Source organism: Arachis ipaensis, chromosome B1, assembly GCF_059453495.1.
Source record: "Arachis ipaensis isolate K30076 ecotype BB chromosome B1, ASM5945349v1, whole genome shotgun sequence".
NCBI classification, from domain to species: domain Eukaryota; kingdom Viridiplantae; phylum Streptophyta; class Magnoliopsida; order Fabales; family Fabaceae; genus Arachis; species Arachis ipaensis.
In genome coordinates, this window is record NC_142436.1 from 51,386,395 (window position 1) to 51,458,483 (window position 72,089).

General features: G+C 39.2%; 3 protein-coding genes and 2 non-coding genes across 5 annotated transcripts; 1 reads left to right on the forward strand and 4 right to left on the reverse strand.

The window, feature by feature from the left end:
• Positions 1-7,756: 7,756 nt before the first annotated feature.
• Positions 7,757-14,645, reverse strand: LOC107617938 (uncharacterized). The gene is made up of 7 exons (XM_088502746.1): positions 14,548-14,645; positions 14,255-14,471; positions 14,064-14,156; positions 13,879-13,989; positions 13,338-13,762; positions 8,238-8,595; positions 7,757-7,807 (listed from the first exon to the last, which is right to left on the reverse strand). The coding sequence occupies exons 1-7, from the start codon at positions 14,643-14,645 to the stop codon at positions 7,757-7,759; spliced, it is 1,353 nt and encodes a 450-aa protein (XP_088358872.1).
• Positions 14,646-18,437: 3,792 nt separating this feature from the next.
• LOC148576539 (uncharacterized) lies at positions 18,438-35,249 on the reverse strand. Its single transcript, XM_088502747.1, has 7 exons — positions 35,167-35,249; positions 34,787-35,098; positions 34,590-34,705; positions 20,098-20,315; positions 19,856-19,957; positions 18,718-18,811; positions 18,438-18,616 (listed from the first exon to the last, which is right to left on the reverse strand). The coding sequence occupies exons 1-7, from the start codon at positions 35,247-35,249 to the stop codon at positions 18,438-18,440; spliced, it is 1,104 nt and encodes a 367-aa protein (XP_088358873.1).
• On the forward strand, positions 28,479-28,585 carry LOC148576540 (small nucleolar RNA R71). The gene has a single exon (XR_015903074.1). It is a non-coding gene; the product is annotated as a small nucleolar RNA R71 (small nucleolar RNA).
• A 5,429-nt stretch (positions 35,250-40,678) lies between the features above and the next one.
• On the reverse strand, positions 40,679-41,731 carry LOC148576541 (uncharacterized). Its single transcript, XM_088502748.1, has 2 exons — positions 41,716-41,731; positions 40,679-41,541 (listed from the first exon to the last, which is right to left on the reverse strand). Exons 1-2 carry the CDS (start codon positions 41,729-41,731, stop codon positions 40,679-40,681), a joined length of 879 nt encoding a protein of 292 aa, XP_088358874.1.
• A 7,815-nt stretch (positions 41,732-49,546) lies between these two features.
• On the reverse strand, positions 49,547-49,654 carry LOC148576542 (small nucleolar RNA R71). The gene has a single exon (XR_015903585.1). It is a non-coding gene; the product is annotated as a small nucleolar RNA R71 (small nucleolar RNA).
• Between the last annotated feature and the right edge of the window lie 22,435 nt (positions 49,655-72,089).

The following is a 72,089-nucleotide window of genomic DNA, read 5'->3' on the forward strand; positions in this document are numbered from 1 at the left end:
GAGCAGAATGGTCAGTGTACACTATAACTTTTGAACCGATCAAGTATTGTCTAAACTTATCAAATGCATATACAATTGCTAACAGTTCTTTTTCAGTGGTGGTATAATTTTTCTGTGTTTCATTCAACACCTTGCTAGCATAATATATTACATGATGCAATTTGTCTTTCTTTTGCCCCAGTACAGCACCAATAGCAAGGTTACTTGCATCGCACATAAGTTCAAAAGGTAAATTCCAATCAGGAGGTGTGATGATTGGTGCTGTAATGAGCTTTCTCTTGAGAGTTTCAAAGACATGTTTACAAGTGTCATCAAAGATGAAGGGAGTATCATTCATTAGTAAGTTGCTCAATGGTTTTGCTATTTTTGAAAAATCTTTGATGAACCTTCTGTAGAACCCAGCATGCCCAAGAAAACTCCTTACTGCTTTCACATTAACAGGTATAGGGAGTTTTTCAATAACTTCTATTTTAGCTTTATCAACTTCTATACCTTTACATGACACTTTATGCCCAAGAACTATTCCTTCCGGAACCATGAAATGGCATTTTTCCCAATTCAACACTAAATTAGTTTCTTGGCATCTTTTCAAAACAAGAGTTAAGTTATGCAAGCAAGTGTTAAATGAATTTCCGAAAACAGAAAAATCATCCATGAAGACTTCTAAGAATTTTTCCACCATATCAGAAAAGATGGAAAGCATGCACCTTTGAAAAATGGCTGGTGCGTTGCACAGCCCAAAGGGCATCCTCCTATAGGCGAAAACTCCAAATGGGCATGTGAAGGATGTCTTCTCTTGATCCTTGGGGTCCACCACTATTTGATTGTATCCAGAGTACCCATCCAGGAAACAATAGTAAGCATGGCCCGCTAGTCTTTCTAACATTTGATCAATGAAGGGTAGAGGGAAATAATCTTTTCTTGTTGCATCATTCAATCTCCTGTAGTCTATACACATTCTCCACCCAGTCACTGTCCGAGTGGGGATCAATTCATTCTTCTCATTGGTGATGACTGTCATTCCTCCCTTTTTTGGCACAACTTGTACCGGACTCACCCAAGAACTGTCTGAAATTGGGAAAATTATCCCCGCATTCCATAGCTTCATCACTTCTTTTTGAACCACCTCTTTCATGGTTGGGTTGAGTCTTCTTTGAGGTTGAACCATAGGTTTTGATTCTTCCTCCAATAATATTTTGTGCATACAAATAGCAGGGCTGATGCCTTTGATGTCCTCAATTGTCCACCCAAAAGCTGTTTTGTGAGCTTTTAATACCTCAATCAACCTTGCTTCTTCATCCATGTTCAAGGAGGAATTTATGATCACTGGCAGTGCCTCGGCTTCCCCAAGAAACACGTACTTGAGGTGAGGAGGGAGAGGCTTCAACTCCTGTTTTGGTTTATCCTCTTTCTTGTCTTCAATAGATATTTCTACCACTTCCTCTCCTTGTTCTTCCTGATGCTCCAAATAGTCTTCTTCAAACATTTCTTCTACCAGCCCTTCTATCATATCCACATTCACGTAGTTCTCTTGCTCTGAGGGGTGTTGCATTGATTTGAAGACATTGATTACCATTTGTTCATTATGCACCCTGAAGGTCATTTCTCCCTTCTCCACGTCAATCGTGGTTCTTGCTGTGGCTAGAAACGGTCTCCCCAAAATGATTGAGTTGTTTCCTTCCCCTTCTGTGTCTAAGATTACGAAGTCTGCAGGGAAAATAAACTTTCCAACCTTCACTAGTAAATTTTCTACAATTCCATTGGGTATCTTGATTGATCTATCGGCCATTACTAGTGACATCCTGGTGGGTTTGACTTCTTCTATAGCAAGCTTTCTCATCAATGATAGAGGCATCAAGTTGATGCTGGCACCTAAATCACATAGAGCATTTTCCAATGTTATCTTGCCTATGGTGCATGAGACTACGAAACTCCCTGGGTCTTTGAGCTTTGGTGGGATACCCATCTGGATCACAACGCTACATTCTTCAGTGAGCATAATGGTTTCCTTCTTAAGCCAACTTCTTTTCTTGTTAATGAGTTCCTTCAAGAACTTGGCATATAAGGGCATCTGTTCCAATGCTTCAGCCAAGGGAATGTTGATTTCCAGTTTCTTGAAGGTTTCCAGGAATTTGTGGAAGTGTTGATCTTTGGTTTCTTTGTTGAACCTCTGAGGGTATGGTAGTGGAGGTGTAATTCTCTTCTCCACTTGCTGCTGTCCCTGAATCACTTCCTTTGAACTATGTGGCTGGTTGTCTTTCTCTTTTAGCTTCTCTGGGGCACTTCTTCTTGTTGTCATGTCTTCATTGCTAGCTTCCCCTTTCTCTGATGATTCTTTGTTGCTATCCAAAGGCTTCTTGGTTACCTCCTTGTTGTTGTCTATCAATGTTTTTCCACTCCGTAATTGTATAGCTTTGCACTCTTCTTTTGGATTAGGAATGGTGTCACTCGGAAGTGAGCTTGAAGGTTTCTCAACAGAAATCTGTTTGGAGATTTGCCCAATCTGCCTCTCTAAGCTCTTCATGGAAGCTTCATGGTTCTTGGTTGTCATTTCTTGGTGTTTCCACATCTTGTCCATCAAGGTTTCCAAGTTAGTGATTCTTTGAGATTCTGGTGACGCTTGTGGTGGGTTGTGAGGTGTGGATGGTGGATGGTAGGCATTTTGGTTGGTGGGTTGGTTATTGGATTGATAATGGTTGGGGTTGGAGTAGTTGTTTTGAGGTTTTCTGTAAGGGTTTTGGTTAGTTTGCTGCTGGTTGTGGTTTTGGTTGTTTCTTGAAGTGTTTTGGTTTGAGTTTCTCTGGCATGGTTGTTGGTTCTGGTTGTGATTATCTCCCCATCTGAGGTTCGGGTGGTTCTTCCAGGATGGATTGTATGTGTCTCCATACACTTCATTCTGTCCAGAGTTTTGGTTGTGCATGTACTGGACTTGTTCTTGCTGCTGCTCCTCTTGAGTCTCTTCATTTTGCACCCATGTGAGTGATGGTTGGCTTGTGTTAACTGCTGCAACTTGGAGACTATCAATCCTCTTGGCCATTTGCTCAAATTGTTGTTGAATTTGCTGCTGCATCATCTTGTTTTGAGCCAAGATTGAGTCTACTCCTTCTAGCTCCATTACTCCTCTCCTTTGTGATGGTTGGCGGTTTCTTTGATGAGCAAAGAAATATTGATTGTTGGCCACCATGTCCACAAGATTCTGGGCTTCCTCAGCAGTTTTCATCAGTTGTAGTGAACCTCCAGCAGAATGATCTAATGCCTCCTGAGATTTCAATGTCAGGCCTTCATAGAAATTTTGTAGCACGTCCCATTCATTGAACATCTCTGGGGGACACTTTCTGATTAAGGCTTTGTACCTCTCCCATGCTTCATACAAGGATTCGGCATCTAATTGTGTGAATGTCTGCACCTCGGTTTTCAGCCTGATGACTCTTTGGGGTGGATAGAATTTGGCTAGAAATTTAGTCACCAAGTCATCCCAACTAGTGATACTTCCTTGGGGAAAAGTTTCAAGCCATTGTGCGGCCTTGTCCCTTAATGAGAACGGGAACAGCAGAAGCTTGTAGGTTTCAGGATTCACGCCATTGGATTTGACAGTGTCACAAATCCTTAAGAAGGTAGATAGATGTTAATTTGGATCCTCCAATGGTCCTCACCCAAATGAGCAGTTGTTCTGGACCAATGTGATGAGTTGTGGCTTCAGTTCAAAGTTATTTGCATTGACATTGGGGGTGAGAATGCTGCTTCCACAATGTCTAGCATTTGCAAAGGTATAGGAGGCCAATACTCTCCTCTATTGTGGGTGATTGTTAACTCCTCCTCCTGGATTAGATGTATCTCCTTCCATCTCGTGATATTCTTCCTCAGATTCTTCTTCTCCAACAATATTTTTCCCTCTTTCGGCTCTTCTTAACCTTCTAAGAGTTCTCTGGTCAGCTTCAGATAAAATAGGAACGGATCTCCCTGTACCTGACATACAAACAAAACAAAAGAAACACCAACAATAACACTTCAATCTATTGCTAGAATGAAGTTTAGTTTAAGCAAAAATTCGAACAGTTAGTGGGTTAGTCCAAGATTAAAGAATCAGAAAAGAAAAAGTGCTTGATCTAGATCTCCACTTCACGTAATCATTGTCAATCTAATCAATCCCCGGCAACGGCGCCAAAAACTTGATGTGCGGAAAACGATCCGACACAAAACTCACCGGCAAGTGCACCGGGTCGCATCAAGTAATAATAACTCACGTGAGTGAGGTCGATCCCACAGGGATTGAAGGATTGAGCAATTTTAGTTTAGTGGTTGATTTAGTCAAGCGAATCAAGTGTTGGTTGAGTGATTTGTGATTAACAGAAATTAAATTGCATGAAAAGTAAAGGGAGAGGGGTAAATTGCAGAAAATTAAAGAGAACGGAAAATAAAAGTGCTGAATCTTAAAGAACAAGAAATTAAATGGCAGAACCTTAGAATGCAAGAAATGTAAATTGCAAAATCTTAAAGTGCAAGAAATGTAAATGACTTGAATTGTAAAGGGAATGGGGAGTTGGATTTGCAGAAATTAAACAAGGAAATGTAAAATTGCAACAAGCAGAGGAATAGAAGAACACTTGGATTTAATCAGATCTAGAAACAGAATTGTAAATGAGCAAAACAGGGAATGGAAAATGGGGAATTCGGACCTCAGGACCCAAGAGACTAGAAAACCAAGTCTAGATCTCAATGCCTTCCTAGATCCAACAAGAACAATTGCAAAGAAAATTGTAAATTGCAAAGAAAGTAGATGAAAAGCAATGAACCGAAACTGAAATTCAATTAAGCAGAAAATTAAACAAGATCCCAAGGTGAGATTGAAACAGAATTTCTTCAATTCTCCACCTAAAATCCAAGACAAGAAAAGTAAAGAGTGCTGGGCAAGAACAAGGAAGAAGAGAGATCAATTCTCCTCCCAAATTCTCTTGAATTAAACAACAATGCTAAGAAAAATAAAGTGAACTCTGAGCAAAACTGAAAAGAAAGCTATTCTGAAAAATGAAAAGGGAAGCTCTCAAAAACTTCAAATCCTAAGCTATTTATACACTTTCTTCAAATGATCATTAAGCCTTGAATTGGGCCTTTAGCCTTGATGGAATTGGGTTGATAGTGGCCTCTGTTGATTGCTCTTGGTGTTGGGAGGAAATCCATTAGTGAACCAGGCCATGAACCATTCAAGTTTGAGCCAACGTTTGAGGCAAACGTTGACTCAAACGTTACTTGAGTGAGACATTATGCAGCTAGGCCATGTGCTGTCTTCCACGTTTGGCTCAACGTTTGAGGTCAAACGTGAGCTCAAACGTGGACCTCCCTTCTTGTATGCTTCTTGGGGGCTACTTTGTCCTCTTGTCGCGTTGCCAATTTTGTGCCCAATAGAGACTATTATATATGGTTGGAAAGCTCTGAATGTCAGCTTTCTAACCCACTTGAAATCACCTCAATTGGACATCTACAACTCAAGTTATTCTTGTTTGAAGTATGCCCCTTCATGCTGTTTGGTGCCAACGTTTGACCTCACGTTTGAGGCAAACGTTAGCTCAAACGTTGCTGCCTCCAGGGATGCCATTTCTCTTCTTTTTGGAGCCAACGTTTGACCTCACGTTTGAGGCAAACGTTGGCTCAAACGTTGCCGCCTCCAGGGATGCCATTTCTCTTCTCTTTGGCACCAACGTTTGACCTCACGTTTGAGGCAAACGTTGGCGCAAACGTTGCCTTCCCAGGAGCTTCAATTCTCTTCTCTTTTGGAGCCAACGTTTGACCTCACGTTTGAGGCAAACGTTGGCTCAAACGTTGCTTTCCAGGAGCTTCATTCTTCAGCCAACGTTTGACCTCAACGTTTGAGGCAAACGTTGTCGCAAACGTTGGCTTTTCCCAGTGTGTTCTTCAACTGCTACTCACGTTTGAGTTGACGTTTGAGGCAAACATTAGCTCAAACGTGAATTCCATTTTCTCAAACCCATTCTTGCAACCTTCTTCCATAATGTTGGCACACCTTTTGTTTCCTTTCTTCACCTACAAGTAATCAAAACAACCAATCAAAGTATCACAAAATTTACAAGGTTTATAAATCAATCAATTATCAACTAAAGTTGGCTTAAACCTCATGATTTTGTATCAATTAAAAGGTGGTTGATTGATTTAAGGAAACCAAGCAATTCCAATTCAAATGGCTAATTTATAATGCAAGAAAGTGCATAAAACTAAATGAAAACAAAAGAAAAAGGCTAGTGAAACTAGGCTAAGATGACTTGTCATCAATGGTGGTAGTTGTGTTAAAAGAAATTGAATAAATTGAAAAAAATGGAGCAAGAGAATTATCATAATTTTGAATTAGAGGAGAAAAGAAAGAAGATGAAGTCGCTGTCCTCACCTAGCAAAGAAACTCAAAGAACAGTTGGGTGAGTGGAACACAGCTCCCTCTTAAGCTTCAGTCAGCTCCCTCCTGACTTTGAACGAGGTTTACTTGCACTTGCTAGCGGGTTATCACCTATAATTAGCAATTTAGCACATCAGTGAAGCTCATAAAGCCACACAAGCAACATTGTCAAAATACAATTTTGTATAATTGATTTTAGGTATAATTAATTCTAACATAACTGGTTTTTATGTCTGCTACTTCCTCTCAATGTAATTCTAACACAGTAAAAATTTTCACTTCAATCCAAATTGATTCTAGAGACAAGAATTTGATTCTAGTTGAGAAAAATCAAACATAGATTAAAAAGGAGGTTCCAATTTCTAAACATGTAAGTATAGCCAATCAGATAAGAGGAAGTTCTAACTTTTGCAATCCATTATCCATATATGCATCCAAAGATGATATCACCCGAGGAAGTTGCTCTAAAATCTGCAATTTGAAAAGCAAAACAATCAGCATTACACACACTAGAAACTTGTTTTTGCAGTCATCCACTACCCTGCATCAGATAAAAGTGTGCACCTGCTCTGTATTCTTCATAGTAGAAACCTTTGCCATAAGGTTCTTGAGAAGCTTAGTGAGTTTGGCCTACAAGTGATCGAATCACAGTAATAACAAGTTAACTATAATAATTAAAAAAGAAAACTCAAGTAATAACAACATAAATTAGAGATGTAAGATTCTGCTTGAAAGGGTACCAAAAATTTTCAATCAATCCCACTTGAAAGACACAAGATTCTACAAAACTACTATTTTTCAATATGTATATTTATAAACCAATTTGCAGAAACTGGTTTCACATTCTAATGCGAAAGAAACCAAATTTACTCACAGAAATTAATTTTCATGAATTGAAATTTAAAAGACGAAACTGAATCATAGGTAAAATCTGAGAAAACAAACACAAAGTACTAAAAAAATGACTAAAAGGAATACTCCTATTATTACTAATTAAAAAGGCCCCAAAGTTTGATTTAGTGGCTTTATTAGTTCACTGAGGAATTTTCTTCACTCTTGCACACCAAGAGCCTGGCTGTTCTCAATAAACAGGTAGGTAAATGAGCATTGGAATTTGGAATCGGCAGTAGCAAGTCTTATGAATGAATCTGAGATTTGATATTATAATTTTTAATTATAGTTGATAAGAAGAAAGATGGTTAAAAGTGCCAAAAAAAGCATAAAGTAGAAAGCCAGCAAATCAGAAATCTATGGGAATCTGTAGGCTGCGTTTATAGAAATGGATAGCACTCAAGATATAAGCATAAGCCTTCAAACCTTGTCCCAATTGAAGAATAGCTAAGTTTATATTATTCATCTTGAATTGTGATTTTTCACAGAATCATTCAGCGGCGAAAGAACTAGCTGAATTAAATAAATCATAAACTCACCCAGATTTATGAACTTGAAATAAATAAACCAAATTAGACATAATAAATAAATTAATAACAGTGACAAGCATACGCAAACCCAGATTTTCTTTGCTTGTGGAAAATTGTTAGTAGCATTGCATATAATATAGGTCACTAGAATTGATATGATCATTTGAAAAATCACTAAGAAAAATCACTGTAAGGACACTATTCTATTCTTTATCAGAAGGTTAAACAACGCAGCTTCATTAACAAATAATCTAACAATACTCATTAATCTGTTAAACCATACAGCTTCATCAATTCATAAAACCCCCAAATTAAAACCTATATTTCACAGATTAAAACCCCCAAATTAAAACCCCTAAAATCGGAACCCTAAACCTCTGAAATTTCAGAACCAAATAGAAATCAATACATACATAATCAACACGGAGATGACGATGATGAGAAGCACGGAGATGACGATGGTGAGGGCGGCACAGCGATGATTTGTGCATAATGGCAAAGAAGAGCGATGGTCTGTGCAGTGGTGACAATGGCAAAGGTGATGAGCGACGATGGTGAACGGTGAGTGGTGACTGGCGGTGAGTGATTATTGGGTGGCGACGGTCAACAGCGATGGTAAGAATGGCGAAGGTGAGAGTTGTGCGCGACAGGGTTGGCGAAGGTAAGGGCGGCGCAGCGACGAGGAGGAGGGCGAAGAGAAGCGACGGTGAGTGGTGAGTGAGAGGGTTTCTGTAGCGAGAGTGTTTCTTCGATGGTGAGCTTTGGAGGGTTCTAAAAGGGGATCGAGATGAAGGCTAAGTCTGGGTTTTGGATTTGGAGGGACAAAAATTTCATTAAGTGTGTGAGTTTTGCTTTCGAAAACTGAAGAAAAAAATTTACTAAGTGTCAAATTTTTTGCTTTAGATACATTAGGCATCACTTTTGAAGTGCACCCAAAACTTAATAAATAGGCTATTCTTTAAAAGCGTTCCCTTAGATACAAAAAGTGAACCCATAAATATTAACATACGGCTACGCTTTTTAAGTGATTTCTATAATACCTAAGGCTACACTTTTTAAATGATGCCAAAATTGTGTTTCCTTTTCTCTTATAAAAAGGCATCACTGAAAAAAGCGTAGCCTATTCTATGAATAGGCTACGCTTTTTAAATGTAGCTTAAAAAAAGTGTGGCTGAATGGGTATTTTTCTTGTAGTGGCTGTCAGTGGCTTTTTCTGGATTCGATGAAGGAACATTTTTTGAGTTGGAGAGAAGAGTCAAGTAGAAAAAAGGATCGAAACCAGTGATTGATATGCTTCTATGCGATCATTTAGAACATTTGGATGGAAAGAAATCGAATGATATTTCAGAATAACAACAAAGATATAGAAGAAATTATCAACATGACATTGTTTAGCTACAACAAGTGAATAGGTGTAGATTCCTTTTGTTATTAATGGTTTCCTCGAAAATGACATAGAAATATTTTCTTGTGATGCTGTGATATTTTATTTTATTGTCTGTTTACTTGTTTGACTGATTCTATTTGCTCTACTTTAATATGTTGAACTCTTTTTTTAAAAAAAAAAAAAAAAAGCTAAACAATATAAAACAGACAGCAAATATATGATTCCTTTAATTCATGTAATTTATAAGATTATTATAATACATTGATAAGAATCTTCCATTCTTTAATATTTTTGATAACAAATATTCTAAGAGTATTTGTTTAAATTAATTTAATTGCAATTTTTTATTTTTTTTATCAATATGTATAAATACATTAAAACCTTTTAAATTTTTATTTTCTAATACAAATTTGTTATATTGGAAATCTTAACAAATATATCCTTTAACACAATTGTTAACAGAAGCCAAAATATCATTTTATCCGTGTTGAGTCAGATTGCAAATGACGTCCTCTAATTTATTCATTATAGGGACGGGTAGTGTCTTGTTTGTTAATTTATTATTTGTTATGTTTTGGCCAAATCTATGCATATTCGAATAAGCATTTGTTCGTACATTAGGAAGCAGCAGTGAGTGGGAGCGTTATTTCCAAGTTATATGGGATGGTGAAATAATCCTCAGATGATGATGATGATTATTATTATTATTATTATTATTATTATTATTATTATTATTATTATTATTATTATTCAAATGACGCACAGCTTTATGCAATAGATATGTTGGGTGAGGCTGATGATGCTGGTAGTAGGTGAGGCTTCAATCCACCACACGTACATTTTAACAGGATAATAATATATATATATTTTTAAATTTTTTATGTACTCAATGCATTAAAATTATTAAAATTTATTTTTTAATAATTTTTAATAAAGTAGTTTTTTATAATAATTTTAAAGATATCGTTTATTTGTTGTCTATGTTTATTAGAGATATAAACACATTAGTATACATAAAACATTTGTTTTATAAAATATAAATTTATAAAGGACACAGTTACATACACACTTACGTACTAGAAATATGTAATTTATGTCTTTTTAAATTAGTGAGACACAAAATTTTAAAAGTTGACATAAATTTATACTAAGTTTTTAGATAATTTTATCCTTAAATCAATTTATAAAATTCCTAAATCTACCCTTATTCTTACTTCATTCCTTCCCACTCTTACACTCTTATCTTCTTCATCTTTCCTCTATTCAAAAACCATTTCATTTTCCTAAATCCATGTTTCTGGAAGAATCGTTGTTGCTCTTCTACCAAAATCTACTACAAAAAAAAGTTGAATACCATTGAATTTATTGTCGAATTTAGCATCACAAAGTAGCAGCGACTTTATCAGCGCATTCGATAATAAATTCGTTGGATACAAATTTTACCGTCGGAAAAGAGAATCCGATGGTAACACTGACGGCAATAAATAGAGGAAAAAGGTAAAAAATTGGCACTACGGTTACCGTTGGATTTACGAGCGAATAAATCTGACGGTAACCTGGATTAGTGAAACACTGCATTTTGGTCACACGTGATGAGCAAAAACTAGTGCTCACATATACCAGCAAGTGCATCAGATCATTAAAATAATATCACGGTGAGTGGATATCGTTCTTACGAAGATTAAAGGATTGAACAAGCAAATATCGGATTGAATCGCTAATTAAATCGATTGAACCTGGATTAATGAGGGCAGAGACTGTGTCTTGCTTGGAACTTTGAATGCTTAAGGAGGCAGTGATGAACAAGTGTTTGATTAGGAGAAAACAATGATTGAGAGTGTGAAGCGTTTTAGAGATGTGTATTTTTCAAGAAGATTAAACCTTGTGTTTATTTATTTTGATGCACGCAAAGATTTTTTCATGACAAATCATAACTAATTGAATTCCAATTCCTTGGAAATTCATCTTTAATTAATTAATCGCCAATTCCTTGGTCAACCGATTAAGAAAAGAGGTTTAGCACAATTCTGATTTAGTTTCAAATAATATTCAAAAGTAGTTCTAGGTCAAATTGTATGTCACATATTCAAACTAGTCCTAAACAATAGAGAATTATGAGAAAGACAACGTCGCACACTTTTCAAAATACTATTCCTAGTCAAATAAAAAAGTCATAAGAGAGAGAGTTTTTAAGTTGTAATTCCGATATTAAATTTTTCAAAGTAATAAACAGAACTCAAAACAGAATTAGAATATTTTCCAATACTTCTAATCCTTTGAAGAATGAAGAACGAAAACTCAATCTTAAAAATAGATTAATACAATGCTTCAAAATAAAAAAAAACTTAGATTAATAATCCATGAAAACACAAACAGAGCTCCTAACCCCTTAAGAAATGAATTTGTGACTCATGGAGAAAGATGAAAAACAAAGATGAAAGGATGCGGCTAGGGTTCTGAGGATCCGAAGACTAGATCCTCCTCTCTTGTAAACCATGTTAATTTATTTATATCCTAGGTATACCTAAAATTAAAATTCAAAAACTAAATCTTATGAGAATAAGATAACTAATCACAATTATTCAAATCCTAACTAAAATTAAAACCAAATCAGAATCAAATCCTATCTTAATAGAATCTTCCATAACCTTTATTGTAATTGCATCTTCCAAAGGAGTGGGCCTTGGTTGGCGTTGCACTTGGGCTTGTGGCGTGGCACGCCAATCTGTCTTCTTTGAATTTGGTCATGGGCGTGTAGCATGGAGCCTTGGCGTTACACGCCAACTTGGTTGGGCTTAGAGGGTGTTTCATGCCCATGCTTGACGTTGCATGATACAGAATTTACAATATCTGCAAATTATCGGCAAGTGCACCGGATCGTACCAAGTAATACCACGGTGAGTAGGTTATCATTCCCATGAGGATTAATGGATTAAGAAAACAATGATCAATTGATTATTCTAGTTAGACAATTCATATTTGAGCGAAGAATTATTCAGTATCATAAGCTAGAATTTAAATGACTTGGTAATGAAGTAAATGAAAGCAATAAATAACTGGAATGTAAATGACTGAAATGTAAATAACTGGAAAGTAAATGACTGAAATTAGTAAAGTGCAGGAAGTAATCAATGTAAATATGTATTAATTAAAGACAAGTATAAATCAAGATAAGAAGGTAATGATAGTAAGATCATTGAAGTTTAGAGATATTGATTCTTCAGGAACACTAGATCTCAACTCTATCTCAATCATGCAATATTGATCTCTGGCAAATCATAAGTGAATCAATTCCAATTCCTTGGTAATTCAATCTCTAAACTTAATTGATTTCCAATTCCTTGATCAATTGCTCATGAGAAGAGATGAAGCACATTCCCCACACAATTCTTAAGATCTGAATTTAGTTGATTCACTATTACGTATCAAATCTAAATTTAAAACCATAAGCATTGAGAGAGAGGATCTTCAAGCTTGCGGCAATTTTTGGAGGAATTTGCGGCAGTTTTTAGCCGCCGCGAAACGGGATTCCAGCGGTTTGTTAAGCGTCGCCTATTAAGGGGTGGTTATATGATTTTGCGGCGGTTCTCATGAACAGCAGGCACAACCGCCGCAAAACCCAGAAATAGCGGCGCAATGTTTCAAGTCGGTTTATAACCGCCACTATCTGCCCAACCCAACAGTGATCCACACAAATTTACTGACGGTTTGAAACCGCTGCTATTTAACGGCCACTATTTTTTCAAATGTAATTGGCGGCGGTTTAAAACCGCCGCTATCTCCTAGTCTGTTTTTTCAAATTTCTTACGGCTATTTTGCAACCGCCGCTATTCTGGCTAAATGGCCGCAAAAATACTGTATTGTACACTGGCAATCAACCCTATTTTTAATTTGAATGTACTAGTTTTTTTTTGTTATTTTTTGAATCCTTCTTAAGATTAGTAGGTTAAATTGTTTTATATCCAAAAAAAATAAATTGCTCGGTAAACGACATTAGCAAAACCATTAATTTAATTGATATAATTATCCAAATATCAATAAAGTGTACTCCTTACTAAGAGTAAAAGTAATCAACACCAAAAAGGTGTATATCTAAAAAAAAAGGTTCCACAATCCTAAGATTTACTTTCTAATCTGTCCCTCCAACGCACTCATCCATGCGGTGACGTCTGATAGCAGCTTCCCACCTTGCCCTTGAAGTAGACATACACTCTCCATTGCCTTCATCCTTACCTTCCCAGCTGCTACTTCATCCTCCACTGCCTGTCTTTTTGTCTTCTCGACTGCTACTTCATCCTCCACTGCCTTCCTTTTTAATTTTTCGGCTGCCAACTCTGCTTGTAGTTCAAGCAGCACCCTTTGGGTCTCCTCCCTTTCAAAACCATTGCTCGGCTGATGGTAATTTATACCGAAGACTTGACTAGAAGTCGGCCCTAAACCCATGCCACGCACCTTATCCGAGTGCTCCTTTCCGAGAGCTTGAACAAGCAAATCATTCTGAGACAACAGTCTAGAGGATTCATCACTTTGCTCAATAGCCTCATTTCTTTCCTACACACATAGATAAGTAATTATAAGCATTTATTAGCTAGTCGCTAACCGCACAGACTTCCAATAAAATTTTTAAAACTAAAACATATGAGAAACAACTTTCCAATTCTCAACACATTACTTTCTCCAATAGCACGAGCTGCATCATGGATATAGGAGCCATTAGGTCTTTTGTGCGTTAAGAGATACAACTCTCCTCTACTAACTCTCCTCCCTTGTCGTTCCAACTGTACCAATAATGATGACAAAGTGAATATGTAAAAGAGGAGATGGTTCAAAAACATTCTCAAAAATAGATTACCTCTTCTTCTCCGAGCCTTGCCAAGCTTTTCAATCCGCCAGTGTGGGTGTAAAGCTGCTTTGATCGATTCTCAGCATTTTTCTTACACTTCTCCTATCATGCTATCAAATTAAGAGTTACTAGACACTAGTTCTGACTAACTCAATGTAACATAAATAGAATTTTTCTGTTATGAAATAAAAATATATTACCTTTGTCTCTTCACTATTGCGATAATCGAGAAACCATCTCCAATGGTCTGCAGTAATTCCTAGTGGACAGTTTTCAATATTTTCTTCAAGTGAAAGTTCTGAGTCGTAGCAGTGATGGTATAACTTGTTCTTCGTTTCCTTCCAAACCCTTCCTAGCATTTTTAATATTATACGCTTGATAATTCCTCTACTATCTTCATCAAAATGGAACATTTCCAGCAACAGTAAAATTAAATTATCAGTAGGGTTCAAATTATGAGTCCGGAATGGTACAAAAAAAATAAGATTTTACCTTTACACATTCATTATAGACCTTGTCCCTGATGCGAACCTTTCTCCAGTCCTTCTCGCAGATTGGGAATTTGGTGTAGTCAGATCCTAGCAGTCCCATAACGCCACTCAATATACCTGATTCATCCCCAACTGGTTGCAGTGCACTGTTAAACCTAAGTACGATCTTTCTTTCGTTAGGTGACTTTATAGCTTCCTTCATACTCAATTTGACCTGTTTGATTGTGCCATTAGATTCTGTAAATCATAGTTATTCTGTGTGAGTTACCATTGGAGCCAAGCTGTGATGACATCATAGGAAAATAGCTGAATGAAAAATAGAATTAAATAAATTCTTGTATACCAATTGTTTTAACATCCCAAAATTCAGTGGTCTTGCGTCCCTTACGCTTCTAAGCATCCGATGCAGCAAACAGGTTATCAACATGTTGCTCAAAAGAATCTACCTCATCTGCCTCTGGGTCTAAGTCTTCAGTGTCCGGCTCTGAGTTTTGAACATCATTCGTGCAAGCCTATGGAGCAGGCGGTGGTTCACTACGGGGCGGACGAAAGGGGCGTAAAGATGAGAATGCGGGGGAACCACTGCCACTGGATGCAAGAATTACGCAATCCGCTTAATGGGAAGTTGAAGCCGCATCAAATCCTACTTGAGGCTGCTGACATGCTGTGTCTAACCGGGCTTTCTTCGTGTAACGACCTATCCTGGGCATCTTTCCTGACTGGATTTGGATAAAAACAAAATGATAATAATTTAAGAAGACTAAACCAGTTACATTCGGATCAATTTGCTTGTGAACTTCCTAACAAGTAAAGATAATAGATAATTTAGTCATAATTATGAAATATATATACTAACAATTAAAGGTATTAATGAAGTGGCAAAGGTTAAAAACATATATTCTCGTAATAGATCTATATACACTGAATTGAAAGGAGAAAGCAATTAATATTTATTAATCTCTTTCTTTTAAAACCTATTGATAATAATTAATATATAGTATGAGAATAGAGGCTGAAGTTAAGGGTTAATTACATAAAAAATGATAGCACACATGAGTAAGATGCCATGTTCATTCTATACTTATATGAGGCAAAGCTACATATTGGCCAACAACCTAAAACTTGTTTGTAATTTGTATGCTAAAGTTATTATGTTTTAAGATAATTTAGGAAAAATCTATTTTAAAATAGTAGAAATTTAATAAATCATTCACCGTGATAATTAGTGAAGTCACTTATTTCTTATGATTATGATTGCTTTAAAGGATATTTTTATGATAAAATGCTTTAATGGATAATGAAACTTGGCAATTGTAAGTTTCACATAAAACTACACAGATATTACCGGTAGTGCAATGTACACCTAATATTTATAAACATATAATTGCATGCACAATTTGGTAACACTTGTCATATATGTCACACTACTTTAATCAAATTTGACTTATTCAGGTCAAATTGGTGAGAGTAGTTACTAGACTAGAAAACTTCAATCATAATTATATCTAATAACAAGGTCCTGAGTAAAAGTTATAGACTGCAAAGGAAACTATTAAATTCAAGTACAACAATTCACATTGTATGTTCGAGTGATCACTTACCAGAATTATTCTCCACCCCTATCAAGAAAATTAAGAAGCATACCAATGTCCCAAAAAAAAAAAAAATAGAAGCATACTTAATCATAACCTTCAACTCTTGCTGATGTCACAACCCACAGGAGAATCAATGGGATTGTGTTTTCCTTTCAAAGTGCAAAACATCAAGGAGATTAATTTGGTCATCACATAGTCAGTCTATGAAATCTATAAACCTTATTATTGCTAACTCCAAGGACAACAATATACATAAATTTCATCTAGGAAAAGAAGAAACACAAATTACAGATATTAAAAACGCATTCAATTCTTCCATTAAACCCCAACTCAGAATTTGCCATCACTGAATCCTACTCCCCATCAACAAGTCCTACTCCCCAACTTAGCCACTTTTTGGTTTAGAAAACTCAGTAGTTTAACAGTTTTATATGGAAACTGATCTATTTTGTTTCAATTTTGTTTAATTCTTGTGGTTCTAGATTTGATTCTTTTATTTATTCACTTTTGGTATTATCAATGCCTCTAAATCACTGAATCCTAGTATCATTGAAATTTGAGAGATGTTATGTGTACCTTAGAGTATAATTTAAGGGGTTCCATCAAGCTTAATGACTCTTTGGTTGTTAAGTATGAAAAGTTATTCTTCTGTCGAGGAAGGGACACTTACATACTAATTAGGGTAATCCCCAACATGATATTGAATGGAAGAACTAGGATATTAGTTTAATTGAATTAATTTTGACTAGAGAATGTCATCCAAGTGTTGAGTCTTTGCTTGTTTCTGTGAAATTTTCTACTAAGCTTCATACATGGTACTAGTTCTATCCACTACCTACTTCATTGAGTTCAAATGAAATAGACTTATCTAAGAATAGCAGTAACTAAAAACTCCCAACTTCTATTCATAGGCAACCATTAGCGGTAACAAAATTCAAATATACCATTAAGAAGATTAAAAACGCATTCAATAATACCATTAAACCCCAACTCAGAATTCAACCTTAACTGAACCATGCTCGCCATCAACAAATCCCACTCCCCATTAACAAACTAACTCGGCTAATAACATCAGGAGAAACTTGCATGTCAATTTTAAACTCATTATCGGCCTCAATTTTAATCACCAAATTAGCAATTAAGCACAGAGGGGGCCAGTGGTGCTTACCTGCAGCGGGAGGAGTGGATTGATGGTGAGAGAGGAACGACCGGACCTCGGGGAGAGAGAAAAGGGGCTCTAGGACACGGGCTCGCCACAGAGACAAACGTCTTTTTCGTTCCGAAGATGGAGATAGTGAAAACCAGCGAATAAGAACGGCAATATCACAGCTCCCAGCATATATGTGGAGGAGAAGAACCAGGATGATGCAAGCTTTGGAGGTGCTGGACTATATGAATGGTTTAGTAGTGGGGGAAGAATAAGGATTATGGTAGTGGCGGTGGCTTCTTTGATTTGAAAACTGGAGGAGCTGGGAATGTATATTTAAGCGGGGTCCGAAAAAAGTTATAAACAACAATAACAATAATAATAAATTTAAAGTGGTCAGGCTTTTTCAAAGAGAATGCAAATATTCAAACTAAGTAAAATTGGTCCAAAATCAAAGTATTATAATAAAAAGGTAATTAACAATATAAGCAATGTCATCACCGCAACAAACTATTAGAAGGTAAATCATAAGAATAAAAAATAACAAATTTATAAGGAAAAATAATAATAATAATAATAATAATAATAATAATAATAATAATAATAATAATAATAGTAACGATGATACTCATATTTTTAGGAGTTATAATATAATAATATTTACTGATTATAAATTAATATGATTGCATTAATTTGAATTAAAATAAATTACTAAATTATTTGGATAAATTAAACTATGTTGAAATTTAACTAGATGAATGCAGTGTGTAATTATAGATCTTAATTTCTACAATTCATGTCTATTAATTAATCCATGTCATCTTGTCAATATGATAGTCATGATTATAGAATGTAGTTCATTAAGCAATTTCACCACCTGGATTTATATATTTATATTCTTTATATATATATATATATATATGACAAATCGATAATATAAAAGCCTTGAATTCGTAGGAATCATTAATTCAACAAGTGAAAATATTAATTAATAATCCAAGAAATATATACTAATTTGAGATTAATCTACAACAAATTCATTGCTACTTCATCAAATTCAACATCCAAGGAGAAGATCACAATCAGTCACTGAGTTAAATTCAGTCTCAATTTTTCATAAGACAAGTCAGACTAATGATAAAAACTTGAGTCAACAGATATCATTCTCCTCTTGAGTTTTATTGAGGTCAAAGGTGAGCATTGAAGTATTGTTTCCTTTAGAGGCAACCTCATCAAAATTATCTGGCACAACGTCTTCTTCAAGCATTGAGTCTTGAACTATCTCGCCTGTTTCTTCTGGAGTTTCTTGAATCTTTTCCCGAGCTAAACCTGACGGATACACCATAGGCAATGAAGTTCTTAGAATTTACAAATTTTACAAACTAAAAACATGATTAAGCTCCATATTATAAACTTCCTGTTTGACTTATGTTCCCAAAGTTCTATAAGACCTCTTTGCATAAGAGTGAATTCCTCCCGAGACACAATTTCAAGTTCAACAATCAGACTATTCTCATAGCGATCCTGCACAAATTAAAAAAGGTGCAATCTGAAAAGGTGCATTAATTAGTAGCTAGAAGTCTTCAACGCCACTAATCAGAAGTACTTTCTATTCTTCATCAGCAACATTTCATCCTTCATGTCAACTAAAGAAGTCTTCAACGCCACTAATCGGAAGTACTTTTTATTTTTCATCAGCAACATTTCATTCTTCATGTCAACTAAAGAACATTTCAACTGGACACCATGGTAACTAATTAACTAATAAAGTTCCAAGTAAACCTTAATATGAATTTAAAATCCCAAACTAAAACAGAAATTAAAATTACAATTAAAATAAAGTATGTAATACAAATGGGAGCAATAAAAAGTGCCAACTGAGAAATTAAAATCCATTCCTTAAATTTCTAGACCAGTCTCAACAGTATGCAATAAAAGGAAGCAAATAATATGATAGCCTTGTCAAATCATATCTTCCCAAGCATTGTAAGATTCACTGAACAAAGTTAACTGACTAAATTACATCCACATCCTATTTTCCTTTTCAACTTTCTTCTTCCAAGTAATCTCCTTAGGAGGTAACCAAAAATAAAAAATAAAACAACAAACATGGAGACAAAGGAAAAGAGATGAGGTATACTAACTAAAATTGATATGATCTTGTTAGACAGATTAACAATTTACTATAACATGATCTCGCACATATTCAGATTTGAGAGTCAGATATAATAATATTTATTGTAGAAACATACATATAATTATTTACTTACCCATTTAGTACCTCATGCCACAAAAGAAAATAAGACTAGAAAATCGGTTGATAGGTCAATTGTGTTATTTAGGTAAATATCGTTTTCTTCAATTTGGTGAGAGAGTGTGATGAATAACAAATGAGAAAATCAGTGGTGGTTTACTAGAGAGATATGTATTTGTTTATTCCAAAAACATTCATTTAAAGAAACACTACTGAACTATGCAGAATAGTTAGTAACCGGCTCTATCCCCATTGATTTAAACTATTGTACCGAACTAGATGGCTAAACAAATCGCAAAAAATCCATAATTTACCTTCACCTCCTCAAGTATTTGTTGCGAAAGAAATAGGTTCGTGCTATTTATGAACCCGGAGCCGAATTTCTTGCGGTACTTTATTTCGAATATAAGCAATCCCTACAATGTTCAGAGTCTCAAATATGAAAGGCCTTTGGAAAGTGTCTTTTAATTACAGGATAATAAAACAACTGCATTGAATGTAGCAGCTTGAAATATAGTAAAAGATCCTTTTTGTGAGCTGACATAAGACATCATACCGTCCTAATTTCTCCATGCGCTATAGTAATAGCATCACCTATGTGCCTGTGTGCTGAGAATGCATCCAGCCATGACTGAACTGGCAACGTGTTGAACCACAGGTCTCTTGCGAATGATGTTGCGTGCTCCAGCAAAGAGAACAGGGAGGCCTCTTCAATCGCCTTGCAAAATAAGACGCTAGAGGCACAAAGAAAGAGGTCCCTCTCTTCTAATTTTCCTGGTAAGTCCGATTATGTCAGTGATGCATGGAAAACTTGTCTCACAACAAATTCCCTTCGGCAAGTGTACCGAATTTGTCGTCAAGTAAAAAATCACAATAGAGTGAGGTCGAATCCCACAAGGATTGATTGATCAAGCAACTTTAATTAGAGGACTGTTCTAGTTGAGCGAATCCAGAATTTGAGTTGAGAATTGCAGAAAATAAAATGGCGGGAAGGTAATTGACAGGAAAGTAAATGCTAGAATTATAGATCTGAAAGTAAATGACGGAAGGTAAATTGCAGAATTGTAAATGGGAATGGGGGAATTGCTCATTAAAGTAAATAACAGAAATTAAAGAGAATGGGTAAGATCAGAAATGGGGAGTTCATTGGGCTTAGGAGATGTTGCCTTCTCCGGATCAATTTCATTTTCATCTCTTCCTCAATCAATGCACTCATTGATCTCCTTGGCAATCTTAAGTGATTGAATTACAATTTCTTGTAATTCAATCTCTCAAATCTTGATCAATAGCCAATTCCTTGGTCAATTGCTCATGAGAAGAGATGAAGTATGGTCACTGATTATACCACATGCATTTCCCAAACCAAGTGTTGAGAGGATTATAGTCACATATCCATCCAAACCCAATTTGGTCCAGCATGAGAAAGCATTTCTAGCTTGATCTCTTCATTCCTCTTTCAAGGTTCAGAAGAGATCCAAGTATGAATAGCTTCTTTTTCAAGATAACTACTCAATTGGATGAAGATCGAAAGCTTTCAAGTAAAATCAAGAGAAAAGATAGAAGAAGAATAATGAAAACTAGTATTGATCCATCAAATTACAACAGAGCTCCCTAACCCAATGACAGGGGTTTAGTTGTTCATAGCTCTGGAAAATGAAAACAAAGATGGAGAATACATGATGAAAACTTAGAAGTGCAGAGAAAGTAAATACAGAGAGTCGTTCTATGCTAAGAGTCTCCCTATAATTTCCAACTCCCCAAAATATTTCAAAGATACTCCTATATATACTACTCTTCTGTTCTTCTAGTTGATTCTTCAAGTCTTGGGCCTTTGGATCTTGAGTTGGAAGCAGTTCTCTTCTTCATTGGGCTTAGCTTTTACTTGCAGAGAGAAAGTATGAAGTGGGCAGGGGCTTTGGCTCAGGAAGTTAGTGGTGTTAACGTTCAGTGAAAATATGGGTTCGAGAACGTTAGTGACAATCACTTTTTTTACTAACGTTCCTCACCAAAGTTAAAGGCCACGTTAACCTCAACGTTAGTGGCACAAACGTTTCCACTATGTCCTTCACACATGTTATTGGGACTCAACTTTCCCAATAACGTTGAGAAGCCTCCCCCTTCCCTACGTTAGAGCCCACGTTAACTTAGTTAACATGGCTCTTTTAACGTAGGCTTGCCATCCTTCAAGAACGTTAGTGACACTTACCATTGTCACTAACGTTCCAAATTGCCCCTATTTTCCACGTTAGAGTCCACGTTAACTAAGTTAACGTGGCTTCTAACGTGGCCTTGCTAGCCATCTCCAACGTTAGTGACAAAGTTGAGTGTCACTAACGTTGGCTCATCCTTCCCTTATCCACGTTAGCTTCCACGTTAACTAAGTTAACGTGGGAGTTAACGTGGCTCATGGTGGCATGTGTGGCTCCTTCCAACGTTAGTGACAATGTTGGGTGTCACTAATGTTGGCGATCACCTTCTTTCTTCACGTTAGCTTCCACGTTAACTAAGTTAACATGGGAGTTAACGTGGCTCATGGTGGCATGTGTGGCTCCTTCCAACGTTAGTGACAATGTTGGGTGTCACTAACGTTGGCGATCACCTTCTTTCTTCACGTTAGCTTCCACGTTAACTATGTTAACGTGGGAGTCAACGTGGCTCATTAGGGGCTTGTGTTCTTCCAACATTAGTGACAATGTTGGGTGTCACTAACGTTGTCGACCACTCCGTTCCTTCACGTTAGCTTCCACGTTAACTAGGTTAACGTGGGAGTTAACATGGCTTAATGTGTTTTGGCCAACGTTAGTGACAATGTTGAGTGTCACTAACGTTGGCTCCCCCCTCCTTCTTAACGTTAGAGGCCACGTTAACTAGGTTAACGTGGACTCTAACGTGGCCACTCATGATCTTGGTTCAACGTTAGTGATAATGTTAAGTGTCACTAACGTTGGCTCTATTTCTTAACGTGGGCAATGATGGCTTCGAGAGCGTTATTGGCAATCACTTTTCTCATTAACTTTGCAAGTTACTCCCATTCCACGTTAGTGTTAACGTTAGTGCAAATAACGTAGCCACTAATGTGGTTCTTCTTTGCTTCCTTTGTCCTGAAATTAAGCAATAAAGTGTATCAAAGTTCTAGTCCAAGTCATGGGAAATGCAACATCCAATTTGTCCTTAAATTCATGCAAAATTCTCATGAAATCATGTAAAATGCACAATGTATGCTTGAATCAAGATGTAAGTGAATATCTACCCAAAACTAGCTTATTTCCTAAGAAAATGCATGAAACTACCCTAAAAACAGTAAAGAAAAGGTTAGTGAAACTGGCCAAAATGCCCTGGCATCACAACACCAAACTTAAAGCTTGCTTGTCCCAAGCAAGTACTAAAACAAGAGAATGATGAAAGAAATGCCAAGAGACATGAGTCATTCTTGTGGAAGTCATGTCCTGGTTTTATGGTGGTTTCATGCATAGCAACTTAGGCTCATTCCTGGCTTTCAGACCTTTATCATGTCCTAGAATACTCACTTGTTATTGCATCCCATGAGACTTTTATTCATTGATCCTTTTGTTGTTATTTGAGGGCTTATTTTTGTTCTTAAGCTAAGTGCTCTGTAAGGGGGCAACTCTTTAAAATAAGCTTTCAGCCAACACTCTCGAACCAGTTGGTTCAAGGTGCTAGGTGTTGAAGCACCCCTAAGAACTTACTTGCTCAAGTCTCTCCCCCATACATACACACCACAGGCACATAGTTTATTTATTTTCTTTTCTTGAGACCTTGGTGTCCAGCACCTCTTTGGGTTACTAAATGCTCTGTGGTGAGGGTTACTTTTGATAGTGGACTTTCAGCTGATAATCCCGGGTTAGTTAACCCAAGTTACCAAGTGATAAGGCACCCCTAAGAGCTTATTCATCCAAGTAGATCCCTCACACAGGAGCACTACAGACACATGCCTCAAGATTAAAACCATTGGTGCCTAGCCTTATTGCTTACTATTTTTCTTTTATTCCTCAACTTTGATTGTTATTTCCCTTTTTCTTATTAGGATCTTCTTATTTATCTAGTCTCATGGGGTGTGTCTCAAGCATAGTATTCATGACAGATAGTTGTCTTCCCACCTTATGGTTGAACCAACTTAACTAACTTATGACCACACCACAAACTCATGGACTTACTCCCTAGTATGAACTCCACTCTGGTCTTTTGAAAACAATCATTCTCTTTTCATTTGATTCAAAAGGGACAAGCATACAAGTAAGTAAAGAAACGATGCAGTGACATAGAGACTAGCACACAGAGACCTCTTCAATACTTAAAAAAAAAAAAAACAGAATTTAAAAAGGTTTAAACTAATCATGGAAGCAAGTTCTATTTCATACAAGATCTTCCTTATTTAAAACTTAGAACAAGATGGACCAAAGAAAGAACTCCACCACCTTTTACTCTTGTGGATGTCCATGCTTTCCTCCTTGTTTGTCTTCTTTGTGTCCTCTTGCATTCCCTCTCATCCGTGTCAATCTTGCTTGCTTCCAATCCTCAAGTGCCTTTCTTACTGATTCATGACTCTCTTCCACCCTTTGTCTTTCTTCTCGTGCTATCCTGGATGCAATATAGGCAGTTGTCCTACCAAGTAACCGAGCCTGGCTTGAGTATTTATATGATGCCTAGTCTCACTCATGTAAACTCCTTCTGCGAATGCCCTTTGCTCGTCCAATAGTTCTGCCTGTTCTATTTGTCTTTGATGCATCTCATGTATATGTGCACCTTGATGTGCTTGGATGTTGATTAGCCTCTGGATGGATTCTTGTTGCTCATTTTGCCTTTGTTCCATCCTGTGAAATATTTCATTCCATTGTTGTCCTTAACTCAGTTGCTGATCCATCATTTGCTTTTGCCAATCCCCTTGTTGAGTCATCCATCTTGAGAGTGACTCCTCTTGCTGCCCCATCATCTGTAGTTGAAGTTCTCTCTGTGCTCCTTGGCTCTCCAAATATTGTTGAGATAGTCCACTAATGGCCTCCTGCAATTGATGCATATCCAAAGTGGTTGGTGCTTGCCCTTCTACGGCTTGTCCTTCTACTACTTGAGGGGCTGTCCTCTTCCTTTGCTTCCGTTGAGGTAGGGGGGATGCAGTGGCATGCATTCGTTGAACGGTTATTGGAATGCCCTCTTTTATCCACACGGGGTCCTCATCTTCAAACACCACCCCAGCTTTCTTGCACAGTCGGTAAATAGTGCTGGGGTAACATAATGTTCCTCTTGAGTCGCTCTTCTCTGCCATTTTTCTAATGCCTTCTGCTATGAGTTCATGAACCTTGATTTCTCCTCCTTTGAGTATACAGTGTACCAGTGTGGCTCTCTTGAGATTCACCTCCGAGTTGTTTGCTGCTGGGAGGATGGACCTCCTTACAATCTCGAACCATCCCTTTGCTTCCGGAGTAAGATCTGCTCTCTTGATGAACCTTGGTCTCCTATCTGCATATCTTTCCCAGTCAGCTCCTGGTACACAAATGTCTTGCACAATCTGATCATGATTAGGGTTGTTGTCCATCCTTGAATGATAACTCTCTTCTTCAAACGGTATGGACCACAGTTTTAATGCCTTCATGACACTCATGGGGCCAAAATCCACAATCTTCCTCTCACAAAGCTTGTATATGAGTCATCTGCCTTATCATAACGGACCGCATTTGCATAAAACTCTCTTATAAGATTTACATTCACCTTAATGACCAGATTAGTGAGGAGCTCCCATCTTCTCTTTTCTACCTTCATTGTAATTTTGGGACACTCAGTTTTCCTAACTTGAAATCCTAGCTCATAAATGATTTCTTTATCAACCATCCACCCATATTGTAATACATGATGCAAGCTTCTGAATCTCTTTTCATCATACGAGTGTTGCTCCATAGGTTCCTTCCCCTTCCTTCTTTTAGAGCTTGAAGATGCCATGATTGAGCGTTAATGTATGGAGTTGGCAAGGGTGTGGAGACTTTTGGTTGTTTAGGGTTGAGTGCAATGAAGGTGGTGAGGGAGAATGTGTTTAAATGGTTAGGAAATGCTTTGCTCCGAAATGGATAGGTGTGAAGAGTGGATGTGGAGTGTGGAGCTAGGGTACGGATCAAGGATCACTTTTATAGAAAGGTTGTGAGTGAATGGAGGGTGTGGATTGATGGACGGTTGGGGTTGTGCATGTAGAAAGGACAAGGATCATCACTTTATGATGGAGATTGCTCGGTCTTCAAGGGTCCCATTTTTTTTTCAATGTTGCATGGCAACATTTTCCAATGACTTCCCTTTTTAGAACAAGTGTATAGTCCTTCCTTTTGTGGTGTCCGAACCTTCTTCCTTTAATTGTCCAATCTATCTCTTTCAATGCTCCTTTCCTTTCCCTATAAAGATCAAATAAGAAAAGTAAGAAATATCATAAAAAAATCAATTTAGATTTTTATGGCTAAAATAATAAAGAGAAGAAAAGATTAGATTGTTTATTCATGAACTCCAACTAACTAATTAACTGTGTATCCCTTTATGCATTTTGGTGGCACCATGGGGTGACACCAAACTTAGTTTGAAGCATTGTGATGAAAAGTTCTGTTCAAAGCTCCAAGACTAGAATGCTCTCTGTTGCATTCATGCTTTCTTGGTATGCTTTGAACACCAAACTTGTTCTTCACTATATACTGCAATATAAGGACTTCACCAAGTTTGGGTTGGAATTTATGAATATTGACTTATTCACTAGTAAAAGCTAATAAAACATGGGTTGCCTCCCATGAAGCGCTTCTTTAGCGTCACTAGCTTGACGTTTCTCCTTCATCAGGGTGGTTGATAATGCTTCAAGTCCTCCCCTCTTGCCTTGGACTTATATCCATTGGTTGTATCAATGATCTCTACATGTTCCAAGGAAAGAACTCTGTTGATAGTGAAGACCTTAGGTAACTGAGATGGTACAGTGGGGAGATTAGGGGGGATATCTGGGAAGTAAGCTGAAATCACTTTATCTCCTGGAGAAAGGACTTCCGTAGGGATCTTCTTGTTCCTCCACCCCCTTGGTACCTTCTTCTTTGTCCCTTTTGATGCTTCCTTGTTCTTGGCGACTTCTTCTTTTAAGTGAATTTTGTTGTTGTCTTCACATGCCTCTGGTGGTTTAGGTTCCTCCAGCTTCTCCTTGAGCTGTGACGATTGCCGTTTGCCTTGTTCATCATTCAGTGGGGTTCTCAGATGTGTTGGTGGTGCCTCAGTGCTTGTTTTCTCTGTCAGCATCCTGTTATGATCATTGCTTGGTTCTTTGTTTTCTTGGTCAGCTTCTTGGGAGAGTTTGAAGACATTGAAGCTGAGTTGTTCATCATGGATCCTCAATATTAGCTCCCCTCGCTCCACGTCTATGAGTGCTCTGGCTGTAGCTAGGAATGGTCTTCCCATTATGATTGGGTGAGTGTGACTCTCTTCCATGTCCAAGATGACAAAGTCTGTGGGAAGAAAGTTTTCCCCACCTTTAACAACACGTTTTCCACCACCCCTCTTGCTTGTTTTTGAGTTTTGTCAGCCAGCCTGATGACTACATCTGTGGGCAATATCTCATTGATTTGCAGCCTTTTCACCAGGGATAGAGGCATTAAATTGATGCTTGCTCCCAAATCGCAGAGTGCTCTATCAAACATTGTTTCTCCTATGGCACAGGGGACATGAAAACTCCCTGGATCTTTTCTTTTTGTAGGCAACTACGGTTGAATGAGGGCACTGCACTCCTTGTTCATCACTATAGTTTGGCCTCCCTTGAGTGAGCTTTTCCTGGGAAGCAACTCCTTCATATACTTGATGAATGCAGGCATTTGTTGGATAGTCTTGATGAATGGTATGTTCACATGCAGAGATGCAAATAAGTCAAGAAATCTTGAGTACATTCTCCTCTCCACAGCTCCCTTGAGCAGTTGGAGAAAAGGTGCATAGAGTCTCAGCAACTCCTGTTTTGAGATTTCTGGTTCTTGGTAATCTTTTTCCACCTCCTCTACTGAGGTATCTTCAGGTTATTCTGACAGCTTGCTTGGCTTGTCCTCAGTCTCCTTATCACTTATAGTGACCATCTTGCAATCTTCCCATCTTACCTTCTTTGTTTCACCTCTCGAATTCTTCTCTATGTCACTTGGGAATCCATCTGTGGGTTTGGGAATTTACTCAGAGAGATATCCTACTTGAGATTCCAACCTCTTGATTGTGTCTCCCTGGTTCTTGAAACTGGCTCGCACTTCCTCCTTGAAGACCTTGTTGTCTTGAATCTCCTTGCTTAGGCCTTCAAGTAGATTCTCAATCCTTGATATTCTTTCATCAAATGATGACAGGTCAGGCTGAGTAGGGTTATTCTGGCCTTGATATGAATGTGGGGAGGTGTTGTTATGGGGGTGTTGATATGGTCTAGATGTGAAGTGTTGGGTGGCTGCATTGTTTGGATTTGGGCGTCTTTGATCAAGGCTTTGGTCTTGTTGATTTTTCCACCCAAAGTTTGGGTGATTCCTCCATCCAGAGTTGTAGGTCTTGGAGTATGGATCATGGTTTTGCCTAGGTGAATTCCCAATGTAGTTGGCTTGCTCCTGACTACCCTCTGCTTCTTCATTCACTCCTTCTTGGGTTGTTGATGAAGTGGAGACTGCTGCTACTTGGTTCTTCTCCATCTTCTTGGTGAGGTCAGCCAGCTGCTGGGTAATGAGCTTGTTTTGGGCCAGCAGAGCATCTACATTGTTTAGCTCTATTACTCCTCTTGTGTTCCCTCTTTCGGAAGCATAGAAGTAGTCGTTCTCTGCTACTATTTCAATGACATCTATGGCTTCCTCAATAGTCTTCTTCTTGTTCAAAGATCCTCCGGATGAATGGTCTACGGCCTTCTTTGACTCATAAGAGAGCCCTTCATAGAAAATGTGCAGCTGCACCCATTCGTTGAACATATCTGGTGGGCACCTCCTTGTTAAGTCTTTAAACCTCTCCCATGCTTCATATAGAGTCTCACCATCTTGTTGCCTGAAAGTTTGGACCTCAGCTCTCAGCCTATTGATTCGTTGAGGAGGGTAAAATCTTGCTAAGAATTTGTTCACCACGTCTTCCCAAGTTGTCAAGCTCTCCCTTGGGAAAAACTCCAGCCACTTAGCTACTTTATCCCTGAGTGAGAATGGAAATAAGAGCAGTCTATAGGCGTCAGGATGAACACCATTAGACTTCACTGTGTCACATATTCTCAGGAAGGTGGTTAGATGTTGATTGGGGTCCTCTTGGACACTCCCTCCGAACGAACAGTTGTTCTAAAAAGGGTGATGAGCTGTGGCTTCAGTTCAAAATTATTGGCATGGATGGTTGGCTTTTGAATGCTACTTCCACAGTTCCCTGGGTTTGGATTGATGTAAGAGCCTAAAACTCTTCTATCCTCCCCAGCATGATTTGCTCCACCTCCTCTGCCATGGTTGTGAGCCTCTTCTTCATGATGGTTTTCCATGTTTTCTTCCATGTTTGGTTCAAAGTATTCCTCAAAGTGTTCCTCCTCTTCTTCACCACCAACTACACGTTTTTCTCTTGCCTCCCTCCTTAGTCTAAGGAAGGTTCTCTCAGGGTCAGAATCAAAGGAAGTTGAAGCGCCGCTTCTTCTCCCTGTCATACAACCAACAAGTACAAGCAAAGAGAATAGGTGCAAAAAGTATATATGTCAGAGTTACTGTTAGTGTGAGTGATGCAATATATCAAACAGTTAGTGGGTTAGTGAGATGAATAGTAAATAACAAAGAAAAAGTAAGGGGGAAGGGAAGAAGTTATCTAAAACAGAAAGTAAATGACTCAAACAGAAATTTAAATCAAACAAAAATAAATTGCTCAATCTAGTTATCCTCCAATCTAATCATTGTTGATGCACAATCAATCCCCAGCAACAGCGCCATAAACTTGATGCACGGAAAACTTGTCTCACAACAAATTCCCTTCGGCAAGTGTACCGAATTTGTCGTCAAGTAAAAACTCACAATAGAGTGAGGTCGAATCCCACAAGGATTGATTGATCAAGCAACTTTAATTAGAGGACTGTTCTAGTTGAGCGAATCCAGAATTTGAGTTGAGAATTGCAGAAAATAAAATGACGGGAAGGTAATTGATAGGAAAGTAAATGCTAGAATTATAGATCTGAAAGTAAATGACGGAAGGTAAATTGCAGAATTGTAAATGGGAATGGGGGAATTGCTCATTAAAGTAAATAACAGAAATTAAAGAGAATGGGTAAGATCAGAAATGGGGAGTTCATTGGGCATAGGAGATGTTGCATTCTCCGGATCAATTTCATTTTCATCTCTTCCTCAATCAATGCACTCATTGATCTCCTTGGCAATCTTAAGTGATTGAATTACAATTTCTTGTAATTCAATCTCTCAAATCTTGATCAATAGCCAATTCCTTGGTCAATTACTCATGAGAAGAGATGAAGTATGGTCACTGATTATACCACATGCATTTCCCAAACCAAGTGTTGAGAGGATTATAGTCACATATCCATCCAAACCCAACTTGGTCCAGCATGAGAAAGCATTTCTAGCTTGATCTCTTCATTCCTCTTTCAAGGTTCAAAAGAGATCCAAGTATGAATAGCTTCTTTTTCAAGATAACTACTCAATTGGATGAAGATTGAAAGCTTTCAAGTAAAATCAAGAGAAAAGATAGAAGAAGAATAATGAAAACTAGTATTGATCCATCAAATTACAACAGAGCTCCCTAACCCAATGACAGGGGTTTAGTTGTTCATAGCTCTGGAAAATGAAAACAAAGATGGAGAATACATGATGAAAACTTAGAAGTGCAGAGAAAGTAAATACAGAGAGTCGTTCTATGCTAAGAGTCTCCCTATAATTTCCAACTCCCCAAAATATTTCAAAGATACTCCTATATATACTACTCTTCTGTTCTTCTAGTTGATTCTTCAAGTCTTGGGCCTTTGGATCTTGAGTTGGAAGCAGTTCTCTTCTTCATTGGGCTTAGCTTTTACTTGCAGAGAGAAAGTATGAAGTGGGCAGGGGCTTTGGCTCAGGAAGTTAGTGGTGTTAACGTTCAGTGAAAATATGGGTTCGAGAACGTTAGTGACAATCACTTTTTTACTAACGTTCTTCACCAAAGTTAAAGGCCACGTTAACCTCAACGTTAGTGGCACAAACGTTGCCACTAACGTTTCCACTATGTCCTTCGCACACGTTATTGGGACTCAACTTTCCCAATAACGTTGAGAAGCCTCCCCTTTCCCTACGTTAGAGCCCATGTTAACTTAGTTAATGTGGCTCTTTTAACGTAGGCTTGCCATCCTTCGAGAACGTTAGTGACACTTACCATTGTCACTAACGTTCCAAATTGCCCCTATTTTCCACGTTAGAGTCCACGTTAACTAAGTTAACGTGGCTTCTAACGTGGCCTTGCTAGCCATCTCTAACGTTAGTGACAAAGTTGAGTGTCACTAACGTTGTATCATCCTTCCCTTATCCACGTTAGCTTCCACGTTAACTAAGTTAACGTGGGAGTTAACGTGGCTCATGGTGGCATGTGTGGCTCCTTCCAACGTTAGTGACAATGTTGGGTGTCACTAACGTTGGCGATCACCTTCTTTCTTCACGTTAGCTTCCACGTTAACTAGGTTAACGTAGGAGTCAACGTGGCTCATTGGGGGCTTGTGTTCTTCCAACGTCAGTGACAATGTTGGGTGTCACTAACGTTGTCGACCACTTCGTTCCTTCACGTTAGCTTCCACGTTAACTAGGTTAACGTGGGAGTTAACATGGCTTAATGTGTTTTGGCCAACGTTAGTGACAATTTTGAGTGTCACTAACGTTGGCTCCCCCCCTCCTTCTTAACGTTAGAGGCCACGTTAACCAGGTTAACGTGGACTCTAACGTGGCCACTCATGATCTTGGTTCAACGTTAGTGATAATGTTAAGTGTCACTAACGTTGGCTCTATTTCTTAACGTGGGCAATGATGGCTTCGAGAGCGTTATTGGCAATCACTTTTCTCATTAACTTTGCAAGTTACTCCCATTCCACGTTAGTGTTAACGTTAGTGCAACTAACGTAGCCACTAATGTGGTTCTTCTTTGCTTCCTTTGTCCTGAAATTAAGCAATAAAGTGTATCAAAGTTCTAGTCCAAGTCATGGGAAATGCAACATCCAATTTTTCCTTAAATTCATGTAAAATCCTCATGAAATCATGTAAAATGCACAATGTATGCTTGAATCAAGATGTAAGTGAATATCTACACAAAACTAGCTTATTTCCTAAGGAAATGCATGAAACTACCCTAAAAACAGTAAAGAAAAGGTCAGTGAAACTGGCCAAAATGCCCTGGCATCTGTCAGTCAATATATAACTTCAATTACAATATACTAACAAATTACAAATTAAATAACTTTAAGACAAAATATGTTATTAAAATCACATTTTCCAGGTGGTTTAAAACATCAAGTGTTTCCAATGTCTAATTTCGATTATATGCTATTTGCTAATTAATAATTATGCAAGTGTATAACCTTCAATAGGACAAACCATAGAATTTTAGTACTCATGTCCTAAATTGGTATCTAAATACATCTATAAATAGGCAGCCTCTTTGCAATTATCGATGGCATCAGTGGTGGGTTCTTCTAAATCGTCGTCCCTTCTCAACGACAAACCTTCGACGTCAAATTCAGACAACCCAGTCAAAATCGGTTAGGGGAAAAGTTCGAACTGACATTGTCCTATGTCTTCACCCATGTCAAACATATCCCTTAGGTTCACATGGACTACTACACTCCATTCTTTATCAGCTTCGTCATCCACATAGTATACAAGGTGAGCCTCGGATGCAAGAATGTATGGTTCGTCATCTTCTCGATGACCGTTATGAATTGGATGAGAGAAGTTGACCACTGTGTGCCCCAGAGAGTCTTGTTTTATGCCTCTGTCAGAGGTGGTGTTTGCCCTAATACATCTAAACAAGACGATTGTGAATTGACCGCTGTAATTTAACTCAATGATGTCCACTAGTTTTTCGTAATACGAGACACTACTGGTGCGCAGAAATCGTGACGGTTCCATTCCTTGGTAACGGCGCTGAAAACTTTATACGCACGTTCATAATCTTAATTCTTTGTCATAACTTCGCACAACTGACCAGCAAGTGCACTGGGTCGTCCAAGTAATAAACCTTACGTGAGTAAGGGTCGATCCCACAGAGATTGTCGGCTTGAAGCAAACTATGGTCACCTTATAAATCTCAGTCAGGCGGATTCAAATGGTTATAGAGTTTTAATAATTAAATAGATAATTAAAATATGAACTAGGATAGAGATACTTATGTAATTTATTGGTGAGAATTTCAGATAAGAGTATAGAGATGGTTTCGTTCCTCTGAACCTCTGCTTTCCTGCTGTCTTCATCCAACCATTCCTACACCTTTCTATGGCAAGCTTTATGTAGGGCATCACCGTTGTCAATGGCTACATCCCATCCTCTCTGTGAAAATGGTCCAATGCGTTGTCACTGCATGGCTAATCATCTGTCGGTTCTCGGTCATACTGGAATAGGATTTACTATCCTTTTGCGTCTGTCACTACGCCCAGCACTCGCGAGTTTGAAGCTCGTCACAGCCATCCCTTCCCAGATCCTACTCGGAATACCACAGACAAGGTTTAGACTTTTCGGATCTCAAGAATGGCCATCCATGGGTTCTAACTTATACCACGAAGATTCTAATATCTCGGACTCAGTCCTCTGTATTAGATATCTAAGAGATATTCATTCTAGCTTGTTTGCATGTAGAACGGAAGTGTTTGTCAGGCACGCGTTCATAAGTGAGAATGATGATGAGCGTCACATAATCATCACATTCATCATGTTCTTGGGTGCGAATGGATATCTTAGAATAGGAATAAGCTTGAATTGAATAGAAAAACAGTAGTACTTTGTATTAATTCATGAGGAACATCAGAGCTCCACACCTTAATCTATGGTGTGTAGAAACTCTACCGTTTGAAAATACATAAGTGATAATGGTCCAGGCATGGCCGAATGGCCAGCCCCCATGAAAGTCTAAGATAGCATAAAAACTAATCCCAGGTCTCCTTTACAAAGATAGTAAAAAGTCCTATTTATACTAAACTAGTTACTAGGGTTTACAGAAATGAGTAAATGATGCAGAAATCCACTTCTGGGGCCCACTTGGTGTGTGCTTGGGCTGAGCATTGAGCTTTACACGTGTAGATGTCTTTCTTGGAGTTGAATGCCAGTTTGTAACCTGTTTCTAGCGTTTAACTCCACTTTGCAACCTGTTTCTGGCGTTTGACTCCAGAATGCAGCATGGAACTGTCGTTCAATGCCAGTTTACGTCTTCTATCCTTAATCAAAGTATAGACTATTATATATTTCTGAAAATCCCTGGATGTCTACTTTCCAACGCAATTAAGAGCGCACCATTTGGAGTTCTGTAGCTCCAGAAAATCCACTTTGAGTGCAGGGAGGTCAGAATCCAACAGCATCTGCAATCCTTCTTCAACCTCTGAATCTGATTTTTGCTCAAGTCCCTCAATTTCAGCCAGAAAATACCTGAAATCACAAAAAAAATACACAAACTCATAGTAAAGTCCAGAAAATGTGAATTTTAATTAAAAACTAATAAAAATATACTAAAAACTAACTAAATCATACTGAAAACTATGTAAAAACAATGCCAAAAAGCGTATAAATTATCCGCTCATCAGCTACCAATAGCAACATTACTGTCACGCTTGCTTGCATAACTCCTGGTGTCAGAAGTGACATAAATCCTGCTATTTTAGGTTTTCAATCCTTCCTCTCTCAACAGGGTTCTGAACTTAAATCCATTTACGTTGTAAGATGTAAAGTGGCTAACTTGAACATTGGGCCTACATGCAAGCCACTGCAACTCGTTCGGGTGCATGATGCTTCCCAAAGGAACCTGGATGTGAACAGGTATGTGTTTCACCAGCTTGGGATTAAAACGACAGGACACCATTTAAATGTGTAAATGGATTAATGATACCATGATTCACCTTACGCTTGAACCACTCTGGAAATTCTCTGTGCACAACACTGTCTATGTGAGACTGGGACCTTGTCCTACTTCGTAATTTTCTCTTTGTGATCGCCCTGAATTCACTGGATACATCACAACAAATTTATGTCAGGATATCCAACTGTAGTAGATCATACGAAATCCATACTTTCAAATGTACTTACTCTATAAATTTTTCCACGACCGGGCAATTGACCAATATGTGACGGTGAGCTTGGAATTTTTCAGTTGGTGTAAGAGTGTAAAAAGAAGAAGCCCCGACAGCCTTTCCAACCTCTGGGAACATGGGTGGACTTTCATCAAGCATAAGTTCACGTGGTCGATCGTCAACATGCTTTGGTCGATTAATCCTAGTCTCGACATTATCCAGGTACCTTGAACAGAATACGAGTATCTCCTCAGATAAGTAACCCTCTACAATTGAGCCTTCTGGTTGGGATCTGTTACGCACATACTGCTTGAGACGACATAGGTACCTTTGAGAATAAAACACGTGTCATATGCCGAAATTAAATACATAAACACAAATTTGTTTGATAATTACCTTTCAATTGGGTACATCCACCGATAATGCACTGGGCCACCGAGACGCACCTCCTCGACCAGATGCACTGTCAAGTGAACCATGACTATAAAGAAAGAAGGAGGGAAAATCATCTCCATGCGACACAGAGTATGAACTATGTGATCCTGAAGGAGAGGAAGTTGTTGAGGGTCTATGGATTTGCTACATATTCGGCGAAAAAAGGATGATAAATCTGCCAGGACAGAAGACACTAGGGTAGGCAATGCATTCCTTAACGCAATTGCTAGATTATCCATCTGGAAAGATCACGTTTAGTCCTTAGAAAGAGCTCTTTTTGTGGATTAGTCATAGTAAAGATGGCGGAGGGGTACTTTCCATCTTCTCGTGGCCACAAATCATGCTTGATGCCCATTGACCGGAGGTCTTTTCGAGCTTTCATGTGGTCTTTAGACTTACCTTTCTCGTTCAGTATGGTGAAAACTATGTTGTCGCACACATTCTTCTCTATGTGCATGACATCAAGATTGTGACGCAATCCATTGTTCTCCCAATATGTCAGCTTAAATAATATATTCCTCTTCTTCCAAGGAGACTCGTCTTGGATGGCTGTTTACTGTCTGTGTGTCCTTTCCCCGCAACCGATTGAGCCTTGCCAAGTTGGACATGCACACCCTCACCAGAGAATTTGACAGGTGGACCTCTATCCTCTATCTTTCCATCAAATGAGTACCGGTCTTTTCTATATTTATGTTCATGATTCAGAAAGCAACGATGTCCCATGAAACACCCACCAATGATACTAAAACAGTGCTGAAGTTCCTCCAGAAACATATCTTTAGCAGATTTGGTGTCCCTAGAATACTAATCAGCGATGGGGGCACTCACTTCTGCAATAAACAGCTTTACTCTGCCATGGTTCGGTATGGAATTCGCCACAAAGTGGCCACTCCATATCATCCACAAACCAATGGGCAAGCTGAAGTCTCTAACAGAGAATTAAAGAGAATCCTGGAACGGACAGTAAATACCCGTAGAAAGAATTGGGCACGGAGCTTGGATGATGCTCTGTGGGCTTACAGAACAGCATTCAAGACCCCTATAGGGACCTCTCCATACCAACTCGTGTATGGTAAGGCATGCCACCTGCCCATGGAACTAGAACATAAGGCCTACTGGGCAACCAGATTCCTAAACTTTGATGCCAAATTAGCAGGAGAAAAACGATTGCTCCAGCTAAATGAGCTAGAGGAATTCAGATTCACAGCTTTCGAAAATGCCAAGCTTTATAAAGAAAAATCAAAAAAATGGCATGACAGAAAGCTGTCATCTAGAATCTTTGAACCAGGACAGAAGGTTCTGTTGTTTAACTCTAGACTCAGGCTATTCCCCGGGAAACTGAAATCCCGGTGGAGGGGACCATACGTGATTACAATGTATCACCATATGGTTATGTGGAGCTTCAAGATATTGATTCTGATAAGAAGTTCATTGTCAATGGACAGAGAATCAAGCATTATCTAGAAGGCAACATTGAGCAAGAATGCTCAAGGCTGAAGCTAGATTAAAAGCTCAGTAAGGTCCAGCTAAGGACATTAAAGAAGCGCTTGTTGGGAGGCAACCCAATTTTTATTTACTTTCATGGTTTTTCATGTTTTATTAGGTTCATGATCATGTGGAGTCACAAAACAAATATTAAAAATTGAAAACGGAATCAAAAAAACAGCAGAAGAAAAATCACACCCTGGAGGAAGCACCTGTCTGGCGTTCAACGCCAGAACAGAGCATGGTTCTGGCGCTGAACGCCCAAAATGGGCAACATCCTGGCGCTAAACGCCCAGAACAAGCATGGTTCTGGCGTTCAACGCCAGAAATGGCTAGTAAATGGGCGTTGAACGCCCAAGATGGGCACCAACCTGGCGCTGAACGCCCAGAGTTGTGTGCAAGGGCATTTTGCATGCCCAAATTGGTGCAGGGATGTAAATGCCTTGACACCTCAAGATCTGTGGACCTCATAGGATCATTTCAAGATCTGTGGACCCCACAGGATCCCCACCTTCCCTCCTCATAATCCTAGTTTTTTTCTTTCCACATCTTCTTTTTCATCTATTCCCTCTTCTTTTGCTCGAGGGCGAGCAACATTCTAAGTTTGGTGTGGTAAAACAATTATGTGAAGGATCTATAGCTCAGTGGTAGAACATGTGGCTGCAAATCAAGAGATACCTCCGGGGATACACTTCCCTCCACATAACTATTGGAAGCAACTGAGGATAGAAATACCAAAAATCACATAATTATGTGAAGGATCTATAGCTCAGTGGTAGAACATGTGGCTGCAAATCACGAGATACCTCAGGGGATGCACTTCCCTCCACATAACTATTGGAAGTAACTGAGGATAGAAATACCAAAAATCACTAGGAATCAAGCCACAAAGGCAAGGAAGAGACATAAAAGAGCTCAAGAACATCATTGGTGCCTCAAGAAGGAAATGCCATCATCACTAAAGTGGACTCGTTCCTTGTTCTTACTTTCTCTGTTTTTCGTTTTCTCTATGCTAAGTGCTTATCTATGTTTGTGTCTTCATTACATGATCATTAGTAGTAATTAGTGTCTAGTTTGATTTTATCCCCAATTAAGTTATAGTCTATTTTTCTCATCATCAGCAAACATGAATAAAATAGTAGATCTTTTGAATAAGAGGCAATAAAATTTCGAGTTTTTAATAAGAAAAATTCTAATTAGTAACATGTGGTGGCAACGCTTTCTGTCTTCTGAATGAATGCTTGAACAGTGCATATGTCTTTTGAATTTGTTGTTTAAGACTGTTAAATATGTGGCTCTTGAAAGAATGATGAACATGAGACATGTTATTGATAATCTGAAAAATCATAAAAATGATTCTTGAAGTAAGAAAAAGCAGCAAAGAACAAAGCTTGTAGAAAAAAAATTAGAAAGAAAAAGAAAAAGCAAGCAGAAAAAGCCAAAAGCTCTTAAAACCAAAAGGCAAGAGCAAACAGCCAATAATCCTTAAAACCACAAGGCAAGGGCAAATAAAAAGGATCCCAAGGCTTTGAGCATCAGTGGATAGGAGGGCCTAAAGGAATAAAATCCTGGTCTAAGCGGCTAAACCAAGCTGTCCCTAACCATGTGCTTGTGGCGTGAAGGTGTCAAGTGAAAACTTGAGACTGAGCGGTTAAAGTCAAGGTCCAAAGCAAAAAGAAGAGTGTGCTTAAAAACTCTGGACACCTCTAATTGGGGACTTTAGCAAAGCTGAGTCACAATCTGAAAAGGTTCACCCAGTTATGTGTCTGTGGCATTTATGTATCCGGTGGTAATACTGGAAAACAAAGTGCTTAGGGCCACAGCCAAGACTCATAAAGAAGCTGTGTTCAAGAATCATCACAATGAACTAGGAGAATCAATAGCACTATCTGAATTCTGAGTTCCTATAGATGCCAATCACTCTGAGCTTCAATGGATAAAGTGAGATGCCAAAACTGTTCGGAAGCAAAAAGCTACTAGCCCCGCTCATCTAATTAGAATCTGAGCTTCATGCAAAAAACTCTGAGATATTATTGCTTCTCAACCTATTAGTCTTCTATTTTATTTGTCTAGTTGCTTGAGGACAAGCAACAGTTTAAGTTTGGTGTTGTGATGAGCGGATATTTTATACGCTTTTTGGGGATAATTTCATATAGTTTTGAGTATGTTTTAGTTAGTTTTTAGTCTATTTTTATTAGTTTTTAGGAAAAATTCATATTTCTAGACTTTACTATGAGTTGTGTGTTTTTCTATAATTTCAGGTATTTTTCTGGCTGAAATTGAAGGAGCTGAGCAAAAATCTGATTTAGGCTGAAAAAGGACTGCTAATGCTGTTGGATTCTGACCTCCCTGCACTCAAAGTGGATTTTCTGGAGCTACAGAACTCGAAATGGCATTCTTCCAATTGCGTTGGAAAGTAGACATCCAGGGCTTTCCAGCAATATATAATAGTGCATACTTTGCATAAGGATAGACGACGTAAACTGGCGTTCAACGCCAGTTCTCTGCCCAATTCTGGCGTCCAGCGCCAGAAAAGGATCAAAAGCTGGAGTTGAACGCCCAAACTGGCATAAAAACTGGCGTTCAACTCCACAAATGGCCTCTGCACGTGAATTGATTAAATCTCAGCCCAGCACACACCAAGTGGGCCCCAGAAGTGGATCTCTGCATCATCCATCATAGTCTACTCATATTTTGTAACCCTAGGCTACTAGTTTAGTATTTAAACAACTTTTAGAGACTTATTTTGTACCTCATGACATTTTCAGATCTAAACTTTGTATTCTCTGACGGCATGAGTCTCTAAACCCCATTGTTGGGGGTGAGGAGCTCTGCTGTGTCTTGATGAATTAATGCAAGTATTTCTGTTTTCCATTCAAACACGCTTGTTCCTATCTAAGATGTTCATTCGCGCTTAACTGTGATGAAGGTGATGATCAGTGACATTCATCACCTTCCTCAAACCATGAACGTGTGCCTGACAACCACCTCCGTTCTATACCCGATTGAATGAGTATCTCTGAGATCTCTTAATCAGAATCTCCGTGGTATAAGCTAGAACTCATGGCAGCATTCATGAGAATCCGGAAAGTCTAAACCTTGTCTGTGGTATTCCGAGTAGGATTCAAGGATTGAATGACTGTGACGAGCTTCAAACTCCTGAAGGCTGGGCGTTAGTGACAGATGCAAAAGGATAGTAAATCCTATTCCAACCGGATCGAGAACCAACCAGTGATTAGCCGTGCTGTGACAGAGTGCGTGAGCGTAGTTTTCACTGGAAGGATGGAAGGTAGCCATTGACAACGGTGATCCACCAACACACAGCTTGCCATAGGAGGACGTGCGTGCGTGAATCAAAAGACAGAGGAAAGCAGAGATTCAGAAGACAAAGCATCTCCAAAACTCCAACATATTCTCCATTACTGCACAACAAGTAATCTTTAATTTATGCTCTCTTGGTTATTCACAATTCAACTGATAAACATAATTGACTTCCTGACTAAGATTTACAAGATAACCATAGATTGCTTCAAACCAACAATCTCCGTGGGATTCGACCCTTACTCACGTAAGGTATTACTTGGACGACCCAGTGCACTTGCTGGTTAGTGGTACGCGTTGTGAAAAGTGTGATTCACAATTCGTGCACCAGTAAACATCTATATCATTTCCAGGCATCTTAGGACCAGGAATAACCATAGAGAGGATAAACGAGGTGGGTTTCACACAAATCCAGGGGGCATGTTATACGGGATAAGAACCACGTGCGAAATTGAGTAGTTCAAGCTCATGTTTCCAAAAGGGTTAACGGCATCACTAGCTAAGGCTAGGCAAACACTAGACGGGTCACCGGAGAAGTTGGTATATCTTCTGTCAAATGACTTCTATACCTCGGCGTCCCTTGGATGCCTGTATATACCATCAGAGTTAGGACCTCTCTTATGCCACAGCATGTCAACGGCGGTCTTACTAGACATGTATAACCACTCTAATCGTGAATCAAGGGGAAGTAATGAAGAATCTTCACCGCTTGTAGTTTTTCGTTCTTCTTAACAACCATGTTGATCCTCACTCTGGAGTTCTTCTTAGTCTTATGCTTCCATTTCGATGTCCCACACCGTTTACATTTGGTCAGCTCTTTGTCGCTGCCCTGATATAGCATGCAGTCATTTGGACATGCATCTATTTTCTTGTACGCGAGGCCGAGCTTTCTTATGACTTTCTTGGCATCGTGAACAGTGCTTGGTATCCGTGCATGCTCAAAGCCTTCTGCCAGCAACTCCAATATCATTCTGAAGGCCTTGTCGCTCACTCCGCACATGGACTTTATATGATAGAGCCTTACCAAGAAAGATAGCTTCGAGAACTTCGAACATCCCAGATATAACTCCTGCTCTCCATCATCGAGTAGGTCATGAAAATTGCGGGCCTCGCGACTGGGTTTATTGTATAGGTATGGCAACTCATCCGCATCCCCTCCAGGATTTTCATTCACTAAGTCTTCTTCCTTGCCATGAAATCCTTGGAAGTTGAATGCCTCATGGACCATTTCAAGCATTGGGGCATTGAAGTTTCTATCGGGTTGAACTTCTTGTCCATCACTAGGGCTCTCTACTACGCGTCTCTCACCGTGATGTATCCAAAATGTATAACTAGAGGGGAAAGGGTTTATCAGCAAATGATCGTACGCATCCTCTCTATTTTGTAGAAGGCTGAACCCACACTTCGGACATGGGCAGCGTATCATCCCATCGGATGACTTATTGGCAAATGCAAAATCTAAGAATCTTGTCAAACCATCCCTATATCCTGCACCAACTCGTGGCTTTGAAAACCAACTCTTATCAATATCTAATTTAATGAAATTATAGAACGATGAGAATTTATATAATAGAGTCAGACCACCGGCTCAAATAATAATAATATATCTTAAATAAATTCAGGGAGTGTAGACTATGATATAGTCATACTGCTTGAAATAAACTGTGAGAATAACTCTTAAAGAAAAAAAAAAACAAAAAACACAGTCACTAACATCCATGATAATATGGAGCCCACAAAATTATTCAAGCAAGTAGCTTACTCATTTGAAAATTCTGCTCTTTGAAAAAAAAATTATTGGAATGAATAAACTCTGGTTCCAATGCCAAAAAATTGAAAGGAAAAGAAACCTTCCTTACAAAAAAAAAAAAAAACAAAAACAAAAACAGAATAGAGGAGTATAGGTTAGATGTAAGAAAATATTTAGGACAAAAGCATAAAAGAGGTAAAAAATCAAGTCTAAAAGCAAAATAAAGAGATTAAAATTGTTATAGTTAGATAAATAAAAAAGGGCTAATATATAAAGGGATTAAGTTAATTAACTAGCTTTCACGTGCACTTGAAGCAGATAAATATATCCATACATGGTTACAAACAAAATGTGTACTTTTCTATAGGTTTATTGTCTTATTCAGATTGTAGATCGCTTACTTTAAAACCATATAAATTAAGGTGCAAAGCTGCTACGCAGACAACATTTATTTAATTAATTAGTGTGAAGATTTGAAAATATTTTATCTATGCTTATGTAGCAGAGGAATGGAAGATATTTGGAGAGGTTCTAATCAGAACCATTTGGTTGTTCGAATGATTTAACAAAAAAAATGGATGATCAAGCTAACTGATTCGCTTAAGTATGAAACATCTTAACTTAACACACAGCTCAAAATGGCAAAACTACCGCTAATCCTATAGCAATGAAGGTGGTGTGTCTTAGTATTTTATCATTTTATCGATAGTAACATTACTTAACATCAAATAATGAAGAGAATAGCTATTTTGAAATCTCAATTAATGAAGGGAACCGCTATTTTGATAGTCCACCATACTGTTCACATAATAGCAAGAGTGTGTAATGAGAGTCACTAATAGTGGAGAGAAAATGGTGAACAATTTGAAAGAATGACATGGAGGAAAAAATAGACCAGAAATCTCACTTCTGAATTCTAATCCAGTTAAATATAAAAAATGAGAGCATAACCAAAGACAGTGATTGCAAACCAAAATGCAAAAATAGAACTGAATTAGCAATCTAAGAAATAAAAATAAGTTCAAAAAAATCAAAACATGAGTATTACTTGGATAGCAAATGTAAGTGACGAAGCCTTACGGTAGCTCTCAAGCTGGTTCCCACTTTTTTGTGCAGTGAGCCACAAATAAGAAGTCTCCAACTGTAGTGAGATCAACAAAACGCTTTACTTCACGCTTCGGACGGATTTTATAACATGTGAATACTGTTAAGTCAAACAAATTCAATACTAAACTAGACTTTCTAGCCGGCTGGAACTAACCTATAGAACTTTACATTATATAAAACTTCCTTTCAAGAAAAATGCCTAATCAATGCAATGCTTTAGCAAGTAACTTTGAACCAAAGGTATATGTCATGTCTAAGTGTACTTCTAACGTATTATTTATTTTGGAGATTAAGGAGAGACTTTACAACCATCACAAAGAGGTTAGTGATTATAACTTATTGTGCTGAGATTAATAAAAATTGTTATGCTCAAAATGGGTTGTGTCTGATTTCATTTTTTGTATATTCTACTAAAAATTTTAACAATAGAAAGGTTTTTTTTCCTTCTCATTATTTATGTCTTTTTGCGAAATTCGTGTAATGAATGACACAAAAAATAAAAACAGAAAATGAAAATAAGATTTTAATAAACCCAAATTTATACAATTTTTGTAAGTAGTAAACTCCTTTCCTCTATTTTCAGTTATCCCTTTTTAGTTGTGTGCTACTATTCAAAAACCACAACAAACATAACTGTTCATGCCCTGGGTCGAGCTGTATGACCCGGGCTGATTGACAACAAGTTGACCGACCTCTTCAGGTCAGGATTATCTGACCTCTTCTTAAAGAGTTCAGCCAAATCACCAGGAGAGGCCCAAAAAGGGCCCAAATAAAGGAACATAGCCCAATCTAAAGGCAACCAAAGCCTAGAAAGATAAGGGCGGTTCCCCTTAAAGATAAGATGACTTCACTCAGAAGATAAGATAAGATAACTAACTTATCTTATCTCCAGAAAAGATCACTCTACAACATTATAAATACACTGGAGCACCCAAGTATAACTCATACTCTGATTTTACAAAAAACCTGCTTAATACTCTTGCTAACTTAAGCATCGGAGTCCTTTGCAGGTACCACCACCCTCCAGTAACGAAGGATCAGCACCACCACCAGGTCCAACAAGTCGGACACGGCGGCTCCGGCCACCATCATTAAGTCGGACACAACAGTGCCGACTAGTACCGAAGATCTCATCCAAGATCGACCTACAGTTTTAGGTAACCCTCGGAACATTGGCACCATTGCCGGGGAACCTGGAAGTCATCCCACTATCATGGCAGACAACCTTGACAACGACCACGACTCTGATCTAGAAAATAGGACGCTGCATAAGAACGCGGACACCACACCAAAGGACACTTCTCAACCAAACAAAGACAAGAATTCGCCAAGTACAGAAATCATGGAGGCACTTCAAGCTCAACAAGATCGCCTCAAACAGCTCAAAAAAGAGGCCGAGAATCAACGGGAAGCCGAGAGGGACCTTCGGAGAGAAACTAGGCGACGCCGAGAGTTGGAGGACAAGATCCTAAAGCTCGAAGATGACCTTAAAACAAAAATCATCCAGCCTAATCCCGAAGATAGCTCCCACAAAGATCAGGACCCGTTCACTAAAGAGATTATGAAAGCCAACGTCCCAAAGGACTTCAAGGCTCCCGACATGACCTCGTATGACGGCACATCAGATCCAAGCCATCACCCCAGTAATTTCAGAAGTAGAATGTATCTCATCGACGCCTCGGATGCTATTCGATGTAAAGCCTTCCCAACAACACTAACAAAAACAACAATCAAGTGGTTCGACACTTTGCCCCCCAGATCCATCACAAGTTTTGACGACCTGGCCAAGAAATTTCTTGCCCAATTTTTCATCCAGAAGGACAAAGCCAAACACGTCCCAAGCCTCTTAGGAATCAAGTAGGGAGATCGGGAGAGTCTTCGTAGCTACATGGAGAGGTTCAACAAAGCATGCCTGGACATACAAAGCCCACCAACAGAAGCAGCCATTATGGGTCTCATCAATGGCCTGCGAGAAGGACCTTTTAGTCACTCCATATCAAAGAAACATCCAATATCTCTGAATGAAGTGCAGGAACGAGCTGAGAAGTACATCAACATGGAGGAAAACTCTCGATTAGGAGAGACCTCAAAATCTGGATTCTCCTACTCCTCCCGAGATAAGGATAAATAGTTCAAGAAAAAAGAAGATCAATATAGAGAAAAGCCTAAGAAATACAATAATTACACCCCCCTTCGGGTGTCTCTCGTGGATGTTTTTCGAGAAGTATGTCATACCGAGAAGATCCCACCACCTCGTCCACTCAAGAGCAAGAAAGGAGGAGGAAATCAGACAGAATACTACGAGTACCATCGAATCTATGGACACCCCACCAACGAATGCTTTGACTTGAAAAATGTTATAGAGAAACTGGTAAGAGAGGGACGACTGGATCGGTATCTAGCCAGCAAATCGGACGAGCCTAGAAAAAGAAGAAGGGATGAAGAGGTCGGATGAGTTGAACGACCACCTCGCACGCCGGAGAGGCACGCTCATATGATAAATGGAGGATTCGTAGGAGGGGGATCTCAAAATCATCTCGCAAACGGCACCTTAAAGAAGTATGTTATGTCGAGGGAGGAGAAGGATCACCCGACCTCTCCACTATTAATTTCACACAAGAAGACGCGGCAGGCATCATCCCAAGACATGATAATCCCATGGTTATCACTATCATATTGGCCAATGCTAACTTTCACCGCACACTAGTGGACTGATGAGCGGATAATTTATACGCTTTTTGGCATTGTTTTTAGTATATTTTTAGTATGTTCTAGTTAGTTTTTATTATATTTTTATTAGTTTTTAAATAAAAATCACATTTCTGGACTTTACTATGAGTTTGCGTGTTTTTCTGTGATTTCAGGTATTTTCTGGCTGAAATTGAGGGACCTGAGCAAAAATCTGATTCAGAGGCTGAAAAAGCACTGCAGATGCTGTTAGATTCTGACCTCCTTTCACTCGAAGTAGATTTTCTGGAGCTACAGAAGCCCAATTGGTACGCTCTTAATTTCGTTGGAAACTAGACATCCTGCGCTTTCCAGCAATATATTATAGTCTATACTTTGCCCGATATTTGATGGCCCAAACTGGCATTCTAAGTCAGCATAAAAATTCTGGCATCAAAACGCCAGAACTGGCATAAAAGCTAGAGTTAAACGCCCAAACTGGCACAAAAGCTGGCGTTTAACTCCAAGAAAAGTCTCTACACGTGAAAGCTTCAATGCTCAGCCTAAGCACACACCAAGTGCACCCGGAAGAAGATCTCTGCATTAATTACCTATTTCTGTAACCCTAGGCTACTAGTTTTCTATAAATAGGACCTTTTGCTATTGTATTTTCATACTTTTTAGATACTGACATATACTTTTGATCTTGGAATACTTTTCATCTTTGGGAGGCTGGACATTTGGCCATGCCTAGACCCTTTTGTTCTTATGTATTTTCAACGGTGGAGTTTCTACACCCCATAGATTAAGGTGTGGAGCTCTGGTGTTCATCATGAATCAATGCAAAGTACTATTATTTTTCTATTCAATTCACGCCTATTTCTTCTCCAAGATATACTCTCGTACTTAATTCAGTTAAGTCAGAATGAAGGGGTGACCCGTGACAATCACCCAATCTTCGTTACTCGCTTAGCCAAGGTCGTGTGCCTGACAACTACAAAGCGATATACATGATGTTCAACATAGTCATTAGACGACAGCTGGAGTATATTCTCTTGGGTTTTTAATCTAAGACTAGAACCTTCATGGTATAGGCTAGAATCATTGGCAGCCATTCCTGAGACCCGGAAAGTCTAAACCTTGTCTGTGGTATTCCGAGTAGGATCTGGGAAGGGATGACTGTGACGAGCTTCAAACTCGTGAGTGTTGGGCGTAATGACAGACGCAAAAGGATCAATGGATCCTATTCCAACATGATCGAGAACCGACAGATGATTAGCCATGCGGTGACAGCGCATTTGGACCATTTTCACTGAGAGGACGGGAAGTAGCCATTGACAACGGTGATGCCCAACATAAAGCTTGCCATGGAAAGGAGTATGACTGATTGGATGAAGGCAATAGGAAAGCAGAAGTTCAGGAGGAACAAAGCATCTTCATACGCTTATATGAAATTCTCACCAATGAATTACATAAGTATCTCTATCTTATTTTATATTTTATTCATCTTTTAATTATCAATTCTCCAAAACCATTTGAATCCACCTGACTGAGATTTACAAGATGACCATAGCTTGCTTCAAGCCGACAATCTCCGTGGGATCGACCCTTACTCACGTAAGGTTTGTTACTTGGACGACCCAGTGCACTTGCTGGTTAGTTGTGCGTACCAAGTTTTTGGCGCCATTGATGATCACAATTTCGTGCACCAAGTTTTTGGTGCCGTTACTGGGGATTGTTCGAGTTTGGACAACTGTCGGTTCATCTTGTTGCTCAGATTAGGTAATTTTATTTTATGTTTAAGCTTTTTACTTTTTATTTTCGAAAAAGAAAAAAAATAATATTTCTATTCTGTTCTTCAGAGTTTTTAAGAATGAATTCTAGAGTTTCATGATGATTTGTTGAAGTCTAGCTGGTTGTGAAACCATGTCTAAACTTTTGGACCGAGGTTTCAACTTATCATCACAAGAGCTTGTTGATTTCTATCAATTTTGCTATTGAAAGTAATGATCTGCTAAAGCTTGGCTGGCCATTGGCCATGTCTAGTGTTTTGGACCGAAGCTTTCATTGAAGGCTTGGCTGGCTAGTAAGCCATGTCTAATTCTTGGACCGGAGTTTTAGACTAACATTGCATGATTCCTGGAATTCTTATTAAAAATTTTGAATATCTCTATTTTCTTTTCCAAAATAATTTTCGAAAATATACAAAAAAAAAAATTATAAAATCTTAAAACCAAAAAATATTTTGTGTTTCTTGTTTGAGTCTAGTGTCAATTTTTAAGTTTGGTGTCAATTGCATGTCTTTATTCTTCTTGCATTTTTTGAAGGTATGAATTTTGTTCTTCATTGATCTTCAAGTTGTTCTTGATGATTTCCTTGATCTGATCTTTAAACTCTCTTGTTTTGTGTGTTTTGTTGTTTCTCATATGTATTCTCAATTTGTCAGTGATCTCTAATATGAAAATTTCTAAGTTTGGTGTCTTGCATGCATTGTTTGTTTAATCTTAGTTTTCCATGATTAGTTGCATTTTGATTGTTTCTAATCATTAAAAATTCAAAAAAAATTTCAAAATTATGTCTTTTCAAGTCAACAACACAGAGAATTGAAGATTCAGAACATGCAGCAGAGGATTTACACAGAAAAAGCTGGGCGTTCAAAATGCCCAGTAAGGAAGGAAAACTGGCCTTTAAACGCCAGCCAAGGTACCTGGCTGGGCGTTAAACGCCCAAAAGGTAGTATTTTTGGCGTTAAACGCCAGAATGGATACCAATGGCACAGGAGGGAAGATTTTGTTTTCAATTCAAATCTTTTTCAAATTTTCATAATTTTTCAAAATCAAATATTTTTCAAATCATATCTTTTCAATCATATCTTTTCAAAATCAATTTCTTTCCATTTTTTTATTTTTTTTTTACTATTTTCGAAAATCCTTGCTACAATTAATGATTTAATTCAAAATTTTCAAGTTGTTACTTGCCTATTAAGAAAGGATCATTTTTAAATTCTAGAATCATGTCTTTTAATTTCTTGTTAGTCAAGTAATCAACTTTAAATTTAAAAAAAAATTATTTTTTTTTAAACTGATTTTCAATCATATCTTCTCAATCACATCTTTTTCAAAATAATTTTCAATCATATCTTTTTGATTTCTAATTTCAAAAGCTTTTTCAAAATCACTTAACTACTTTCTCAATTTTAATTTTCAAAAATCATCAATCAACTTTTTTTTTAAATTTCTTTTAATTATTCAAAATCTTTTTAAATTTAATTTTGAAAATTCTTCCCCTCTTCTCACATCCTTGTATTTAAGGACTAACACTCCTCCACTATCAGCAATTCGGACTCTCTCTCTATAAGTTAGAATTCTCATCTCTACCTTCTCCTTCTATTCTTCTTTTCCTCTGACATCTCAAGGATTCTCTATACTGTGACATAGAGGATTCCATACTTTCTTCTCCTCTCTTTCATATGAGCAGGAGCAAAGACAAAGGCATTCTTGTTGAAGCTGATCCTGAACCTGAAAGGACCTTGAAGAGAAAGCTAAGAGAAGCTAAAGCACAACTCTCTGGAGAGGACCTAACAGAAATTTTCAAACAAGAAGAAGCCATGGCAGCCAAAAACAACAACAATGCCAACAATACAAGGAAGGTGCTTGGTGACTTTACTGCACCTACTCCTGACATCTATGGGAGAAGCATCTCTATCCATGCCATTGGAGCAAACAATTTTGAGCCTAAACCTCAATTAGTTTCTCTGATGAACAGAATTGCAAGTTTCATGGACTTCCATTGGAAGATCCTCATCAGTTCTTAGCTGAATTCTTGCAAATCTGTGACACTGTCAAGATCAATGGGGTTGACCCTGAGGTCTACAGACTTATGCTCTTCCCTTTTGCTGTAAGAGACAGAGCTAGGATATGGTTGGATTCACAACCTAAGGAAAGCTTGAACTCTTGGGAAAAGCTGGTCAGTGCTTTTCTGGCCAAATTCTTTCCACCTCAAAAATTGAGTAAGCTTAGAGTGGAAGTCCAGATCTTCAGACAGAAGGAAGGTGAATCCCTCTATGAAGCTTGGGAAAGATACAAGCAATTGATCAGAAGGTGTCCTTCTGACATGCTTTCAGAATGGAGCATCATAGGTATCTTCTATGATGGTCTGTCTAAACTGTCCAAGATGTCATTGGACAGCTCCGCTGGAGGATCTCTTCATCTGAAGAAGATGTCTGTAGAAGCTCAGGAACTCATTAAAATGGTTGCAAATAACCAATTTATGTACACTTCTGAAAGGAATCTTGTGAATAATGGGACAAATCAGAAGAAAGGAGTTCTTGAGATTGATACTCTGAATGCCATATTGGCTCAGAACAAAATATTAACTCAACAAGTCAATATGATTTTTCAGAGTCTGTCTGGATTGCAAGCAGCAACAGGCAGTACCAAAGAAGCTTCATCTGAAGAAGAAGCTTATGATCCTGAGAACCCAGCAATGGAAGAGGTGAATTACATGGGAGAACCCTATGGAAACACCTATAATCCTTCATGGAGAAATCATCCAAATCTCTCATGGAAGGACCAATAGAGGCCTCAACAAGGCTTCAATAACAGCAATGGTGAAAGAAATAAGTTTAGCAATAGCAAGCCTTTTCCATCATTTTCTCAGCAACAGACAGAGAATTCTAAGCAGAGCCACTCTGACTTAGCAACCATAGTCTCTGATCTAATTAAAACCACTCAAAGTTTTATGACTGAAACAAGGTCTTCCATTAGAAATTTGGAGGCACAAGTGGGTCAGCTGAGTAAGAAAATTACTGAACTCCCTCCTAGTACTCTCCCAAGCAATACAGAAGAGAACCCAAAGAGAGAATGCAAGGCCATAAACACATCCCACATGGCCGAATGCATAAAGGAGGGAAAGGCAGTGATTTCCACTGAGAAAGACCTCAATGAACGTCCAATGGCCTCTAAGGAGTTCCCTAATGAGGAACCATGGGAATCCGAGGCTCACACAGAGACCATAGAGATTCCATTAAACTTACTTCTGCCATTCATGAGCTCTGATGAGTATTCTTCCTCCGAAGAGGATGAAGATGTTACTGAAGAGCAAGTTGTTAAGTACCTTGGAGCAATCATGAAGCTAAATGCCAAGTTATTTGGTAATGTGACTTGGGAGGATGAACCCCCCCTTCCTCACCAAAGAACTGGATGACTTGACTAGGCAGAGATTACATCAGAAGAGACAGGATCCTGGAAAATTCTTAATACCTTGTATCATAGGCACCATGACCTTTGAGAAGGCTCTGTGTGTGACCTGGGGTCAAGTATAAACCTCATACCTCTCTCTATAATGGAGAAGCTATGGATCCTTAAGGTACAAGCTGCAAGAATCTCATTGGAGATGTCAGACAATTCAAGGAAACAGGCTTATCGACTTGTAGAGGATGTCTTGGTAAAAGTTGAAGGCCAATACATCCCTGCTGATTTCATAATCCTAGACACTGGGAAGTGTATGGATGAATCCATCATCCTTGGCAGACCCTTCCTAGCCACAGCAAAAGCTGTGATTGATGTTGAAAAAGGAGAATTGGTCCTTCAAGTGAATGAGGACTCCCTTGTGTTTCAAGCTCAAGGATATCCTTCTGTAACCATGGAGAGGAAGCATGAAAAGCTTCTCTCAATACAGAGTCAAACAAAACCCCCACATTTAAACTCTAAGTTTGGTGTTGGGAGGCTACAACCAAACTCTAAGTTTGGTGTTGAGAGGCCACAACCAAACTCTAAGTTTGGTGTTGAGAGGCTCCAACCCTGCTCTCATTATCTGTGAGGCTCCATGAGAGCTCACTGTCAAGCTATTGACATTAAAGAAGTGCTTGTTGGGAGGCAACCCAATATTATTTAATTATATCTATTTATTTTCTATTATTATTTTATATTTTCTATAGGTTGATGATCATGTGAAGTCACAAAAACAACTGAAAAAGCAAAAATAGAATGAAAAACAGTATTAAAAATAGCACACCCTGGGGGAGAAGCTTACTGGCGTTTAAACGCCAGTAAGGGTAGCAGAATGGGCGTTAAACGCCCAATCTGGCACCATTCTGGGTGTTTAACGCCAGAAAGGGGAACAGAACTGGCGTTTAACGCCAGGATTGGCACAGGAAGGGGCGTTTACACGCCAACATGGTGCAGGGATGAGAAATCATTGACACCTCAGGATCTGTGGACCCCACAGGATCCCCACCTACCTCATCTCTCTCCTTCACACATTCCCATAACACCCTTCCCCAAATACCCTTCACCAATCACCTCAATACCTCTTCCCCAAAAACCCCTCACCTATCAAATCCTACCCTCTTCTCCATAATCTCTTCACCAATCCACATCCATCCACCATAAAACCCCACCTACCTCACCTTTCAAATTCAAACCACTTTCTCTCCCAAAATCCCCATACATGGCCGAACCCTACCCCTCTCTCCACTCCTATATAAACCCATCTTCATTCCCTTATTTTCACACATCATACACACTACTTACCCCCTTGGCCGAATCACTAAACCCCCCCTCCATCTCCTCTATTTCTTCTTCTTCTACTCTTTTCTTTCTTCTTTTGCTCAAGGACGAGCAAACCTTCTAAGTTTGGTGTGGTAAAAGCTAAAGCTTTTTGTCTTTCCATAACCAGTTATGGCACCTAAGGCCGGAGAAACTTCTAGAAAGAGAAAAGAGAAGGCAAAAGCTTCCGCCTCCAAGTCATGGGAGATGGAGAGATTCATCTCAAGGATGCATCAAGACCACTTCTATGAAGTTGTGGCCAAGAAGAAGGTGATCCCCGAGGTCCCTTTCAAGCTCAAAAACGGCAAATATCCGGATATCCGATATGAGATTCAAAGAAGAGGTTGGGAAATTCTCACCAACCCCATTCAACAAGTCGGAATTTTAATGGTTCAAGAGTTTTATGCCAATGCATGGATCACCAAGAACCATGATCAAAGTGTGAACCCGGATCCAAAGAATTGGCTTACAATGGTCCGGGGGAATGCTTAGATTTTAGTCCGAAAAATATATGGTTGTCATTCAACTTGCCCCTGATGCAAGGAGATGCATGCCCCTACACTAGAAGGGTCAACTTTGATCAAAGGTTAGACCAAGTCCTCATAGACATTTGTGAAGAGGGCGCTCAATGGAAGAGAGATTCAAGAGGGAAGCCGGTTCAACTAAGAAGGCATGACCTCAAGCCCGTGGCTAGGGGATGGTTGGAGTTCATCCAACGCTCAATCATTTCTACTAGCAACCGGTCTAAAGTTACTATAGACCGGGCTATCATGATCCATAGCATCATGATTGGAGAGGAAGTAGAAGTTCATGAGGTTATATCCCTAGAACTCTACATGGTGGCAGACAAGTCCTCTACTTTGGCAAGGTTAGCTTTCCCTCATCTCATTTGTCACCTCTGCAATTCAGCTGGAATTGACATAGAGGAAGACATCCTCATTGATGAGGACAAGCCCATCACTAAGAAAAGGATGGAGCAAACAAGAGATTCCACTCATGGACAAGAGCATGAGGAAATTCCTCATCATGAAATCCCTGAGATGCCTCAAGGGATGCATTTTCCTCCACAAAGCTATTGAGAGCAAATCAACACCTCCCTAGGAGAATTAAGTTCCAATATGGGACAACTAAGGGTGGAACACCAAGAGCATTCTATCCTCCTCCATGAAATTAGAGAAGACCAAAGAGTCATGAGGGAGGAGCAACAAAGGCAAGGAAGAGACATTGAGGAGCTCAAGCACTCCATAAGATCTTCAAGAGGAAGAACAAGCCGCCATCATTAAGGTGGACCCATTCTTTAATTTCCTTGTTCTTTATTTTCTGTTTTTCAAAAATTATGCTTTATGTTTTATTTATGTTTGTGTCTTATTACATGATCAATAGTGTCTAAGTGTCTATGCCTTAAAGCTATGAATGTACTATGAATCCATCACCTTTCTTAAAAGAAAAATGTTTTTAATTGCAAAGAACAAGAAGTACATGAATTTCGAATTTTAAAACAGTTTAATTATTTTGATGTGGTGGCAATACTTTTATTTTCTAAATGAATGCTTGAACAGTGCATATTTTTGAATTTGTTGTTCATGAATGTTAAAAGTGTTGGCTCTTGAAAGAATGATGAAAAAGGAGAAATGTTAGTTGATGATCTGAAAAATCATAAAATTGATTCTTGAAGCAAGAAAAAGCAGTGAAAAGCTTACGAAAAAGAATGGCAAAAAAAAGAAAAAAAAGAAAGAAAAAGAAAAAAGCAAGCAGAAAAAGCCAATAACCCTTTAAACCAAAAGGCAAGGGTAAAATAAAATGGATCCAAGGCTTTGAGCATTAATGGATAGGAGGGCCCACAGGAATAAAATCCTGGCCTAAGCGGCTAAACCAAGCTGTCCCTAACCATGTGCTTGTGGCGTGAAGGTGTCAAGTGAAAAGCTTGAGACTGAGCGGTTAAAGTCGTGATCCAAAACAATAAGAGTGTGCTAAAGAGCTTTGGACACCTCTAATTGGGGACTCTAGCAAAGCTGAGTCACAATCTGAAACGGTTCACCCAATTATGTGTCTGTGGCATTCATGTATCCGGTGGTAATACTGGAAAACAAAATTCTTAGGGTCATGGCCAAGACTCATAAAGTAACTGTGTTCAAGAATCAACATACTGAACTAGGAGAATCAATAACACTATCTGAATTCTGAGTTCCTATAGATGCCAATCATTCTGAACTTCAAAGGATAGAGTGAGATGCCAAAACTGTTCAGAAGCAAAAAGCTAATAACCCCGCTCATCTAATTAAGACTGATCTTCATAGATGTTTTTGGAATTCATTGTATATTCTCTTCTTTTTATCCTATTTGATTTTCAATTGCTTGGGGACAAGCAACAATTTAAGTTTGGTGTTGTGATGAGCGGATAATTTATACGCTTTTTGGCATTATTTTTAGTATGTTTTTAGTATGTTCTAGTTAGTTTTTATTATATTTTTATTAGTTTTTAAATAAAAATCACATTTCTGGACTTTACTATGAGTTTGTGTATTTTTCTATGATTTCAGGTATTTTCTGGCTGAAATTGAGGGACCTGAGCAAAAATCTGATTCAGAGGCTGAAAAAGGACTGCAGATGCTATTGGATTCTGACCTCCCTGCACTCGAAGTCGATTTTCTGGAGCTACAGAAGCTCAATTGGCACGCTGTCAATTGCATTAGAAAGTAGACATCCTGGGCTTTCCAGCAATATATAATAGTCCATACTTTGCTCGAGATTTAATGGCCCAAACCGGCATTCTAAGTCAGGATAAAAATTCTGGCGTCAAAACGCCAGAACTGGCATAAAAGCTGGAGTTAAACGCCCAAACTGGCACAAAAGCTGGCGTTTAACTCCAAGAAAAATCTCTACACGTAAAAGCTTCAATGCTCAGCCCAAGCACACACCAAGTGGGCTCGGAAGAAGATCTCTGCATTAATTACCTATTTCTGTAACCTTAGGCTACTAGTTTTCTATAAATAGGACCTTTTGCTATTGTATTTTCATACTTTTCTGATACTTTTCAGATACTAACATATACTTTTGATCTTGGAATACTTTTCATCTTTGGGAGGCTGGCCATTCGGCATGCCTAGACCCTTTTGTTCTTATGTATTTTCAACGGTGGAGTTTCTACACCCCCAAAGATTAAGGTGTAGAGCTCTGTTGTTTATCATGAATCAATGCAAAGTACTATTGTTTTTCTATTCAATTCATGCCTATTTCTTCTCTAAGATATAATCTCGTACTTAATTCAGTTAAGTCAGAATGAAGGGGTGACCCGTGACAATCACCTAACTTCGTTACTCGCTTAGCCAAGGTCGCGTGCCTGACAACCACAAAGCGATCTACATGATGTTCAACGTAGTCATTGGACGACAGCTAGAGTATATTCTCTTGGGTTTCTAATCTAAGATTAGAACCTTCGTGGTATAGGCTAGAATCATTGGCGGCCATTCCTGAGATCCGGAAAGTCTAAACCTTGTCTGTGGTATTCCGAGTAGGATCTGGGAAGAGATGACTGTGACGAGCTTCAAACTCGCGAGTGTTGGGCGTAGTGACAGACGCAAAAGGATCAATGGATCCTATTCCAACATGATCGAGAATCGACAGATGATTAGCCGTGCGATGATAGCGCATTTGGACCATTTTCACTGAGAGGACGGGAAATAGCCATTGACAACGGTGATGCCCAACATAAAGCTTGCCATGGAAAGGAGTATGACTGATTGGATGAAGGCAATAAGAAAGCAGAAGTTCAGGAGGAACAAAGCATCTTCATACGCTTATATGAAATTCTCACCAATGAATTACATAAGTATCTCTATCTTATTTTATATTTTATTCATCTTTTAATTATCAATTCTCCATAACCATTTGAATCCGCCTGACTGAGATTTACAAGATGACCATAGCTTGCTTCAAGCCGACAATCTCCGTGGGATCGACCCTTACTCACGTAAGGTTTATTACTTGGACGACCCAGTGCACTTGCTGGTTAGTTGTGCGGAGTTGTGACAAAGAGATGATATTACAATTGTGCGTACCAAGTTTTTGGTGCCATTGATGATCACAATTTTGTGCACCATGGACCAAGAAAGCTCAGCGGATATCTTGTTCAAACCCGCCTTTGATAAACTCGGCCTGCAGGAGAAAGAACTTAGTGCATATCCGAACAGCTTGTTTGGACTAGGAGACACTCCAATCCAACCGCTTGGATACATCTCACTACACACAACCTTCGGAAAAGGAACCTGATCAAGGACACTTAACATAGACTACATTGTAGTCGACGTAAGCTCAGCCTACATCGCCCTGATAGGTCGGGCAACACTGAATCAGCTCGCAGCAGTAGTTTCAACTCCGCATCTATGCATGAAATTCCCAACTCCAAAAGGGATTGCTACGATAAAAGGAGATCAGAAAATAGTGCGATGCTATTACAATGAAAGTCTGAACCTCAGAGGCAAAGGGGAAGAAATCCATACCATCGAACTCGGGGGAGTTCGAGGTCGGGAAGACCTTCGCCCACAACCTGAGGGCGAAATCGAAGAAGTCCAGATCGGAGAAACCCCGGACAAAACAATAAATATTGGGGGAACCCTAAACAAAGAGGTAAAGAAGCCCTTGATACAATTCCTAAGGGATAATGTCGACCTATTCGCATGGAGGGCTGCAGACATGTCAGGCATTGATGAGCGGATAATTTATACCCATTTTGGCATTATTTTTACATAGTTTTTAGTATGTTTTAGTTACTTTTTTATTATATTTTTATTAGTTTTTATTCAAAAATCACATTTTTGGACTTTACTATGAGTTTGTGTGTTTTTCTATGATTTCAGGTATTTTCTGGCTGAAATTGAGGGACCTAACCAAAGATCTGATTCAGAGGCTGAAAAAGGACTACAGATGTTGTTGGATTCTAACCCTGCTGCACTGGAAGTGGATTTTCTGGAGCTTCAAAAACCCAATTGGTGCGCTTTTAATTGCGTTGGAAAGTAGACATCCTGGGCTTTTCAGTAATATATAATAATCCATACTTTTTCTGAGGTTTGATGGCCCAAACTGGTGCTCAAATCCAGCCTAAAACTTTCTGGTGTAAAATGCCCAAATTGGCACCAGAATTGGAGTTAAATGCCCAAACTGGCACCAAAGCTGGCGTTTAACTCCAAGAACAGCCTATGCATGAAAAAGCTTCAATGTTCAACCCAAGCACACACCAAGTGGGCCCCGGAAGTGGAAATCTGTACTATCTGCACTTAGTTACTCATTTTCTGTAACCCTAGGTTACTAGTTTAGTATAAAACTACTTTTAGAGATTTATTTTACAGCTTTTTATCTTTTGATCACTTTTGATCTTTTGATCGAGTTTTATGTTACATTGAGAGGCTGGCCATTCGGCCATGCCTAGACCTCTTTCACTTATTTATTTTCTACGGTGGAGTTTCCATACCCCATAGATTAAGGTGTGGAGCTCTGCTGTTCTTCATGAATTAATGTAAGTACTATTGTTTTTCTATTCAATTCACGCCTACTTTTTCTCCAAGATATACTCTCGTACTTAATTCAGTTAAGTCAGAATGAAGGGGTGACCCGTGACAATCACCCAATCTTCGTTACTCGCTTAGCCAAGATCCGCGTGCCTGACAACCACAAAGCAGTCTATATGATGTTCAACGTAGTCATTGGATGACAGCTGGAGTATATTCTCTTGGATATCTAATACAGGGACTGAGTCCGTGAGGTTAGTATCTTCGTGGTATAGGCTAAAAGAATTGGCAGTATTCCTGGGATCCGGAAAGTCTAAACCTTGTCTGTGGTATTCCGAGTAGGATCTGGGAAGGGATGACTGTGACGAGCTTCAAACCTGTGAATGTTGGGCACAGTGACAATGTGTAAAAGGATCAATGGATCCTATTCCGACGCTAGTGGGAACTGACAGATGATTAGCCATGCAGTAGCTGTACCTGGTATTTTTCATCCGAGACGAGAAATCCGACAGTTGATTAGTCGTGCAGAAACTGTAGAGGACCATTTTCACTGAGAGGATCCTACCGCTTGCCATGGAAGGAAGTAACGCACGATTGGAAGAAGGTAGTAGGAAAGCAGAGGTTCAGAAGCAACAAAGCATCTCCAAATACTTATCTGAAATTCCCACCAATGAATTACATAAGTAACTTTATTTTATTTTATGTTTTATTTATCTTTTAATTATCAAAACCTCATAACCATTTGAATCCGTTTGACTGAGAATTACAAGGATGACCATAGCTTGCTTCAAGCCGACAATCTCTGTGGGATCGACCCTTACTCATGTAAGGTTTATTACTTGGACGACTCAGTGCACTTGCTGGTTAGTTGTGCGGAGATGTGAAAAGTGTGAATCACGATTTCCCACACCAGGCATAGACCCCAAACTAATGTGCCACAAACTGTCAGTATATCCAGGATCTCGACCAGTACAACAGAAGCGTCGAAAACTCGGACCCGAAATATCTCAGGCTGTGGAAAAGCAGGTATAAGCTCTACTGGAGGCAGGATTTATAAGAGAAGTCAAATATCCGCTATGGCTAGCTAATGTTGTCTTAGTGAAAAAATCAAATGGAAAGTGGTAGATGTGCACCGACTACACTGATCTCAACAAAGCTTGTCCAAAAGATCCATATCCACTCCCAAGTATCGACACTCTAGTGGATGCTTCCTCCGGATACAAATACCTCTCGTTCATGGACGCTTATTCAGGATACAATCAAATCCCAATGTATCCATCTGATCAGGAAAAAACATCATTCCTAATTCCTAAAGCAAACTACTGCTATCTCGTCATGCCATTCGGACTCAAAAATGCAGGAGCTACCTACCAGAGATTGATGAACAAAGTCTTCGCAGACCATATCAGAAAACTCATGGAGGTATATGTGGATGACATGTTGGTGAAAACACAAAGCGAGGAGACATTACTGTCCGACCTTGCCCAATTGTTCGATACCATCAGAAAGCATGACATGCGATTTAACCCTGCAAAGTGCACCTTTGCAATAGAAGCTGGCAAATTCCTGGGTTTCGTGCTAACACAACGAGGAATTGAGGCAAATCCGGATAAATGCCAGGCTATACTCGACATGAAAAGTCCAACCTGCGTCAAAGAGGTACAACAACTCAACAGAAGACTGGCAGCCTTGTCCATATTTTTAGCTTGATTAGCCATAAGATTCCTCCCCTTCTATGCCAGTCTAAGGAAGGGAAAGAAGTTTGAATGGACAACGGAGTACGAACAGGCTTTTCAGGATTTCAAAAGATTGCTGGGACGACCACCTATTCTAACTCGACCACGGGAAGGAGAACCATTCGTATTGTACCTTACAGTAGGAAATCAAGCAATAGCCTCAGCACTAGTCAGAGAAGATAAGAGTGGACAACAGCTCATCTACTTCATCAGCAAAGCCCTGCAAGGGGCCGAGCTAAACTATCAAAAGATAGAAAAGTTTGCCTACGCTCTTATACTAACTTCTCGACGACTTCGACCATATTTTCAAGCTCACACGATCAAAGTCCAGACTAACCAGACCATAAAAGGCATTCTACAGAAAACAGATTTAGCCGGAAGAATTCTACAGTGGGCAGTCGAGCTATCTGAGTTTGATCTTCAATATGAAGCTCAGACGGCCATCAAGTCCCAATATTTGGCCGATTTCATTGCTGAGTACACCGACACTCCGAAAACTCCCATAGAATGGAGTCTCTATGTAGACGGCTCTTCAAACAAAATCAGAAATGGTGCAGGTGTGATAATTGAAAGCGATCACAGAACCCAAATCGAACTCTCCCTCAAATTCGGATTCCCTGCTTCAAACAACCAGGCTGAATACGAAGCTTTACTAGCTGGTTTAAGGCTGGCTAAAGAGGTTAGAGTTCAAAAGCTTATCATCTTCAGCGATTCACAAGTAGTAACCTCACAAATAGCAGGAAGCTACCAAGCTAAGGACCCTACCATGAAAAAGTACTTGGACAAAACCAAGGAACAACTCGGACAACTCAGGGAATATGAGGTCCGCCACAAACCTCGGGAACAGAATGCTCGAGCTGATGTACTCTCAAAACTAGCCAGCACCAAACCAGGGGGCAACAATAGAAGCCTCATTCAGGAAACACTGCAAAACCCGTCAATCTTGGAAGAAGAAAAAGTCCTAGCCATAACAGGTCAAAATCAAGGATGGATGACTCCTATAATTAATTATCTCAAATCAGAGATACTCCCTACAGATAAGAAGGAGGCAAAGAGGTTAAACCGAGAGGCACAACACTACACCACCATAAACAACATCCTATATAGAAGAGGGATCTTAACCCCTCTATTGAAATGTGTACCAACCTCCAACACAAAAGAAGTTTTAGAAGAAGTACACAGTGGCATCTGTGGCAACCATCTCGGAGCACGAGCTCTCACCAAAAAAGTACTCCGAGCCAGATTTTTTTGGCCGACTTTGTAAAAAGAAGCAACAGAGTTCGTAAAGACATGTCTACCATGTCAGAAACATGCTAATTTCCACATCGCCCCACCAGAGGAACTCATCAGCGTAACCTCACCCTGGCTATTTGCAAACTGGGGACTCGACCTCCTCGGGCCCTTCCCTCAAGGATCGAGACAGGTCAAGTTTCTCATTGTAGGGGTAGACTATTTCACAAAATGGATTGAAGCAGAACCCCTAGCTAACGCCACTACTCAAAGAAGTCGAAAATTCCTATATATAAACATTGTCACAAGGTTTGGGGTTCCTTACTCCATTACCACAGACAATGGCACTCAATTCACAAACGCAAGCTTTAGAAAATTGGTGGCCGATTTGAAAATAAAACACCAATTCACTTCCATAGAACACCACCAGGCTAATGGACATGCAGAAGCTGCCAATAAAGTCATTTTAGCTGGGCTAAAATGGAGATTACAGGATGCAAAGGGAGCCTGGGCTGAAGAGCTCCCACAAGTCCTATGGGCATATCGGACAACTCCACACTCCACGACGAGGGAATCACCCTTCCGACTAGCTTATGAAATGGAGGCAATGATCCCACTAGAAGTCAAAGAAGGGTCCCCCAGAATGATCTTCTACAGTGAAAAGGCCAACTTTCAACTTCAAAAAGAAGAGCTTGACTTACTTCCAGAAATCCGAGAAGGAGCTCGGATCAGGGAGGAGGCGTTAAAGCATCGAATGGCCTCAAGATACAATCAAAAGGTAGTACAGAGAAGTTTTGCCAACAACGACCTCATCCTAATCCGAAATGATATCGGAACAAGTCGACCTGGAGAGGGAAAACTGGCGGCTAACTGGAAAGGACCCTACTGAGTCACAGAGGTATTGGGAAAAGGCTACTACAGGGTGTCTGAACTCGAGGGGCGAGAGCTACCACGGTCATGGCACGCCTGCAACCTAAGAAGGTATTATAGTTAGGAAGTAATAAAGGATCTTAGGCCATAGATGCACTCTTTTTTCTAAAAAGGTTTTTTAACGAGGCACCAAGCCAAGATCTGCAAAACTACCTGACTTAGAAGGGTAAGCACCCATATGTACATATTATTCCTATTTGTCTACTTTCTATTTGAATAAAACTTTTCAGATTTCTTATACAAAGCCTCTCTACAGGTCGGCAAGGTGAAAAACAAATTCACCGCCCGACCACGATGAAAACCAAATTCATCGTTTGATTTCGACAAAGGTCGACAAAGTGAAAACCAAATTCACTGCTCGATCAAGAGAAAGCTACAGGTCGGCAAGGTGACAATCAAACTCACCGTCCGATCACGATAAAATCAACAAAGTTATAAAAAGTAATCCATAAGCTGAGGCCTGGCCAGCCCTGACTAAAAAATGGATTACTAGAAATAACTTAAGAACGGACCGACATGAAGAAGTCAGAATAATCGACCAAAGCAACAAAAAAGTTATAAAAAGCAATCCATAGAAAGAGGCCTGATGAGGTCTGAGAAAAAATGGATTGCTATAACTTGGGATGGACCGACATGAAGAAGTCAGACCAGCTGATCAAAGTGACAAAGAGTTATAAAAAGTAAATCCATGGCAAGAGGCCTGGCCAGCCCTGCCCAAAAATAGATTACTAGAAATAACTTAGAAGCAACTGATATGAAGAAGTCGGCCCAAACTGATTAAAACTACAAAGTTATAAAAAGTAATCCATAAAAAAGAGATCCGGTGAGGTCTAATTAAAAATGGATTACTAGAAATAACTTAGAAGCAACCGATATGAAGAAGTTGACCCAAGACGATTAAAGCTACAGAGTTGTAAAAAAGTAAATCCATAAAAAAGAGATCCGGCAAGTTCTAATTAAAAATGGATTGCTAGAAATAACTCGAGAAGGTTCGACGAGAAAAATCGACTAACAGAAGGTGTGCGCTGTAAGGGACACAAGCTCGACCCAAAAAGCCATGACCTCAACAAAATCAATCCACAAGTGTTCTATCGAGTATACTAAGAAGAATAGTCGAACAAAGCTAGCCTCGAAGGTCGCTTCGACTAAAGCCAGAAATAAAGCGCGAAGGCAATCAAAAGAGGCCGGACAACAAGACTCCAACACTCTAAAGATTCCTGGAAGTGCCAAAAAGCTACAAACAACCATATCATGAAGAAACAAAGCTACTATAATCAAAACTCAGAAGGCCACCCGAAAGTCGACCTCAAGAGTTCAAAGGCATTTATTTTTCTAAATAAAGTTGCTAAGGAAAAAGCAACTACAATTTCACAGTCAAACAACTACAAGCTACAAAAAATAGGGTTCAAAGACCCACAAACTAGGCCATTAAGATACAGAAGCAAAAACTACAAAGGATTCAAAGATTCTCTAGTGGCGGCATCTCGAGGCAAAGGAGGACGAGTCGCGAGGGCGACAGCGTCAACGGTCCCATCCGGCCGGTTCAGGATCTGAACATTAGGATCCGACTCGGGGTGGCCGACCTCAGCTGCAGGAGTTGGAGAAGTCGGGGCAACAGAAGCTTTAGTGGATGGCACAGGTGGTGGATTTTCATCTTCATCATCGTCATCCGGGGTAGGGACAATCTTACCATCCTCTACAATATTGTCCAAGCTAAAGAGAGACAAGTCGAGCTCGGGTGCAAGAACTCGAACCTGAGCTTTCAAATTCTCATAAGCAGAAGTCAGACTACCCACGAGATGGCCCTGGAGCTCGACATAATCAGCCCGAGTAGATTCCAACCTCTACCTAAGCTCTATCATCTCACCATAAGCCCGGACATAGCTAGCCTTATGCTTCTGCGCCATCTCCTCAGCCAGAGTGGCAGAAGCCACAGTTGTAGTAGCCCGAGCCTTCCCATTCTCCAAGTCAAGCTCCAACTTTGGCACTTTGGCATCCAGCTCATCTTTCAACCCCTTGATCCTGTCAAATTCCAACTTGGCCTCTTCCATAAAGGCCTTTGTTGCATGAATTGGGGTATCTTGAGCAGTTCGGAACAAGGCTGCACCGATGTGTGCCATCTTAACACTACTCTGGGTGATGAAATCCAGGTTGCGAAGAATGGACACGTCGTCCATTGGAAGTCGGCCAAAAGGGGGGATTTGGTTGTCAACAAACCCCACATCATCAAAGTCATGGGCGTCAAGGTCAAAAGGTTCAACAGTCCTCTATCTTTTTGGAGGAGGGCTGGCAATAGGAGAAGAGGTAGCAGCAGAAGTTTGGAGGGGATCAACCAAATGGACCTGAAGAGTAGGGATCACCCTCCTCGGCCCAGAAGTGCTCAAGATCGGATTCTTAGGAGGGACTTGAGAAGATCCTTCCCCAGCAGCCTTAGCCGAGATGTTCTAGGCAGCTGTCGCTTTCCTCGCCTTCTTAAAGGCCTTCATAGGGTCTGCATTCTTCAACATCTCTGAAAGGGAAGTCAGCAAAATCATGTCACAAAAAAGAAAGGTACAAATCAACAAAATAAACAAGCAAAAATAGAAACAAAAGAAGTTGACCACTACCCTGCTCAGCTCGGAGAAGTGAGGGATCCCCTAAGAACTTATTGGTATCAAGATGGGGAGGTTGCCACCAATTCTTCTCCAACACATTTACAAAGGCCTGCTCGACCTCATCTAACATCTCCCACGAATACCTAGATACCACAACATTCTTTTGCCAACATAGGGGGAAGGCAGGTTCATTATTCGCCTCCAAGAAAAAAGGCCGAGCTCCTTCAACAGCTCGGACCTTGAAGTAATAATTCTTAAAGTCCCTGAAGGACTCGTCATACATGGAAAACACTTTCTTTCCTTGGGCAGATCGGAAAGAAATCCAAGAAGCTTTCTTTTTGGAAGAAATCCCTGGTTTAGTCAAAATAAAGAGGTAAAGAAAAAAGGGTTTGAGAAGGCTTAACATCCAATTCTTGACACAACAACTGAAAGATCTTGATGAAGCTCCATGAATTCGGGTGAAGTTGGAACGGAGCTACGTTACAAGACCACAACAAGTCGGTCTCAAAAGAGGTAAAGGGAATGCTAATATTCATCTGGCTGAAAAAATAGTTATAAGCAAAAAAGAAAGGATGTTCCCCCTGAGTAAGAGAAGGAAAACAAACCCTCTCGTCAGGGTCAGGCGCTACCAACTCATAGTTCTTCTCTTGATCCCTACTACTACAGATCTGGTGATGTTTTCTAAGCTGCACGCAATATTCAAAGTTAACCACCGAAATGCACATCAGGACGAGGGAGTCCATCTAGTCAGACATACCCTCGGGGACTTTGGAGGATGTCTCGACAATATTTTTGCGAGAAGACATGGGTCAACTATTCCTAAAATTAAGAAAAAGGAAAATGGGTTACTAATCAAACAGCTCAGGCAAGTCAAAAAGAGCAGCTCGGGTGATAAACCACTATTTTATGGTTTATAATGTGTTTAATTGTGTGGTTTTATCATGATCTTTACCCACTTATTCATATAATTAGCATGCATTTATGTTTCCTTCCTAAAATTATTACATGATTGAAAACTTGCTTCCTAGAGACTTTTAATTATGTATTTTAATTCTCCTTTATTCCATTCGATGCCGTGATATGTGTGTTAAGTGTTTCAGGCTTTATAGGGCACGAATGAGTTGGAGATTGGAAAGGAAGCTTGCAAAAATGGAAGGAACACAAGAAATTAAGGAGATGACCAGCGAGAAGTGACGCGGCCGCATGGTTCACGCGACCGCGCGAAAGAGAGGAAATCGCAGTGACGCGGCCGCATGGCTCACGCGACCGCGCGGATTGGAATAGCATAAGTGACGCGGAGGCGTGGACGACGCGCCCGCGTGGCAAAGCAAAACGCCGAATGACGCGTCTGCATGAATGACGCGATCGCGTGACGTGCGCGATCTGCATAATCTGCAGAATTCGCTGGGGGCGATTTTGGGCCCTGTTTTGACCCTGTTTTCGACCCAGAAAAGCAGACTAGAGCCAGAGAACATGCAGAAACCAAAACAATTTTTAGTTTTCAAATCTAGTTTTACTTCTCTTCTAGGTTTTCTCTCTACATATTTATAGTTCTTAGGATTTTAATTTCTATTGTTCTTTGCATTGGGATATTGAGAAGAGTTATTACCTCATCAAGACTTTGTCATTCTAGTTCATTTTCTTTACTTGGCTTTACTCTTCCATGTCCTTTAATTTACTCAATTTTACTATTGGATTATCTTTAGAATTTATTAATACAAGAGTTACTTTTATTTTTAATTGATTCCTTTGAGTTTTATTTATCATGTCTTTCTTTAATTCCCTTTTCTATGTTATGAGTTCTACATTCACAATGAGCGAGTAGTTCCCTAACTTGATGGGGAGTTGATTGAAAGGAACCCTTGAGTTGGAATGCTCAAAGGAGAAATTGTAATTGGGTTTATTGTTGGATTGCTCTCTAGTCACTAACGCCAATCCTTCCAAGTAAGCAGATTGGGACTTATGAATGGAAACAACATTCCAACTTGTTTGACTTTCCCTTACCTAGTAAGGGATAACTAAACAGAACAACCTTCAATTATCAATTAATCTTGAGAGTACTGCAACAAGAATAGGGCTTCCAACTAATCTACTCCCAGTCAAGGCTTTTATTTAAATTACTTAATTTCTCTAATTAAAGTTCCTGCTTATTCAACTCAAACTCTTTTTGAAAACCTCTGATTAATAAATTAGCACACCTCTCTGCAACTCGTTGGGAGACGACCTGGGATTCATACTCCCAGTATTTTAATTTTAATTTTTGTGACAACCCTTTTTAAATTGATAAGCGGATTTCTGGTTGGTTAAGAACTATACTTGCAACGCATATCTTATAACAATTCTTTACTCGCCAATTTCTGCCACGTCATCGGGCAAACATGGATATAACTCAGACTAAAGCATACAAATGTTAGAAGTCAGATACAATAGCGAAAGGAGACCCCAGGACTCACACCAAGATCCAGGGGCATCCTTTAGAGGTAGTAACAGAGTAAGGACTCAGGAAAAATCGTAATAGAGTAAGGACTCATAAAAATCTACAAGTCTACATCCCGACATCTCTCAATAACTTTCTTTCAACAAGCGACACTCCGAAAAGAAAGTCACGAATCAAAAAGTCATCAAAAATTGCCATCCTTTTACAAATCTATCAGCAAAGGGAACTATCAAACATCAAACATACCAAAGTGGAAATCATCAAAGACACAATCTTTTTCAGAAACAAACAGTTCACAAGTCTCAAAATCAAAGGATACAATAAGAAACGGTAACAACATACAAAACCCTAAAAGCATCAACTATCAGGAAATGCGAAAAGGTTCATACAAAGTCGAAGAAACTCCCAGAGCACACATTACAACAACAATCAGACACAGTAAAAGAAGAAAGATTCAAACTTTTCCCAAGTAAGATCAAAACTTTCTCAAAACCAGACATGAAAAGAACGACGTGGAAAAGAAAAGAGAGAGGAAGAAAGACCAATCTGTAGCAGGGAAGAGACGATAAACGCTGAGAGATTGAAGCAACGACGAAGCTGCGCCAGATGATCACCTTTCGAATAAAAGAGCGAAGTACTAGCAGTCAAAGAAGAAAAGTGAAAAGAGAAAAATTGAAACAAAAACTTTGAAATTTCAAATGAAGACACGAAGAGGGAAGAAAAAGGAAACGGAAAAGAGTTAATGAGTATTTAACCTTCACACGTTCCCAAGGAAAACGCAAAACGCGCGTTCTAATTAAAAGGAGTGAGAAAAAATGCTCCGCATTCAAGCAGCTCTACAACGAAGATCAAAGTGCTCGAGCTCGGCTTCTCCAAAGAAGGATCGAAGTTCTAAAAAAGGACTCGACCTCAAAAGGAAGACCACGCTCGAGTAGGGGCACTGTTCATGCCCTGGGTCGAGCTGTATGACCCGGACTGGTTGACAACAAGTCGACCGACCTCTTCAGGTCAGGATTATCCGACCTCTTCTTAAAGAGTTCGGCCAAATCACCAGGAGAGGCCCAAAAAGGGCCCAAATAAAAGAACATAGCCCAATCTGAAGGCAACCAAAGCCTAGAAAGATAAGGGTGGTTCCCCTTAAAGATAAGATGACTTCACTCAGATGACTTCACTAAGTTATCTTATCTCCAGAAAAGATCACTCTACAACATTATAAATACACTGGAGTACCCAGGTATAACTCATACTCTGATTCTACAAAAAAACTACTTAATACCCTTGCTAACTTAAGCATCGGAGTCCCTTGCAGGTACCACCACCCTCTGGTAACGAAGGATTAGCACCACCACCAGGTCCAACAAGTCAGACACGGCGGCTCCGACCACCATCATCAAGTCAGACACAACAGCGCCGACCAGTACCGAAGATCTCGTCCGAGATCAACCTACAGTTTCAGGTAACCCTCGGACAATAACTGAGGTAGTACTAGAATTTTTTGAGATGAAACTTTGCAATCGGATAGCTAATATATGCAATGATCACAATTTGAAGTGTTCTTCTAAAAATCTTGTCTACTTTCAATCATAACTTTGTCCTAAATTTTGAATGGATTTTGTTTTGACAGACAGAGACAAAGATAGTAAATTTGTTAAGGGTGCTGTCATTGATTGTTCAATCAGTTGGAGAGATACATGTAAGTATGCATAGAATAGCTTTTATAATTGCACAAATTTCTACAAGTAATTCCAATTCAATACTACTAAATAGTTTTCTTAACAGATTATGAAGCACTTAATACTAAATTTTCATATCCAACAATGATGGCAATAGATAATGACTTCATTTATCTCTCACTTCCTTCCCTTCTCCAAAAAAACATTATATTTCTCAAAATTTGTGTTCTTCAGGCTACAAATATTAGACCTACAGTGAATGTTCTTCAATATCACTGGTCAAGGAAGGTTACTGAAGCAGCAAGGAAGACTACTAAGTATGAGTCATGTCACCTTTGTCCTTGCAACCTTATTATCTGAGTTTTAATAACTATGACTTATATGAAGACTTATCTAAGATTTTCTTAGTATAGTTGAAATGTAGTTTCTTTCAAATGAAACTATATCTGATATCATTGCAGCATATTTAAGAGGATTATAAAGGACTATGATGCTGATTATGCTGCACTTTCTATTCCTACAAAACACATACTATTTTCTTTTCCTATGTGTATAGTTAGAAACATAGACTGCTCATGAAAATAAAGCTCCATTTAGTATTCAAAATAGATAGGATTATGAATAAAAACTTGTCTAACTTGAACGGATGGAAAACAAGCCAGGAATAAGAGAACATACAGTTCATAGATAGTTTGATAAAACACCCAATTTTCTTGCTTAATAAAAGTGGATTCTACTTAATTTAGTCAACCACACAGTCATGCAGAAAGTACATTAGTTTAAGCCAAATCGAAAGTGTAAAACTGGATTCCAATATGAAATTGCACTAAACACAAATATATCAAGACTCGGGGGTTCAGAAATTGGGAAAAAGAATAAAATCTGCATGTTAAATTAGGGAAGAAAATTGGAACATACGAGGAAGAGGATCGTTCCTCACATGCTTTTGACACCAAAAGTTCACATGGAAAGTATAGATCCCTGTTGAATGGTAGTCAAACCTTTAAGTTTTTATAGTTTTGATAGGTTTCCTTGGGCAACCACAAGCTTCTTGAAATAGTTTATTCGGCTTTAATTTTTCTTAAAGTCACCGGTGATTCAACATCTGGTGATGTTCGTTCATTAAATATTATGATTGCTTCGGATTTCTATATGATTCTAAAAGCAATAAACACAACAGGGCAAGGGCAAGGGGAAGACTGCCGACGACGACAACGGGACAGATGGTTGGGGCGACCGTCGACGATGTCACGGACGTGCACGGTGGAGGGGGAAGACTTGGACGACCCTTTAAACTTTACCTTCGCGCGCGGGAGCTACACAGCGGAGGGAGGAGACCAGTCATGGGGAAGAACAATGACACGGACATGGCGGCTGGAATTGACGGAGGGATGAGTCACGTCGGCGATGGAAGGAGACCAGCGATTGGCGCCTTTGCTCTGTTAGGGTTCGCGCCAAAAGGGGGAAGGTTATTGGCGCCAAAATATTTTGGTTGGGGTACTTTAATGAAACAACCCCCCACCTTGTTTTTAGATGTGGTTGGGACCAAAACGGCCACCAATTCGAATCTATTAGAAGCGGACCCTCAGAACGCAAGAAGAACTGTAGCAGCTCACTCGATTTGCAGCGATTTGGAAGAAGGCTGGTAATTTTCTGCAGCTAAGTGCTGTGTCCCTTATAGTGAATCCCAATTTTTATGATTCAATTTTTCAATTGATCATAAAATTCAACCCAGATTCAAACCATTTCCCCAATAAATTTGAGTCATTAAAATGAAGAATGAAAATTCTCTCTTAGAAACAATAATGCACAAATCAAAGATAGAGAATCAATAAATTCATTTCATTAGAAAGTAATAGAGCTCTTCCCCTCAACAAAGGAGAATTAGTACCTCATTGCAAAGCAAAACTAAATTTTAACAGAAAGAAAAGAATTGTGAAGAAGAAGAGAAGTTCAGAGTGGGGTGTGGAGTTTCCCCCCTCTGATGGTCTTTTTCCTTGTGCTCTCTCAATCCCTATTTATAACCTATTACAAATTCAAATACAAATTAAATTAAAAAATTACATCAAATTCAATTCAACTCAACTTGGATTTCAGTCCAATTCAACTCATGGGCTTCAATAGTGTCAATTCCTCTCGTAGCCTCACTAAATTGTGAATTATACAAGCTTCCAGGGGTTGGAAGTGATTCTGTTAACTTTTGCCATTGGGAGCCTAGAATTAGCCGTTGAATGACATGCAAATTTTGCTTCAATTGTAGCCCAATGTGCTTTAGTTTAATTCTGCAGTTGCATGCCAGCGAGGAGCCATGGGACGTCCTTCACCACTTTGGCCTAAATTTAGCTTCTATTAAATTTAGCCTCTTTGAATCTTCATTGATGTCTAGTGCTCCCCTCTCTGGGTGTTCAGCGCCCACTTTGCTCTCCTCTGGGCATTTAGCGCCATTAATGGCCTTCTTTGTTTCTATAACTTCGCTCTCTGGTGTGACTTTTTCATCCTGCTCCTCCTTATTCTGATGATGAGTTCCTAATGTCTTCCTGCTTCTCAATTGAATTTCCTAGCATTCCTCTCTGCAATTGGAGAACATATTAATTAGTGTAACTTGTTCAGACCTTTGCTGGTTCATCTGTATCTCCTAGTTCCTAATTGAGGTGCGGACCTCTTGCATAAAGCTTTGGTGGCTTTTTGCAAGTTCTGCAACAACAGATACTAGGTCAGGGATGCCCTGGGGTTGTTCTTTCAGTTCATGGCTAACACTCTATGAGTAAGAAACATCCTTGGGACTTCTAGAGGAACTATCCATGTAATTAACCTGTTCAGGTATGTGCCGAGCATTATTATAGGTTTCATCTGGCGGGTAGCCACCATTCACATTACAAGGAACGACGCCTTGAGGTTTAGCGCTTGAGCTCTGCATATTATTCAGTTGTTGAGTGAGGAGACTTATCTGTTGAATTATAAGCTTGTTTTGAGCACATAGTTCATTTACAGTTTCCACTTCCTGAGCTTTTGTCCTAACTGGAGTCCTCTTAGATGAGTATAAGTATTGGTTATTAGCAACCATCTCAATGAGCTCATCTGCCTCTTCGGGTGTCTTTTTTATGTGCATAGAACCACCTACAGAGTGATCCAATGACCTCTTGGCCATCTCAGAGAGACCTTCATAGAAGATATCTATCTTGACCCATTTTGAGAACATATCAGGGGGCATTTTCTGAGCATCAGCTTGTACCTCTCCTAAGCATCATAGAGAGACTCGTTCTCTTCCTGCCTAAAGGTCTGAACATCTGTCCTCAGCTTTGTCAATCTCCGCTGGGAGAAAGAACTTGTTGACAACCTTATCCCAGGTGTTCAAGCTCTCCTTGGTTTGAACCTCAAGCCATTCCTTTGCTCGGTCCCTCACAACAAATGGGAAGAGTATTAGCCTGTAGACCTCAGGGTCCACTCCATTGGTCTTCACTGTATCACATATCCGTAGAAAGTTAGAGCTGAACATATTAGGATCTTCCTGTGGGAGTTATTGATACTGGAAATTTTGTTGCACTAGTACGATCAGCTGTGGGTTAAGCTCAAAATCATCTGTTCTAATAGGAGGCACACTAATGCTCTTTCCATAGAAATTAGGAGTCAGGGTTGTGTAAGAGTTCAGGGTTCTTCTAAGTTGTGTATTCCCATTCAATTCTATAGTGAACTTTCCTTATTCCTGTACACAAAAACAGAAAACCAAGAAAAGTGGGAGTCTCTATGTCAGATTATAGACAACTTCCTGTGAGATATCCTATGTAAAAGAAGTAAAATAAAATAAAGTAAGCAATTAACCTAAATCGAAAATAAAAAAAATGAGAAAATATCTTAAAAATTTTCGAAAACAGAAAAGAGAAGAATGCAAAAATTTTCGAAAA

Coding starts and splice junctions, on each gene's coding strand:
- LOC107617938 (XM_088502746.1), bottom strand. CDS start 14,645: ATGGGACTGCTAGGATCTGACTACACCAAATTCCCAATCTGCGAGAAG. Junction 14,472..14,547: donor GTCTATAATGAATGTGTAAA/GGTAAAATCTTA, acceptor TTTACTGTTGCT/GGAAATGTTCCATTTTGATG. Junction 8,596..13,337: donor TTGGAGGGACAGATTAGAAA/GTAAATCTTAGG, acceptor ATCCCCTTTTAG/AACCCTCCAAAGCTCACCAT.
- LOC148576539 (XM_088502747.1), bottom strand. CDS start 35,249: ATGGTTCACTTGACAGTGCATCTGGTCGAGGAGGTGCGTCTCGGTGGC. Junction 20,316..34,589: donor CAAGCGTAAGGTGAATCATG/GTATCATTAATC, acceptor CGGACTTACCAG/GAAAATTAGAAGAGAGGGAC. Junction 18,812..19,855: donor AAATACTTGAGGAGGTGAAG/GTAAATTATGGA, acceptor TAATTTGTGCAG/GATCGCTATGAGAATAGTCT.